This window comes from Betta splendens, chromosome 1 (assembly GCF_900634795.4).
Source record: "Betta splendens chromosome 1, fBetSpl5.4, whole genome shotgun sequence".
Taxonomy (NCBI): Eukaryota; Metazoa; Chordata; class Actinopteri; order Anabantiformes; family Osphronemidae; genus Betta; species Betta splendens.
In genome coordinates, this window is record NC_040881.3 from 7,318,896 (window position 1) to 7,385,974 (window position 67,079).

Here is a 67,079-nt window from a genome sequence, read left to right on the forward strand (position 1 = left end):
CACGGTGGAAAATATTTATTATTTTCTTACAAGGTAACCTTTTGTCTATTTGTGCAAAAGAATGCGCTGGTAATTGATTCGGCAAATATCGAAAGCGGTGCAGAGATTGGTCTCGTGCTTCTTGTCAACGTCAGGGGTGACGATCGTTTCCGCTGTGCGGCAAGTTGAAACCCGGTGCGTTGCAGTTCCTCTCCGGGCCGCTGGCGGCGCTGTGGGTTCCTACTGTGTTTATGTGCTTTCGTGTCCAGGTGTGTGTCGTTCCACTGGCTTGTGCCTGTAGTTCGACCCATGCAGTGCATCGTCGCTGGTCCTTTTTCTGTTTGCTCCACTTCCACCTTTAGCTCGTCTCGTTACCCGAGAGTTGATGTGTGTAGCGTTTTTTGTTTCTTCTCCAGCTTTGCAGTGACTCTGTTTTCTTATCAGTTCACACTTTGAATATTTGTAATCAACTGTTTTCCCAAACCGCCATGTTTGACGCTTAGCCCCCCCCCCCCCTTTGTCATGGCTGGAGTCCTGCACTGCTGCAGTGGGGCTGTTGCCGCTCCTGACCAGCGTCATTCTGCCGTGAGCTTGTCCAGGTGAAAGGGTAATTGCTTCAGAGGAGATCAGAATGCCAAGAGCCAGGCTGCGACCGGTGCGAGGGAGGGCTCGACTCCTCCGTGAGAGCACTTAACACTGCCTCCCCAACCATCCATCCTCCACACCCCTCCCTCCTCCCCCGCCTTCTAGGTCCTGCATCGTCAATGCCATTGCCATTACTGCCTCGTCTTTTTTTTTTTTTTTCCTACGGTCCCGCTCGCTCCCTTCCTCCATCCTCCCCACCTTCAAAGCACCACTCGGCAGCCTCTTCAGAAATTACAATCACTCAGGGTTTAGGCAATTTGACCAAATGCAGGGCCTCCGTGTGAGGATTGGTAAGAGGAGGAGGGGGCGGGTAGGACTGCAGGGTGAGCCTAGCGGGGCACTGGAATAAAATTACCCATTCAGTTGCTGAAGCACCAGGCCACAGTGGCAAACTGCGGACGTAAAATGAGGATTATCCAGTTTTGGGAGGGAACAAAGCGTGCCACGAAGAGCTACAAGTCCACAAATACGCACACGTCCAAGTTTGTTTTGACAGTTGTCTCAACCAAAATGTAAATTTTTTGCCAAACCCACTCAGTGTTTTGGTGGAAGGCGCAGCAATTTGTGACAATAACGGCCTTCAATCATCTAATTCCAATTACTCCTAATCACACAGACGCACGATTGTTGTTGAATTGTTATGGAGAAGTGAGTAGGCAGAGAAAAAATATGTCTCTCTGGCTGATGACATTTGCTCATTTCAGGAGGAAATACAAAACAAAGACGGAGCTGATTTCACACACGCTGCCTCACTGGGTTACAGCAAATCTGAAATGTGCATCATTTAAAAAAACGGAAATAATAGTGATTGGATTCTAATGTAAATGATTAAATACAGACATAGGGGCATAAATGGGAGCCCACGACCTGACGACCCGCCCCATCGTGACCTGAACGCATCCCTCTGTATCTCACGCTGATGCAGCACAAGAAGTGAATTTCTCCGATCGCACCTGTGCAACGCCAGCTGCGCGGTTCCAGCTCTCGTCCCGACGCCTGCACACTCGGGCGTCCGTGCAGTGAAAACGTCCAAACCTCCGCTGCTGTGAGCGCTGCGGTGGTGCGAAACGCCAAGCAAAGCCTAAATGCGTCTCTGCCATTTGTCATTACCTGCTACAGCAAAGTGTGACAGCCTGATGAAGCCGGCCATCACACCTTGATGACAAGCCTCACAGTTCATATGATGTGAAAAACAAGCACGAGCCCATCTTAATGCAAACCAGCGAATTTGATAAATCACAATCATTCTTCGGGCCGTGATGAATGGCGATGATGCTAACTACGACCATTCATCAAGCCGCCATCAGTTATCCTAAGGTGGCTTAATGTTTCATCCACTCAGACCTCAGAGGGAGCGGACAGCCATCCCTCATCACACCCGACTGGGAGAGCTTCACGCACATTTCAATCTTGTCTTGTCATCTTCCCCCTGAGGCGCACACACCCTCCCTCAGAAGACGAATTTTTATCAGGCCCCAGTAAAGCCGGCGCCCTAGACAGCATTCAAGATGCAGATTTTTATGGACTAGAGGAAAAAATAAAAATCAGCCCAGCTGACAGAGTTTGTGTGTGTGTGTGTGTGTGTGTGTGTGTGTGTGTGTGTGTGTGTGTGTGTGTGTGTGTGTGTGTGTGTGTGTGTGTGTGTGTGTGTGTGTTTACGGTGGCAGGGACAGCCACGACAGGGGTGAAGGGGCGACTGCAGTGACAGGAGGTCTTTCAGCGTCTTGGTTACAGTAAATTAGCATTCGAGCTGCGCCGCGCATTTAGCACTCGCGATTGGGTTCAGCAGAGGCCTCGCCCAGACCGTCCCTGGGGGAAACGGCGGCAGCGGCACAGCGGCATGATGGGCGGGATCGGGCTGTCAGAATTAGATAATAAAGCACCGTGGCCCTGGCGGATAAATGCGTGTGAGAGGGCATCCATCTTGCAAGCAAGCGTGTTGCTGAAGAGGATGCTGCTAAGTGTGTGTGTGTGTGTGTGTGTGTGCGTGCGTGCGTGCGTGCGTGCGTGCGTGTCTGTATACGTGCATGAGATGAGATGACTGTAGGGAATGAATAAGAAACAGACTTCTCTCTGGAGCTCACATTCGTAGCACTCTACAAAATCCCACACCAGGAATTATGATCCAAGTGTTTATGAAGAAAGAGATGAACACAAGACGGAAAAAAGTTCTGCAGCGATAAAGAGAGAGAGAGAGAGAGAGAGAGAGAGAGAGGAGGAGGACAGGAAATGAAATGTCGGCCGGGTACTTAACCTTTCCCTGGTAACGTGTGGCCTGCTGAACCAGCAGAGTCCCTGATGTTTTATCAATACTCCTAATTAATGTGCAGCTGCCATATTTTTGACAGTATTTATACAATATGGCTGAGTAATGCAATCGATAATAGCCAGATTCATATTCTGTCTCCACATCCCTCTAAAGCGTGTTCGTGCTCTCCCACTTCAGCGGCTGCGCTAACGTTAAAGGATGAGGAGGATTAGCCTCTGCGTCACGCAGGCAAATCCCACGAAAACCCCACCGAGCGGGCGCCGCTACAACCCAGCCGTTATCAGACGTCCGCTCGCGGTCCCGTCGCCACTGGAACGCGCCACCGTCACAGTATTACAAGGCTCAGTTCTACCTACGAGCAGCAGGTGGCGATGCAGAGCGCGTGATGGCAGGAATCAGGAGGCCCATTGACCTCTGCTCTGGTTTCTGGCCTGGCTCTTCCCCTCTGACCTCTGACCTCTGACCTCATCAGGCTCGTTGGATGCCGGACCGTCTTAGTGTGGGCCGAACACTCTGCAGCCTGCTCTTCAACCTGTCCCAGCTCTAAGTCTGTGTCTGACTCGGAGCTGGGACTCTGGGGTTCTGATTTCAGGCTTCAGCACCTATGACCTGTGTTTCTGCCAGTTTTGGTTTCCTTATTGTGCTGTTGACCTGAACCCCTGGCTTCTGATCTTTGGTTTTGGACCTGGACAGACTAAGCCATTAGTTCGGATTTTGTGGAACTGAAATGCTGTCAATGAAAAGAAAACTTTTGCAGGGGTCCAGTTCACATCAACCCCAAAGTTCGGTACCGTATTACCACTAGGACCCGTTCCTCCCGCTGGTCGTCCTGCCATGATGCAGCACTAATGCTCCTCCTTAGATTTGTGTAAATAGCACCTGTCTTTACAGCGTTTCACAAGTATGTGGCCCACAGAGACACTTTACAAACAGAGGTATCTTTCATTTAATAATCCGTCGTTCAGGCCCCTCGGTGAACATCGCGCATCCACTGTCAGCGGCACCGCAGCTCCTTGATTAATGGCTTTTTCAGGGAGCTGCTCTTAATGGCTCTTTAATTGCTCTGACTTCCTTTCCAAGCTTCCAGGTTTTCAAGCCCTGCTCCTCAGTGCAGAAAATACTCAGTGTACATTTCCCGACGAGACGGGTTTCTATAAGTAGTAGTCCTGTTCCTATGTGAAATACGTCCTTATTAATTATAAAAAGGGACAAAGGTGCCGAACGCAACGTGCTAATGCGTCTGGTGATGAACGACTGCCGGGCAAAGAGGCAGTGGAAATCATTTCACAGAGGTCTGCGATAGCAGGTGTTCACGGCCGCGAACGAGCCGTCGCCTGGACACTCGTAATGCATCCACTTCATGCGCGAACCCGGACAATCAGGCTGATTATTATGGACCCTGACGACAGGAATCAACGATTCCTGGCCGTTCGGTGGAATTCGTCAACGCTTTCGTCAGCGTGTTTTTTGGTTATTATTCCACTGTCCGCACTGTTTCTTTCCGCACGACGCTTCGTGACGAGTCCACTCAGAACACAAGGTACCGACAGGCTCGGATGGAAAGCAGCTAATTGACCTTCATATCTATGTTCTACAGCGTTTGCGCCTCTCACCTACAAACAGAGCTTTGTTCTACTTTCTGTTTTCAGTGCAGATCTCACCAAAAGCCGTCGGTTGGTTTTGATGTTTATTTTGCCACAAAAACACGCGAGTGTTCCCGCTTTTCCTGGGATCTACGGTGCTGCCAGAACCTCCCGCGGCTCCCGGTCCAATCATCAACAGCACTCCAGCCTCCAGACCCGCGATCAGCGCTGGAAGCCGCCTCTGGACGTAAACGCGATCACCTGGATCTGCGGCGTTTCCAGAACAGGTGAAACCAAACAAAGGGGGACGTGTCCGGATCGGAGACGCCATCTTGCATAATGTGCGGTCCCTGACATATAGGTTAAACATCACCTGGCACATTAGCAGCGGTAGGAAGCAGCTGCTTCCTGATAAAACCCCTCATCAAACCGCCGTATTGGTTTTATTCCGCGTATTTGCCGAATCTCCCGTTCTGAGTGCAGCACATTCTCTATTTTCCAGCGGCCACGAGGCTGGTGGTCGTCCGTTTCCCCATTTCCATCTCATTTTTCCCCCCCTTTCGGTAACAAGGGAGGTTCGGGGGGGCATATCGTCGTTAATAACAGAATAGTGATTCATCATTTAATTATGATTTGACAAATGCTCGCGCCTTCCCCGTTCCCGGCATCCTCCTCCCTTTCAATTCTCCGCTCTGCCAAACTGTCACGCACTCCCCCCGTGGGATTAATTCGAGCTGTCTGTCTTTGTGAGGCTGCCGGCGCTCTCGGGGCGGCGGGTGCACGACACTGTCAATGAACAGAGAGCCTGACACTTCCAGGGAGGCGCACGCAGACGCACGCTCCCCGCTCCCCTTGTTATTGTTTTCACCTTAACCCCTTCCTGCCCGCCCGCGTGTGTGCCCCCCCCCCCCCCCCCCTTCTCCCCCTCGCTCCACCCTCGCTCCTGTCTATCGCTCCTCGTCAACCTTCCCTCTCATCCGCCCACCCGTTCCTCGCCCCCCCCCCCCCCCCCTCTCTCTCTCTCTCACCCTTCGCGGGGAGAGGGACAGCAGCATCTGGAGGAAATATCGCACAAAGGAAGCGGCGGCTGCGGCGACGCCGGAGAGAGAAATTCAAAGAAAAGGAAACACTGAATCATTTCGAATGTTTGATTGACGCGCGGGCGCGAGCGCCACGTGTTAACCAAGGGCCTGAAAAGCTCAACGGGCTCATTTGACGCCGCGTCTAAGCGACGCTAATGGGCGGCCATTAAAGGCGCAGCGGGCTCGGGTCGAACCGGAGCGCCGGCGCGGCCAAATCCGGCGGGCCTCCGCTCCAGCTGGAGAGATAAGGTTTAATACCAGGCACAGGGCCCAGCCTTATCTCCCCTCCTGATAGAGGGGGCGCGGCGGGGGGAGGGCAGGCGGCGAGAGAAAACAAGAGGGACAAAAACAAGTGTCTTGCAGGGACCCTGGCTGGCTGGCTGCGTGAGTTCATCCTCCCGCCGTTGGCATAGAAACTAATCCACGTTCACATTTACCACCTGACGTGTTTTTTTTCCCCTTTTCCACGGCTGCGATGCGGTGGGACTCGATGGGGGGAGGCGAGATTTTCCGTCTAATGATGAGGCCGGGGGGGAGGTAGGGGAGGGAGGGTGAGTCACCTGCTCGGCGGCTGAGTGACACCGGTGGCCCGGAGGATCCGGCTGCGCCTCCGCGGGACGCAAACGCGCTCACGCGCGCCGCCGCGGCACATCCTGCCGTCGCCCCCCGCAGCGGAGCGGCGGTATTGGCGGCACGTATCGACGGACCGGGCCAAATGCACACAGAGGAGCCGCTGGAGTCGGTTTGGGCCGGCGGCCGGGTCCCGCCGCGTCCCGCTTTGGCTCGATACCGCGCGCAGCGGGCGGTGTTGTCTGAGGCGTCCACGCTTCTGCTTCGCTTTTAATCCCACGCATGTCGTGTTCGTCACAGCGCCGGCCCGCTGGTTCTGAGCGGTTTGAGCGTTTAGGCCCCGGGTCCGGTGCTGCTCCGCATGTCGAGCCTCGGTCTGGAGACGCTGCTCACTCTCACGGGGCCAAAAATACATTTTATGGAAGCCATGATAAACCTCAAATCCGTATTAGCAGAGAACAACAAAAATAACACCATTATAAATCACCTGGCCTTTTATTTCTCATTAACGCATTTAGCTGAATTTCTTTCTTTCGACAAGTTTTGGGTTTTTATTTTGAATATTGCGTGAACTGAGCTTCACGACCGCTCTGTCGTCGTAAAGTCGTGTCCCCTGCTGGGTGGACGTGATTACAGGCCGCGCGCACGACATGCGTGTGGCGTTCGGGTCGTGTTGTCAAGGTGTAAACTGCTTCTCCGCTGTAAATCAAACCTTACGACGTACAGTTAGTATCTGACTTTTCATCTGCAGCAGCATGAGATGTTGTTTATGGAGGCGCTCAATCATCTGAGGCCGGACAGGCGCCTCTCCGTTAAGCGGAGTCGTAATTGGGCTGAATTCAAATTAGCGGACGGACGCAAAAACGTTTGTTTTCAACCGGAGCCCCCGAGAAACAGAAACGGGGGCAAATCGGAGTTTAAATCAATTAGTGGAACGGAACAAGCGTTTATCCATCGGCGCCGCGGTTTGATAGTCCGTCACCGAGACATATTTCCAAGTGAACTCGTTAAGCTGCAATGTGGCACAAGGATGCGGTGACGCGACGCTCGCGCGCACACGGGCCAATTTACCGTCGCGCGTATCCAACTGCAAAGGCGCCACCGCAGCCTGATGGGCTTAGCAAGGTGTTTATTTTCCTCCCTCGACGTGGGCTGCACTCTCACGTCACTCAGCTTTTCCCCCCAGTGGCGCAGCTCCCCCCGTCTCCCAGCCGCTGCCTGTGACATCAGTCAATGAGCTGGAAGGAGGAGGAGATGAGATGAGAGGCGGCTGCTGGAGCGCCATCTCCGCCACCCCGCCTCGCTTTCATTTATTATGTGTGTGTGTGTGTGTGTGCGTGTGTGTGTGTGTGTGTGTGTGTGTGCGTGTGTGTGTGTGTGTGTGTGTGTGCGTGTGTGTGCGTGTGTGTGTGTGTGTGTGTGTGAGTGTGTGTGTGTGTGTGTGTGCGTGTGTGTGTGTGTGTGTGTGTGTGTCTTTCTCTCTCTCTCTCTCTCTCTCTCTCTCTCTCTCTCTTTTGGAGGATGAGGGGGGTGTGAGGTGCTTTCCCGTGGCCGTCCTTCAGCTCCCCACTTACGTCTCAGAAGAGCTCTCTGCGTCGCCGCTGCCCGTGTCACAGCCGTTGTCCCTAATTAGCGATTCAGGACCGGCGCCCATTCAGTGAATGTGCAGCCACAATGCGTCGCAGATTCACCCCGCTCTTCAGCGTCCAGCGCTAAAGGGCCCTTTTGAACCCCCTCCTCTGCAGCAGCAGCAGTTCACGGGGGCTGAGGTATAAAGGACATTAGTGTTAAGGGTCCAGGGACCATTTTTTAGAAAATTTCAAAGAAAATTGAAAAAAATCATGACAATAACGTAAAATATCATTAAAGAGCCTAAAGAGCCTCCATCTGGATCCCCCAATGTGTTACTCTCTCTACAAGTTAAAGTTGGACCTGTTTGTAGGAGAAGCTCCGTTTTATTAACTACATACTATTAGTTCTACTTCCTGTTTTGTGCAGATGTACCCACACACGCGCTTATGTTGTAAATGAATCCATAATTGTGATATGATTCTGATGTAAAGAGACTCAGTCCCTCTGCCTTCATCTAAGTGATGCTGTTACTCAATTACAACCTGATGTTTAACAGGTTTATTATCTCCCATGGCCACAATATTAATTCGGTGTGTTAACATATGTGTTAACACGTGTAGCACGGCTGAGCCTGATGTGAACGTCAGTCACAGCGAAGGTTCGGCTCATGACGATCTATCACGACGCTCAAAGGCTCGGCTGCACGTTGCAGCCTCCTGGATGCGCAGAGGAAACGCTGGATAAGCAGATTCATTAGGGTTCATCCACTGGGGACCACGCTCGTCTGCTCTGTTCAGCATTAGCCAGCGCCACCTGTATTAGAGCAGACACACTAAAAACGCGCCGCCACAGCCGCCCGGCCTCCGACTGAGTGATACTTATCTTTCTTCTGTGTCAAATGATTCAATTACTCGCAGTCACCCAGACAGGAAATTAGGGATTTTATGTATGAACTCTTTTGCAGGAGTAAGAGGCGTGAACGGGCTCCTTAATGAAGCGAGCCTGCCTGAGTTCATAATGAAGATATCTGAGGAACAGGAGAATTATTACGTCCTGACCTGAGGACCTTCCAGAGGCATTTACAAACACACAAGTACAGGCAGAAATGGGCTCATCATTAGACACAAGTGGGCTCAGGCCAATAAGATTAAGGGATTGAATAGATGAGCGTTGAGGGTCGTTGCAATAAAGAAGTAACGACAGGGTACAAATATATAAACACGATATCTGAGATAGATGTGGTGACATCATGGTGGAAAGAGTTCCAGGAATCTGTCCAGTAATGGCTGCTGCATCATCCTTCTCTCTCACACACGCATTTCCTGCCTCTCTCTAAATGGGGGAAAAACTCCAGGGCTCAAATACTTGATGGTGATGTAGATTAAGATGCAAAAACAGAATCCGCTCTGTAGGTTTTGTAGTTTATGGCGCTGCGTCGGTTTCTGGTTTGGGTTTTTTTTTTTTGTTTTACACTGTGGTGTCAAATTGAGATTTTCTAAATACGCGTGAATGCAGAAACGCCAGCGATCTGACGCCAAGTGTGACGCAACGTGAATTATTTTAACGCCGGTGGACGTGGCCGAACGTGCAGCTCGACGTCCACAGCCGCTGGATTAAATTTCAGTTCTCGCCGCCGTCGGCGCCGCTTCATTCTGGGCGCAACCTATTTATCCCTTACAAATGTCGCGGCGCCGCTGTCACAGCATCGCCGCCGCGGCGGCCGTGGCGCGTGGCGAGCCAGCCGCCCCGTGGGCACGTGGCACGAGCACGCCGAGCAGCCGTGCGTGCCCGCACACACGCAGACACACCTGTAAACATACACCATTTGCCTCGGTGTCAGCATCTGTCTCCTCCTCTCATCGCATCGCGTCCATATACACGCCCCCCCTCCCCCTCCCCCGCCTCCTCCCACGCCACCTTACCCTCCCGAGAGCCTCCCCCAGCGCCGTGGCCTGCCCATGACAGTAATTGAGGGAACCTGGCCGGCACAGTGTGAAGATGGGGGGGAGGTAGGAGAGAAGGATGGGAGGAGGGGGAGATGAGAGGAGGGAGGGGAGGGGGAGCCGTTCATCTGAGACCCATGGATGTGGAATGGCGTATTACAGGTCTAATGTGTAATTAGATAGATAGGGAATAAGGTCAGTGTGCTCTGAGGGGGAGAACAATGTCAGCACAGTGCCATCTAGTGGACGGCTGCGGAATGAACGGAGGTCTGATTGGAAGTTAACTGGGATCCATGACGTATTTCTCTGTCTGAGTGTCAGCCTGTGCTGCTGTCACTCAACTTGTTGAAATGCAGCTGCACACATGGTTTGTGGGGCTTTTTTCACGTCCTCCTGCCTGTGGTCACGTGTTTGTTCTAATGGCTTAGGCGTTGCTCCGCGTCTCCTGATGATAGACCTGCTGGCCCACCGGTAAACAGAAATTACCATCCAGGCAGCGAAATGCTCCATCCCTACATTTACAAGCTCTATGTAATAAATGTGTGAGCGTTGTGTTTGCCGCAGATACGTGGTCGTAGAAGTTATGATTTCAGTGAAGACCGTGCTTCGCTCTCATGACATCGTTCTCGAGGCTGAGCCACATGAGCCTGTGCTCATCACCACTGCTGAGGTGTGAGACCTAGGCGCAGACACAAGGCTTCGTTTTACATTGTTTTTGTCATTTTGTAGCAGGTTTATATTTTTTTTTTTACAATTTTACTGATTGTGAAAAAAAATTACCGCGTTCTTAATGCGGTTCATTTATGATGTCACGAGTTTGCATTGTTCTAATGAGCTCACCTTTACTATGTGTGGTCACATACGCAAAATACTGCAGCTAATCACACGCCTCAGCAAAAATATGTTACCTCTTAGTGTGTGTGTGTGTGTGTGTGTGTGTGTGTGTGTGTGTGCGTCGCCACAGTCCCCTATCGTTCTATTACATGGGCCAGTGACTGCGCCATCGCTCCGGTTTCACCCTCTGAGCTCCCAGACGTCTCATATGGCCCAGGGGGCCGGCGTTGATGTGGGAGGCAGAGGCGGCGGCAGCTGTCTGGAAGCAGCTCATCCAGGCCGACCGCAGCTCACGGCTTCACTCTGCTGCCTGCGACGTCCTACGTCCGCTGCCAGCAGCGTCTGACTTCTCCCCTTTACTGCGTACGGACACTTGTTAATTTTTAAGGCCGGTGGACGTATGAGTCACAGTGACATCATCAGTAAAGAAGCTCTGCTGACGAATGCAGATGTGCATGTAGCTCACAGCCTTACAACATGTTAAGAAACATCCTGATGATTTAACATTTTTCTGTCTTTTTAAGGTTTTCATGGGTTTCAGCATTTCACCTGTTTAATATTTTGTTATGAAAAATAGAAAATCATAATTAAAACTGTGATCATTTACGCATAGGGTCAACAAACAGACACAATAAATAACATCAAACACTTCCTTACTTAATTGAGCAGATGTCATCAGCTTTTCCTGGAGCCGATGCGCCCCCTGGTGGTGACATGGGAGCAGTCCTCAGAGAAGCAGGTTGCGTGAGGTGTGTTGGTTGTAAAACCATGATCATGAATATAATTGCTTTTAAATGTGATAAGTGTTATGAGCTTGTAAACTAATCTAAACATGTGCTCTTATCTCAAAGCAAAGGTCGAGCGTTAAGCATACGAGCTGTTACAGTAATGGGAGGAAACCAATGAGTCAGTTCGCCTTTATAGACAGTCACTCGCCTCGGTGGGTCACTTACGCCATCATGGGATCCTAGACTGGTTTGGTTCAGACCAGTAAGTTTCTCTTTCGGTTTGTTTCGCAGAACATGAGTTGAAGGAAAACTGTCTCGAGCATCTTTGTGTTTTGGGTGATGGAGGGCGAGGCTCAGACCACACTGTGTTGTGGGTGCATCCACCCACCCAGGAATCGTCTCAGACGCTGTCAGTGAACGTCCTCTCTTTTGTCAGAGGATCAAAGAGAAAACGTTGTGTCTCCACAGAAGCAGAAGTGACTGAGGCGACTGACCACACAGCTGGAGACCACCTATTATCAGACACACGCCCCTCCATGCGCTGCTCTGTCGGTCGGTGTTTGATGTCTGATGAAAAATGCTTTTGTTCTACAGAATAATATACTTTCCACAAAGGCTCTAACTAATCGTAGTTTCCTAATAATATCATACACTTTGAGCCAGGCCTGTTTACAGCGGAGCAGGAAGGTTGTGAACACCCACACACTGCCAGTGACCGAGAGGAAAAACTGATCTGACGTAATGTTATCCAAAAACAATATGAAGAGGGCTTCAGTGGAAGATCATGATCTCATCAACCAGATTGTAAACAGGCTTCAACCCATAATCTGACTCACAACACACCTAAGGTGGCCTGGAAGCTCAAGAGGGGGGCTCCATCCTCTCGCTACACCGAAGACCAAAACTACACACATCCCAGCTGAAGCCAGTGCTTTATAGCTGCCAGTGCTCTTGAAATACTGGGAAATACACGTTATCACAAGCTCAGCGGACATGTGATGACATCATTCATAACAATAAGATAGACAGACAGGCAGGCAGGCAGGCAGGCAGGCAGGCAGGCAGACAGACAGACAGACAGATACATAGATAGGAATGATTTCACCTTCGTGTTAATTATCACGCACTCGCGTGGGAACTGCAGGCGTCCGGTGCTGCTCCAGCGCAGCACGCGCTGTAACAATAGCCCGCTTGTTTCAGAGGGGGCCGAGTCCGGCGTTGAGCTGGAAAAAAAAAAGAGGAACTGCTGCCCATGTTCACTTCCACTCACTGCACGCTTCGCCGTCCTGTCCCCTTTGTGACTCCATTTCTGCGCATCTGAACTCCTGGCAACAGAGAACAGCAGCCTGGGAGGCTGTACTTCCTGTTCTCCCCTCTGTAGCCGAGTTCCTCAAAAGCCGCGAGCAGCTCAGTGGTTTAGAGTGTGGTGTGAGTCAAACACACACCTCTCCCAGCATCTGCAAGCCCTCAGTGCTGTCAATACATTTTATCTGTAACAGCGAAGCCCAGAGATGCCACTAGATTCCGGCTTTCAGGCAGAAGATGATAACAGGCCTATTCCCACGTTAGCGCCTCTCACCACATTAGTGAGGACACGCGCTGATGCGTTTATGTGCGTTTACTGTGCTATGACGCTCATCCGCCCTCGGTGGAGGCGTCTCTGGCTTAATACGACGAGAAACAATCAAACGGCCAAGGTCGACTGGCCATAAATGACAGAATAGGATAAAACGACCCACAAGCGTCAGATCAAAAAATGGGAAAATACATTCAAAGACAAACACTCGTTATATTCAACATTACTGATCTCATAGTCGCAAGCAGAGGCTCCGTCAGGTACAGTACAGATGAAAGGTGTGTGTTTAACCCAGGTGACAGTTCGTGATGTGCCTTTGATGTGCGGCGTTCAAACAGCGGAGGGAAGGTCCACCGAGGACACGGGCCGGTCCGCTGTTTGACTCTCACGCAGGGACACGAAAACGCTGCGAGAGTCAGAGGAGGCGAGGACGCGCGGGTGACGCGGGCGTGAGAGGAGAGCAGGGTCTCGTGAGGGCGCAATGCAACAGAGCCGCGCAGAACGACTGACTGAAAGGAGACGCCTCGAAGACGGCGGATGGAGCAGGACAGTTACAGTAAGAGACGCCCGACATGCGACATGCCGGCACCGCCTCGTGTTTGATGTGGAAACACAGGCTGAGCAAACAGGCGCCGAGGCGGACAGGCCCGCGTGTTCCAGAGAGTTTTACTCCACACTTATTCACGGGCAGCTAATTAGTCCAGTCGCTGTGGGCTTTGAGCGGCCAAAGGACAAACAATACGGCACCAAAAGGCACCGAAAGGGGAATTTCAAAGGATTCCATTTGCTGGGAATCAGAGCATAAGTATTCCCCTCGTCCACGACTGAGGCTCGGATGATAAGAAATGAAATAAACCCTCAAACATTCGTTCACGCTTAGAAACCACAGGCTGGAACATCCGAATACCGGGCTCCACACCTCCCGGCAGGCCAATAGGTCTGTAGGAGCCTGTGGGACCCTGCTCCCCACACGGCCACGCCGCTAAATTTAGCATCGCGGCGACTTGCTTTCTAAAGAATTCTTTTCTGACCAAATAAACAACTCAAATGCAATGATGTCATCAAGCAAAGCCCCACAAAGAAAAAGCGCTGAGTCAGACATGTTTGATGCCTGGGCTGTTTTTAAACACAAGCTTAAGGGTGGGAGTGTCTTATTTAGTGAGTGAGTGAGTGAGTGAACGAACAAGTGAGTGAGTGAGTGAGTGAGTGAGTGAATGAACGAACGAACAAACAAGTGAGCGAGTGAATGAGTGAGTGAACGAGCAAGTGAGCGAGTGAGTGAGTGAGTGAGTGAGTGAGTGAGTGAGTGAACAAGTGAGCGTGTGAGTGAGTGAGTGAGTGAGTGAGTGAGTGAGTGAGTCAACGAACGAACAAGTGAGCGAGTGAATGAATGAGTGAGTGAGTGAGTGAGTGAGTGAGTGAGTGAGTGAGTGAGTGAGTGAGTGAGTGAGTGAGTGAACAAGTGAGTGAGTGAGTGAGTGAGTGAGTGAGTGAGTGAGTGAGTGAGTGAGTGAAAGAGCGAGTGAAAGAGCGAGTGAGCGAGTGAACGAGCAAGTGAACGAACAAGTGAGCAAGTGAATGAGTGAGTGAGTGAGTGAGTGAGTGAGTGAGTGAGTGAGTGAGTGAGTGAGTGAGTGAGTGAGTGAGTGAGTGAGCGAGCGAGTGAATGACTGAGTGAGCGAGTTAAATGTGACCGGTTTACTCTAGATACTCATTCACTCCCAGGCCCTGATTTCTGACTCACTTCATTTCATAGGGGACTTCCAGCTGCAACCTCCACCCACACTCCACCTCAGCCGCCAAGGCTACAGGCCGCCAACCCGGACACGGGGAAACATTCTACACAGGTCTGCTCACAATGAGGACTAGACACGCACGAATCTGAGGCCTCAAAAGGTGCCCCTCCATCAAACAGCAGCAATATATAAAAGCCATTTGCATCCTTGTCATTGATGTGATCGCAGGACAGTATTATTACAATGTTAACAGGGTACAAATATATATTTATTTATATTTAGTATTTAATTTAACTTTACTATTGTTACGTTGATGAGGAGATTTGTCTACGCCTCACTGGCCACTTACTGTAGATGAACACACCTGTACAACATCATTCAATTCAGTGCAGTTTTCTACCAAACGTTTGTTTTTGAAGTTACAGTTGCTGGTGGATGAAAAGGAAAATGTTCAAAGTAAAATTATCATCAACCTACAGATCATAACCTCATAAAATGGAATACAGTGAGTGTTGAGATGCTGACAAGATGCATTGGTCAGTTTCCTGTGTTGGTTCGGGAACTAAGACACTGGAAGTTCGCAAACCACAAGTGGATATTTCCTCTTATTTGTTGTCAGCTGCCCAGGTCCATGACGATTAAACAACATCTGACAATCTATTTAACTCAGACGTCCAATCATACGACTGACTGTGTGTGTGTCAGCGTTTTCGTTGCAAGATCTGACTTATTCCTCACAATCATTTTTTTTTCTCAGCCTGTTATGACCAAATACGAGAAGTGGCCTGAGGCCCAGCGGACGTCAGTGTAGTGTAGCACTACCCACATGCAGGGCGGATTAATGGGGCGTATTAAGGACCAGGACGCAGAATTCAAAACGAAACTCCCCTCATTAAGTCGGATGATCTGGATTTGACAAACAGCTCCGGTTCTAGCAATAGCATGTCATTTACTGATCCCAGCCACATTCCTGCCCAGTGACTTTAATGCTCCTGCCACAGTGGTTGAACAGGTTGAACAATGGGGAAGCTTGTGATACCATTTCACTATGACTTCACAATTTTCATTAACAACACACACGCGCGCGCTTTCCTCCTTCGCAGATTGCAGCCATCGCTTCAGAAACAGCGACTTGAACCCATTTAAGTCTATTTTAGTGCGCTCAGCAAAAAAAAGCCCCAATTTTAGTTGGGCTTGTTTCGGTTTGTCACAGATGATGCACAGCTGCAGTGTGACTTTTAATGTGCTGTTCAGAATAGCTCAATGTGTCTAGATGCATTCAGCCGCTCCAGGTTTTCTCTTTGTCTCTTTAAGCCTGTTTTCTAATCATCATGCTTTTCCCTGTTTTTCGGCTGCTACTCATTTCAGTGTTAAATCAGCAGTTCAGTCTTGCTCTGTGATGCAGCTGAGGGACATTCAGCATGTTTTGTACTCCATGGTCCATTCAAACACTAAGTAGCTATTCCAGAGATTATAACTATAACTAATATTAAATGAACTTCTAATAGTCTTTTTATTAATACTTACTGACTTGCATATTTAAACACAATTTAGTTTTGCGTACACTCAGATGGCGCTTTATCAAAAAATAATAACGGGATTTTCTTTGGATTTCAACATCTAACTACTCAGACATTGTTTTGGGAGCAACAGACGAAACACAATGTGGTAATTCTTCTGTTAAAACCTAATTGCAGGCGCGCATGCGCACGATCGCGCCACTGCGTCAAGAGACTGCGACGTCACCCATTCAAAACACAGACAAGCCCAGACACACACCGAGCGGCCACGGGACGGATGATGCGGAGCAGACCCACGCCACCGGACCCGGCCCGGAGACGCTGAGCGGACCCGACCCGACCAGAACCGAACCGAACCGTGGTTCTTGCCCCGCGTCTCGTCGCCTCCCGTACCTGTCACCGCATCTGCCACGGCGGGCGACGCTCCACGATGAGCGTGGACGACCTGACGGCGGCGGCAGCGACGGGACGCACGGCAGATGTGGAGCGGCTCCTGCGGGCGGGGGCTGAAGTCAACGGGGCGAACCGCTTCGGACGCACCGCGCTGCAGGTCGGTGGCTCGACGGGCGCCAGTTTATGATCGTACATGGGTTTAATGAATAGGAATTAGCGCGTTAGTAAATATGAAGCGGACGGACGCCAGCGCGCATATAAAGTCGCTTTGAGTTATTATTTACTAAAGAGAACAAAAACAAGTGCGTCTCAAACCTCTTATTTTAATGAGGCAGCACATTTCCAGCTGTTCTCTCCACTGGGATTAGTGTAAATGCTAAACTGAAACTAGGCCCTTGAGTTTGGCTCTAATTATTTATAAGTAGCTTAAGTTTGTAAGTTTTACTTACAAACCTATACGTTATAAGTTTGTAGGTGAGGAGCTCGTCGGCGTTTTGTTTTCAGTTCAAACGTAGTTCTAATGTTTCTGTTTCCTTTAAACACCTTCTTCCGTCCACTCAGCAACACACCTCATCCTTGTCAGACTCGTCTCTGTGTTTATCTCAAAAATAAGCTACTACAGCAACTAGAAGCGACAATAAAACCATAAAGCGCTTCATAAAATCTCCCGTGAATGTTATGACCCACTGCGCGTGTCTTAATAACCGCGTAATCTCGAGACAGACGCTTTATCATTTCTAATGACTTCATTTCGCATTGCTGCATCTCGTAATGTAAAGTATCCTAGACGCGATCGGGTTTGTGCTGTGCGACTACTCTCGTTTCCCCATTTGAACGAGTAATTGCATTAATAAGATAAAAGAAAACGAAAGCGCATTTTTCGGAGCCTGCTGAGCCAGTCCTGGGATTCTTACAGTAAACGTGACGCCTGACACCGATTCAGCGCGTCACTAATATGAGCTCGGGGAAGCGCATTATACGTTCAATACACCGTATTAGTTATATGACCACGTTATGTTCGGCAGGTTGCATGGAGGTGAGAGAGACAGATCAATGAACACATCGAGGCGCAGGTCGGACATTCAGCTGATGCGCGCGCGTGCGTGTGCGCGTGTGTTTATAAACGCAGTCCAGTCAGTCGGTCTTCTTAATATTCCTGTGAAGGTGATGATGATGGGCAGCTCACCGGTGGCTCGGGTCCTGCTGAGCCACGGGGCGAACCCGAACGTCGCGGACCGAAGCACGGGGACCACCCCGCTGCACGACGCCGCCCGGACCGGCTTTCTGGACACGGTGCGTCTGCTGGTGCAACACGGAGCTGACCCGCGGGCCAGCGACAAGACAGGCTGTCGGCCCGTCGACCTGGCACGACAGAACCACCACAATGAAGTGCTTGATTTCCTGAAGTCTCTAGAAAACCCCGTGTGACTTTATTATTTCCAGCTGCTTCGAGCGGAGGAGGAAACGGGGCCTGAGGCCCGACTGCAGCCTAAAGACTACACCCGCTCTTCCACAGTAAACTATTTTCTATTTATTTGTCCGTTTTATGCTTCGTCGTTGCCATTTTATTTTTTACTCCGATTTCTGTAAGGATTACTGGTAATTCGCCATCAGCAATAAGAACAATATTATTAAAATATTATAAAACGGGTAAGTCGGTATTTATATTTAAGAATGACATGAACACATTTTGTTGCAGCTTTATTTTTTGTTTAGTAAATTATATTTAACTAATTAATCCCATTTAACCCGCCGTATAATGCACAGTTTTGTTATTGCACTTAAATTATTCGAAATGACAATTTGCTGCCATCGATTGAAATTTATTTATACTAATCAGTTCACAGAACATCCAAAATGTAAATTAAATGTTTTGTAATATTGTCCAACTGATGCAATATTTTGTAAGTGATGCCATCCGTTTGTACAGCTGGTACTCAATTATAATTATGATATAATAAATCATTACTGTGCACTTTAATAAAATACCACTAACATAAAGTTTCTTTTCAGTGTTTTACGGTAGGATAAAAGCCAAAACAAGGCTTTTCTCACAGGCTGACGGGTCAGGCTGAGGAATCAGTGAGTGGTGCCACAGAAAAAAAACAAACAAACAATAACTATTTGACTTGTGTTTTGACGTGTTGCCAAACAGAAATATGCCCAAACGTGAAGGTTCTGGGTAGATTTTCTTTTACTCACCACGTGTTAGAGACTAAAGGCACAGGCTGATCCGACGGCCGTTTTCTGAGCCACAGCATTGTAAACACTAGGAGAGCAAGCAGGTTCAGGACCGTTCTGGGCTCAGGTTGCTCTAAAATACAGATGGCCAGTGTTTTTAAATGATAAAATCGACTATTACAAGCCTTAAAGTTGCTTCCACAATATAGTTGGCTAGATTTTTTTTGCTTATAGCACAGACATGAACCATTTATATCAGACATAATGTCAACCCACCTTGTGTGTTGAGCTGCTAACGTGCAGATCATTGTTATCCTGAAGTACTGGCGGAAGGTTGAAGCTACAAGATGCATTTCCCCATTTCACCAAGTTAGATAAAGTGAATGTTTATGCAGCAGTCTGATCTAAAATTCCCCTAAAAACCCCGGACAGCAGAAAGCTGAATTCCTTCTGTCCGTATAACGACATATTAGAGTAAGTTCATCATGTTAACTTGTTTGAATTATGTCATAAAATGTGAAGCTCTTGAAAATAAATCATTACTAGACATTTTTATGTAAACGTCAGAAGGCAGAAAACAGTCAATGCAGTTTTACTTTTTCTATACTAGCTGACCTTTTACACAGGTTTAGGCTACTCAGCATTTTACTGCAACATGCAACAAACAGAACCTATTACAATGTATTTCCGCAGGCTACCTTTACTATAGATATCAGGACAGATTTGCAGCATTATTAATACAGTTGCTGAGATAGCGCTATACAGAGAGAAAATGTTTAGATGCTGCAACAGAATAATAATCATCACGTGGTGGTAAGAAATAATCAACAAACAGGCTTAAACATATTAGAAGGCACTGGAAAAAAAACATCTCATTTTTGGAGCATGCTAATACAGTAATACAGTCGTGGAGAAATTAAAATTAAAAAAAAAAAAACTTTTCCAGAAATGTTGACTTTTTACTAAAATACAGTAGGTTGTTGAGGACTGAGCATACCAAATGTTTCTTTAAGTGGAATATTTGTTTTTATTATATTATATTAGCTGCTTAACAGGCCTCAGTCAATGTCCTATGGTTCCCATACATTTTCAAAAGGAGACACATTTGACATGCAGATGAATCAAGGGCACCTACTTGAAACATCCAATTAATCCTAGGATTAGGAGACCAAGAATCTTTAGCACCCACTAAAACCTGGAGGCAGATTCTTTTTAGACATCCACAATATATTCAATTTGTGAGTCCAGACTTGCCAATAAAACAAAGTATTTTAGAAAGGTGCATTTTATAAAGCTAAAAGTTAGGACCAAAGAATTTAGCTTTTTTTTAATTTTAGATGTGCAAAGATCTGCATTTTTACTGTATTAACAAAAGAAAGTGATTTTGGCTGTGAACAAGGTGCTAGAGCAACGTCTACACAGAGACAGACACTAAAATTCCAGCTAATGACACAGACCATGTGTTATTAATGTGAGGCACTTTGTTGTGATTCACTGATGATGAGTCCACAGGCAGAGTTTAGTCTGTTGTTGGTGATGAATCGATGCAGGTGATGTCTGGTTTTCTGGTGTTGTCTACATTCAGTGTTTTGGTAACATTACTGAAGATTGTGCCATTGACTGTAACAGAAGAAACAAAACGTTTAGATTTATAAAAAAACAAAAACAGGAGAATGACAAAAAAAGAAGAAGAAGAGTTTAAAACAAAGCCAATATAATAAATACAAAAACACTGGAGTTTTGTTACACTTTTTCTGTAAAGTAAGTTATAAGTTACTGCTTAGCTTATGGTTTCTCAACTTTATAATCGAGTAGTGTTCTGAAATGATCTCATTCCAGGAGGTGCAGTGAAACCGCAGAGAAAAGGTAAACAGGCCGTTTTAAAACGTCTCGCATCATCAAGGCTGCCAACTTACTTTCAAGCTCTTCATTGTCTGGGACCAGTCCATCTGACTAATCTGGGGAATGGCTGTGAGCAGGATACTGCTGGCTTTGTTTGCGTTCTCCTTCATCGTCTTCAATACATTGTCAACACAGACCTAAGATAAGGGGAAAAGACACACAGCGAAAAGCAGTAAGAAGCATGCTAATAATTTTACTTCCTTCTGTCACGTTTATTTGTTTGGACTTGAATACGTCCCGAGTGCAGGTAGTTTAACAGGAGCAGGCAAAAAAAATAAATAAATAAATACACCTGGCACATGATGCATAAAATAACTCAACAAATCCATAACTACAGTACATTGTCTAATAAGACAACAATAACATTGCACTATTTTGTCATTTCAGGGTTCGGTTTTAACCAGCAACTTTTTTAAAATGCTAAATTCCAAGCGGCTGTAAATTGCAGCTTATAGCAACAAGACAAGCTACAGTAATTAACACAAAAGGTTACAAACTAGAAGTAAAGCACACTTAAGGAAGTGACCTTTATCATAATAATGGAAGAAGTTTCAGCACACTGAAAGGCTGTGGCTTTTCTTTTCTTCTTTTTTTTTTTTTTTAAATTGTCAACAATGCCAATAATGGATTTCTACCCGATTGAAGAGTTTTAACAACATTTGTTAGATTGACACTATTAGTGTTTTCTGTCTTTTCATGTGATTTAACGGTTTCCTTCAGCTGCCATGATGAACAGTAAATCAAGAGGGAAGAAAAACTGTTGGTTTTTAAATTAATAGACAGTCACAAAGAAAAACTTTCCACAGTCAAAGTTACAAAATAACAAACAGCACCCTGAATGCTTATGTGAGCAGAACACCAAACTGTCCAGACAGATATTCTGTATGTACTCAATGCGCAAAAACTAAGACATAGCTCTTAATTACTGAGCCAAACATACAGTTGGCAACATTACTTCCATCCTGTGCTCATGTTTACCTCCTATAACCTTTAACCCTTCCCTTGATTGCTTTGTTTTCATGTCCGACTCAATCACTAGCTTCATGTTTTTATGGCGTTTGCAAGGATGAAACACGGCGAAGCAGATGACTCAGGCTGAGTCAACCTCCTCCGGCTGGGCTTCCACCGGAGGCTGGCAAACAAGCCAAGCCGCCTCAGTGGGGGTGGGGGGTGTGGCGGGAGGGGCAGGAGGCAGTATTAGGCTGGGAGAGCGCAGAGGCGGCGGAAGGATGTGGCGAGTGTTCTGCAACAGGAGGGGGAAGAGGTCAGACGGAGGAACTCGGAAGTGGAGCTGCGCGTTGGGCTGCATCGGTTAAGCCAAAAACTCGCCCACACACTCTTTATCAGCTGCACGTCTGACAGAGAGAAGGTCAGTCGGAAGCCATAAGAAGCCGCAGATACTTTATAGTCTGCTTTTGGAACGCAGACGACAAACCTCGGCGGAAACCAAACCAGTGCACACAACACTGGCTCTAAAGGTTAAAATGCAGGTTCAGGGAATTAAAACACTATCATTACAAATGAAGCCTATATATAAAAGGACACTATTAAATATATTAATGTTATCATAAGTATTATAAAAAACAGACTCCTGTCACATTCCCACATGCTCTGAGGCAAACAGTGAGAAGCTCCCTCTGCTCAAACAAAGTCCTTTTGTGACAAGCTCTGCTGTTGGAATGTTCCTGAAAAACAAGCTAGTGCAGGCTAGGAGATTTAAGCATTAATCATTTTCTATGTATTTGAGACGATAAATTGCAAGTTCATAAAACAAAACATTGGAAGCTGCTAGAAGAAAATATTGGAGTTTTGTTTTGATAATATATATAAAAAAACACTTATTAAGGGAAACGTGTTTGTGGAGGTGACTGAGACGGGCATCACTCCAAAACCAGTAATTAGTGCCTTGATGTGCTGCATCTCAATCGTGTCCGCTTCTACCACCTCAACACAAACGCGGGAGGACAGCGTGTCTTTGTGGTGCACAACTATTGCCATCACTACTATTAGTCTTATTGGCTCAGTGGTTTTACCAGTGGGGGAAAGGGTTGCGAATGAGCACAACATCCGACGTGCTATCTAATTCTATCAAGTTGGTAAATAAAGATAACGTGTTGGACGATTAAACAAAGATTCGGCAGGACGTGACATCAGCCGAAGGGCTTGCTCACTCACCGCCTCCTCGTGCTCCTTCCAACAGTCATAGTCCGTTGCCATGGCGATGCTAGCGTAGCACAAGCCAGCCTCCTTGGCGAGGACCACCTCTGGCACAGTGGTCATGTTGATGACATCAGCTTTCCACTGGTGGAACATGAGGCTCTCTGCCCGAGAGGAGAAGCGTGGCCCCTCAATGGTCACCATAGTCCCTCGCTCATGGCACTTGACGCCCAAACTCCGCGCCACCTCGATCAAAACCTGCACAGGATAGTAGGATAGCATAGCAACCCTCAGTCTCAGTTGAGGCTGAAAGCAGAGAGGAAGCTCTTCGTTTGATGTGAAAAGGGACTGCAGTTTTGGGATATAATTACATCCTGTGAAGCTGGGTGGTAACTGCTCATGTGTATGACTACTGAAGAAACACTTTGGGGAAAATGACAGGACAGCGGGGGGTTACAGGGGATGGTAAATGGAATGCTGGTACAGGAAATTCAGGGGATCACCTCTCTGGTCCTGTTGCAGAAAGGCTCAGCCATGGGGATGTGGCAAACGCCTGCAGGACTCGTGGACTGTCCATCATAGAATGTCTGGGCTCGCTTCGTAGTCCTGGCAAAAAGGAGCAAACAGGAAGCACTGAACCAGAGCGTCAACGCAATCCAGCAAATTACAGACGACACTAATGAGTTCAATGCCTGCAAATCTGTTTCATCCATTAATCATTAAAAAGGTGTAAAAAGTGACAAAGACATTTAAAACAACTATTTAATACCACAGAAAGGAGAGGAACAGAAAGGCGAAGTTAAGAGCGAGTTAAAATAACAAGTTTATTCAATATACAAATACAACATGAAAGCAAATCAGCTTTCATGTTGCTAAAATGTGGCCATGGCTTCTAAAAGACAGCCTATGTTGTAATGCTAAACCACGTTTTGAAGACTGTTCACACAGTTTCTACAGAGATGCACAATTATCAAAAGATGATCATTCTTCTGCTCAAGGAGGCAATTATAAAGTAATTGTAACAGCTCAAAAAAGCCGTGCCGTGACCACAGAGCGAGCTGGTACAATAAGGACCGTGACCTTTCAAAGACGCTCCTTCATCCTGAATTCAGATTTTAATTCACTCCTCTTGAAACCTTTTAGTGAAACTATTTTTATGGTCGCTTTTATGGTTACAGCAAAGACGGGACAGGAAAAAAACACACACACACACACACACACACACACACACACACACACACACACACACACACACACACACACACACACACACACACACACACACACACACACACACACACACACACACACACACACACACACACACACACACACACACACACACACACAATGAAAACCGGGAGAACATTTAACTGCATCCTCAAAGATGCTCAGTGTAAAACAAAAGTGAAAGAGTCACTCACACTTGCCGTTAAACAATTGTTTAACTGTGACAGCACACGAGAGAACGTGACACAGAAAATGACTCACTGAGCCACATGAGCTGACAACATCAGGGACAAAAAAAGCATACTTTTTTTTGTAGCCATTTATATAGGATGTAACAGCTACATTAAAGCCACACATTTCACATATAGTAGGTGGGACCTAAGGAGAACAAAAACAAGAGAAGCAAAATAGGATGTGCTGAGTTTTAAAACTAAAAGATGGTATTCTCCATTTCCATAGGTTCAATGTCATAGATTCCCATTGACACCTTAGACAACCTCACAATTGAAGGAGCAGCAGAACATTGTGCTAAGGTTAATAGGGGATAAATGTTGACCGTGACAGACGTTTCACATGTGGCGAGTCAAGTTTTTCCTCTTTCACTCAACTATCTCAATGAAAACCGGGAGAACATTTAACTGCATCCTCAAAGATGCTCAGTGTAAAACAAAAGTGAAAGAGTCACTCACACTTGCCGTTAAACAATTGTTTAACTGTGACAGCACACGAGAGAACGTGAGAATATGTCCACTGGACACAGAAAATGACTCACTGAGCCACATGAGCTGACAACATCAGGGACATCGGTTCCTTGAGTTATTTTAAGGTTGCAGATTACATATCTCTAATATCCAATACTGGAAGGATTCTCTGAAAAGACTTATTTCTTATTTATTTCTTATATTTATTATTATTAATAGCAGGGGAAATGGAAGGAGATTTCCATGCCGTGCTGCTTTTAATAATAATAGCAATTAATAATACTTCTGGCCCTGGTGGATTAACTGCCATACTTTATTTTGGTGCGACCAACAGAAAAAAAATCCAGCAATGCTTGTTTGTACTTCCGAAATAAGATAAGCTATACATTTATTTTCAATCTCAAATGGTGACAGGAATTCAACTTTGGAGAAGACTCCAAGGTTTATAACAAAAACGCAAGAGCGTGACAAAGACGCGATCAAGTTGCCTTGGCCTGACCCTCCATTAGCCAAAAGAAATCAGAATGACTAACGCAGAAACTGTTCCAAATGTGTGTGACTATGAAATTACTTACGGACTTGCTCCTTAAACGCAGAAAGTATGTGCGATGGGCAGCTATTCGTTAGGTTCACATTTTTCTCCATCCACTCACACCACACGCCCAGTAAAGCTTAAGAAGTGGAGGCTTCGGGAAACCACAGCAGGAGATCAGATAGTGTTGTTTATGTGACAAAATAGTTAAAATGTCATTGCTACAGTATTAGAGGACAAAGGGTATTTTGCTTCATGGACTCAGTTTGCTTCATTTAAAAAACAGCCCAGATCTACTTTCAGTTATCTAAATTCATTACACAGTTTCAAAGAAAAATACATAGAGAAATGTGTGTTGTAGAGATGCATTTGGTCGTGGTATGACAAGAACTCTGCACTTTTATCAAATGTTAAGATCAACTACATAAAGTACAGTAAAGTGAAAATAAAAGCTAGATATACTGAATCCAGACTATGCAGATTTTAAATCTTAAAATGTTTTCTATGGCCTGTAAATCAACAGGACCCAAGAGCTGGGTCTGAAGCAGCCAGAGACAGAGAAGTAAGCAGATGTTATGACATAACTGTGGCACCAATAAAGCCAAGCCTCAGAAACAAGTTGTCACAAGTCACATGTTGTAGGACAAGTCTGAGCGAGTCCCAACAAGCAACTTCCTCATTCTGATGAACAGATCCGGTCTGTGCTTGATACTGGTAGCTGGTCTGATCATGGGTTTCAGCCGCACAGGTTGGGCAGAGCCACAGGCAGCCCATACACTGACAGGACTGTGAAGAGCACATTCCTAATTCTCCCAATTTCACCAGCTGTGTGTTGGCTCTATCTAAACCGTAGCTCTAACTATTGAGTTAGTGAAACAATTTGCACAGTCAGCCGAGTGAGGCAGCAACCGTCCCACATGGTCACGCTCTGTATGCGACACGTGTAAACCCCGAGGTCAGACACTGTCAGAGCCCGATTTACCGTGACAACCAAACATAAACCCATTCTCTGCTCTGCATGAAAGCATCTGCAGCAACCTGCTACAGAATTGGCCTCTGAGAATCTCTGGAGTCGCATCATGTGAGCACTGGGAAGCTGTGAACTGGCTGCAGAGTCCCTGGAAGGTCAGGTTTATCCTTTAAGTGGAATTATAAAAAAGAGCATACTTTTTTTTGTAGCCATTTATATAGGATGTAACAGCTACATTAAAGCCACACATTTCACATATAGTAGGTGGGACCTAAGGAGAACAAAAACAAGAGAAGCAAAATAGGATGTGCTGAGTTTTAAAACTAAAAGATGGTATTCTCCATTTCCATAGGTTCAATGTCATAGATTCCCATTGACACCTTAGACAACCTCACAATTGAAGGAGCAGCAGAACATTGTGCTAAGGTTAATAGGGGATAAATGTTGACCGTGACAGACGTTTCACATGTGGCGAGTCAAGTTTTTCCTCTTTCACTCAACTATCTAGACTGTTGTCAAAGAAACTAAAATCCTGACAACGATATCTGTGGGAAGACGCTCGAGTCTACTGTAGAACGGTGACTGTTAATAACCATCGACGGGAGCATAAACTAGTAAAAAGCAACCAATTATGACTACTGAGAAATCCAGGTTAAACATTTGGGCAGAGGTGAGCAGCAGGTGCAGGTTTAAAGAAAAAAAAAGGTCCCAGTCGCATGCAAAGTTGTACTTGCCTCCTTTATCTATTGGCCATTTCATTTTCGGCTGCTCTAAAAGTTAATTAAGCAAAGAAGTTTCCTGTCCAGTCTGTAAACATGCAGACCTTACTCGGCTGCAGTGTTTCCATTTCACTCACCTGTCAATGAACTGGTCTATGACGATAATATCGCCTGGCTGAATCTCCTCACGCAGGGAACCACAGGCTGTGGTAACCAGCAGATGCGTGCATCCCTCTTCCTTCAGTGCCCAAATGTTGGCTTGATAGTTCACATTAGATGGCATTATGGTATGCTGCCGCCCGTGCCTGAAACATTATTAAAGCAACCATAAACCTGGTTTGAGCACAGACCACTGCTACATGATTAAAAACCTAAGCAACCACTAGATGGTGCTAATAGAGAACATATACATATGGAAAACATCCTCCTACCTTGCAAGAAGGACACACTCCACATTTTTAATCTTTCCCAATATCAAAGCATCAGATGGCTGTTCGAAAAGATTAGACAAATAATATGTTAATGTGCTTAAACTTGTCTATTTGACAAGAAATATCAACATAACACAACGCACCTTCCCATAGGGTGTTTCCACATAACGCTCAGTCCGTCCCTCCAGGATATCTGGATCATCAAGGCCAGAACCACCAATTATTCCAATCTACCCAAAAACAGTTTATTTCAATTAGCACCAAACTGTTCCATCTGTACAGTTGTATTTGGAATCAGACAAAATAGCAAAAGCTGTAATGTTGAAATTTGAATAAATCAGACACAGATTATTATTCAACTTTAAATATGCTTTGTCAAGACTTGATATTGTTACTTCCCTCTTTGTTATTCACAAAAGTGAGTTTAGTATACCTAAAAAGGTATAAACTTATTGGCAATGACCAAAAAATTTTGAGTATTCACTAAATACTATTCATTCAAACAGCTGTTTTTTTATATCTTGGCATAACGACCTTTTTTAGACTACAGGTGTAATTTAATGAGATCAAAGAAGCATTTCACAGACTGGCTCGGGATGTTTTTTGGCTAATTTAACTGGTATTGTTGTCGGTTTTCACATCTTTGACACCTATGACGCCGCTCTATTTACATTGTTAAGCCGGGTTTGCCCCCCCCAACCCCCCATTTGCGGGGGGTAAACGCGGACACGTGTCTGCACGTCATAATTTGACTTTTGACATCTCGTTAAGGGTTAATAGTATATCAGTACAGGTAATAATCCCTTTAACAAATGTTGGTTGCCAAGTTATCTCTCTATCTCTAGATTCCTAACAGCGGGTTGGTGACAGGTCACTGATGTATCAGTTCATTCAGCGTTCAGAGTGAACACGTGCCACAGAGTCTGTACCCGACATGTTAGTTTTATCACGAATAGTTAACGTTGCAACTAAATCCTGGTGTTAGCATGGCAGCGTTAGCTGCTTTCTTAACATTGCCCATTCGGCAGACTAGAAGCTTCATCGTTGCAGCTTTGCTAACACGGTGCTAACTGTGAAGAGTTTGTTGCCCTGTGTTATGGTATTAACTAGCTAGCTAGCTAAACTTTGCCCCTCATTCCGCACTGTGAACACAGTCGGACAGACAATGTTGTGTTTGCCACACGCTAAAGACCGTGAAGTTTAATCTCTTACCTTAATCGGTGCCGTGGAAGCCATCACGCCTGTAAAAATGAACACTTACCGCTTTAAGTTTTGAGGAAAAATGTTAACGCTAATTTATAACTACCGGTAGTGGTAATGGTTCATTTCCTGTTTGCTTTCAAAATAAAAGTAGCGATGGCCCTAAGCCACATTGACGTGTTTAGTCTAATCGTCTTCTCGCCTTCAATACACATCGTTTCCCAAAGTAAACTATTTATACAGTATTTAACCAACAAAACCGTTCTTTTCAACAAGCTTCTTGCTCCAGGTCAAACTGAATTTTACAACACTATATTTTATGAGAAATCTTAAAAATATCACTATCACATACAGCTTCTTATTGCAATTTATTATACACAACAAAAGAATAATCACTGTAAAGAACAATACCTGAGAGCACCTTAGAAATATGATACATCCATTACAGAAAATGATTTTCCAAAATAAGAATTATCACTTGTCTGCCATCATTAAAAAAATGCTTTGTTTTTATTTTCCTTTAAAAGGATGTATGTTCAAAACACCTCAAAGTCATGTATCTAAATGCACTGATTATTGTTTTCATCTAAAACACTGCTGTTTTTTTGGCAGATGGTCAATTCCTTTTCATCAGACATGGTGAGAATCTGTATCACCATACAACTATGACCCTGAGATCATTGGGGAGGACTCCACTGGGTTCAATGCTCCATCTGTAGCATTGTTAACAGGGATATCCATGTTTGTGCTGTTTGAATGGGTAACATTGTCATCAGCAAAATCACCGTCACTCTCAATGGTTATGACACCGGCAGGACACTTCTGGCTACGTTCATTATTCTTGTGCCTTTTGCTTTTCTTCTTGTGTTTCTTTTTTTTCTTATGGTGATGTTTGCTTCTTTCGTACGAGTTCTCTTCACTGACAAGCTCCACACTGGTGCTCCTGCTAGTCCTTCTTGATCCTTCTTTGGATTTTTTACGGTGCTTCTCTTTGCTCCTTTTCTTGTGTTTTGTTACAACCACTGAAGAGTCATCTTCACTATGCAACTTGGAAATAGTGTTTTTGGGTTTGGCAGATGGTTCCTCCAAATGCCTTGTTTTGTATTTCCTCTTTCCACCAGGCTTGCTGCGATGGGATCTCCTCTTTGAAGTGGAACGACTGCTGGAAATACTTCGAGATCGAGAACATCTCCTGCCACGTCTATGCGAGTTCCTGCTGTGGCTCCTGGAGCGCGAGTATGAATGCCTTTCTGAATACCTGTGGCTAGTGTAGTAGTAGGACCTCCTCTCTGTATAATACATCCCACGGTCATCTTTTTCTTCACTGTAATGGCTATACGACTGATAACTATTATTGGTGTCTTTCCGTCTAGAATTACTGTCATATTTTGAGTACAGGTCTCTGCTGCTAGAGTATGAATAACCTTTCTCTTTGGACACATTGCTGACAATACTGCTGAGCACCACTGGGCTCCTGCTAGTGTGCCTGTAATCTCTACTTTTTGATGTCCTCCTTTTCCTGTGGTCTTTGCCCTTTGACAAGTGCTTCTCCCTTGATCTTTTACTTTTTGACTTTGATGTCTTGTGTTTGCTAGATGTTGTAGGGCTAGACGTGTTTGGATGCACCTGAGACAGGTCCATTTCTACATGTTGTGATACTCCAGCACAATTTAGATCGCTACACTGTGAAGCTGGAGGACTGACACTAGGGAAGCGGATGTGCACTGGAAAAGGTATTTCTTGTCCATCTTCAATAGCAAATTCATCGGAGTCAGAGGAAAGCTGAACCAGTTCAGGGGTCCTCTCTGCTGTTGGTTTAACAAAACCTACAATAACGCAGTCATCACTGTTAGGAGATAAGCACTCTTCATTATTAACACTGCGTCGAGCCATGTTTGCTTGAATTTGAGGGCTCATATGCTGTGGAGAAGTCGGAAAATCTAATGCCTCCTCCTCTAAACTGCTATCAGAGTCTGAAGTCAGAATTGATAAGCGCTCTATCCTACCCCGCTCTGCTGTCGTAGAATATGATGGCCCAGGTGTCTCATCATCCCACATTGAGTGACTCAGAGTAGAGGTGGGGTCTCCTGTAGGCTCTATGGCGTGTTCTTCATCCTCTGAAATTGCTATCACAGATGAATTGGAGCTGCTGTCCTCATTTGAGGAAGGGGCTTGGCACTCATAGACAGCATTTTGGTCATAAGCTTCCATATTAAAAGGGGCCCTTGCAAAGCTAATGAATTCATGTAGGAAGTGTTCAGTGCGTCCCTGGAGGAATGGCCGAAGCTGTTCCTGGATACCTACATCTTCCAAATCATAACATGTAATGCGCGACATGATAATGTGTTGAACTAAGTTGACCAAAGAACCATGGCCCCCATATAGCACAGTGAGTTCTCGCTTTAGCCAGGGGATCAGTCTATGTAGGCATGCAGGATTTCTTTTGTAGAACTCAGCGGAGGTGTCTCGGGATCGGCCACCATCCCGAACAGTCCGAACCCTTACCCCTTGTCGATACAGTTCTCTTCTGAAGTTTATCATTTCTTGTGCTGCAATATTGTTCACCGGTCTCCCTTCAATTGCAGCCTTCCTCCTGGCAACCAACCTCATCATCATGCGCCGGACGTAGCGGTCTTGCGGCTGCTGAGAAGAATTTCTAGAGGGTTCAAACAGCACTCCATTGTCTGGAGGTGGAGAGGTCCTCCTTTGCATCTGGCGATTGACTCCAGTGAGAGTTGTTCGGTACCTAAACCGTTCTCCACCAAAAGTCCCAAAGGAGCCATTATCCGTTGGTCGCAGGTCATACTGCTTGAAATCTTGCTCGGACTTTATACTGTGATAGATTGAATTAAATGGCTGTTTGCATAGCGGGCACTCTGCTTTGTTTTTTGCCCATTCCTGAATGCAGCGGAAACAGAACTTGTGCAAACAGCGGTCCAGGTAAGACATGTTGTTAAAAATGTCCAAACAGATAGGACACTTGGAATCTGGTGACACGTCCGCAGACATTGTTTTGGGAGTTTTCCTCCTGCTGCTCCTCTGTCCCTCCTGCAAGGCAACCTTGCTTGCTGACATGATCTGAAGCGATAAGTATTGTTAAAAATTAAAGTTTGTAAATTCTCACTTCCCAAACACTACTGTTACAACAGCGATAGTGTTGTACCAATGTTGTAGCTACACACACACACATTTTAAATGCAGCTATTCTTCCATTTAACGTGATAGTCAAAGAATACACAGATATACACCACAAACGATTAAATATATATCTACTTGCTCAGATACTGATTAGAGTTTACTATATCTTATTATATAATAAGATTTTGAGAGAAAGATTGCATATTGGCTATATAGCCAAATAAGTTGATGTTTGACAGCACTTTAAACGTAACAAGACCTGCAAATGCCCCATATACTTAAACAGTAACAGTTCATACTTATTGTGGAACCTAATAATTCAGAATAAAGCTATTGTCGGTAATATTTTCGTATTTTGTTTTTGTCCGTCGCCACCTTCCTTACATTGTGCTATTTAGCTAGCTTACAATATTAGACCTCACAAGAGTAACAGTAGTGTCGGTAAACAAGTTAAAATACCGCTAACTGAAGTCGTTGCTTAGATTACGTTATCAACTAAACGTGTTAGTAGCTTTGGTATAAAACGACATACATTACAGCAAACAAAAGAGACTCGACTTTACAAAACATTAGCATAACTTCGTTAGCTAGCTAGCGTTAGCTAGCTGGGCAGGCTAAGATGGATGCTGCCTAGCTAGCGCCTTCCAGCTATAGGGCGTTTAGCGAAAGTTATTCATATTTACCCCTGAGATTTTCAAAGACGCACACGACTGACAGATGATGGTGTCTCTCCAACTCGTACAATCCCGGAAATCTCAATATCCATCTTATTTCTGAGAAACAATTTACAAACCAACCGGCTGGCTTCGTTTACTTTCATTTGTCAGAGAACATTCTCATTCCAGCTCTGACCACCTTTCAAAATAAAAGTCTTGATTTCGGATTTAATTCACCTTCACGTGCGATCAGATCAAAGCTGAGGAGACAGTATTTACCCCTTTACTTTCAATAATCTACCCCTTAAACTGTACTAATAACATTGTTACATCATTTTATTAAGCCCAAAAACGTTATTGTAACCTCAAAGAAAACACTTCCGGTGTGTAGTTGCACTGCAGGCCGTTGAGCTCATGTTGACGTTTACTTACTTAGCCTTAAGTCACGTTAAGATAAGCGTTGGACAGTTGAATGAAGCATGTAGCGTGGCCAAAACATTTAAACCATACTTTTGTACGACTCAAAATGTAAATACTGATCCGTTGTTGCCTTGAAACCTGCAGTGTTTTCTCTGGATACTTCATACAGACCAGTCGCCAATAATGTAAAATAAAACAATCAATCGTGGTTAAAAAATACAAATTAAAACTTAGTCACATATTTTAATGGAATATACAGCTTTTTTTTTTACCACAATCTGAATTATTTCATTCATATTTCAAATATTTCATCTTTAGTGATGACCATGGGTCTCAGGGAGATCTGGAACAACTTCGCCTGTCTCCAGAATGGTGTCACCCTGAGCACAAAAACAAAACAAAAACTTTTTTAAAATAATTTTTTATCCACTTACCCTTTGTCATGATGTCTCAAAAACCATTATAGGACAACGTTATGTTTGTATGGAATCAAACTTGACACTTCGATTCAACTATGGCTGTTTCAGAAAAGCTTTTCACTGTAATGCATACAAAAAGGTTCAGTATAATAAAAAAAGTTACACTTACTGGGAACAGCCTGGGCTTCACTACCACAATGCCATATGGCCTTTGCTGTAAATTACAATGGTAGATATGTATTATGCTCTATGACTTATGCATTGACACATAACTGAATTTTCAATTTATAAACTAAAGCTAAATGCTGAAAAACAGATTTTAAAAAAATCATTTACATTTATCATTATAAAGTTGTTCTAAGTCTGGAAGTCAATCTATTTTTGTTACGTTAAGTGAATTAACACTTTAGATAATTAGGAAAATAAGGAATTTGGCTCATTTCTATTAGAGACAAACAATATTCAATACAAATTACATGCATTACATAATCAGAACATTACAGAGTGCAATTGTACATGGTTTGGTTCTACAAAAATCATAAATATTGCAGTTGACTTACAGAAATATGATATTTCATACAGTAGTAAATAATCCAAGTAGGTATTAAAAGTGCCAGTGTGCAAACTCCACCTTTGTATGCTTTGTAGGTCTGTAAGGACATAGACAACACAGGCATGTAAAATTAAGAGAAACAGAGAAATCACACAATTGGTGTGTAGCGATTCGTTAGTGTTGACTGAGACAGCCTGTTCGCCAGGTTCTTCTTGCAACAACACACTAGTAATTATACAATATCAGTTTATTACTAATATTATATAAAATTGGTCATGTGGGTTAGCATTAGCTCCTGTAGCTCAGCTGTAGCTCCAAGTCCTCATAGCTTTAACAAAACGGAAGCTTCACAGCTATAAAGACCCAATTCTGATATTCTGCAAGTAACTATATTATTGACACGTATGATTGTTGTTGTTGTGGCATGCTAGCATTAGCAATACTATAAGGACTCACGTAAAGCCTCCACAGGCTCTTAGGCTTCAAAAAGCCGTCCCAAAATTTTGCGACAGGGCCAAGAGGCTCCGGCGGCACCACGGGCTCCCTTGGGCTGAGCTCCTGGTCCTTGAGCCACTGCCTTCGAAGCTTTATCAGCTGCCCGTAGCGAAGTTTCTCATCTGGCGTGTAACCAGACATTGTCTATTTCTAGATTTTCAACCTCGAACACCTACAATGACACCACGGAGGACACTTCCCTTCGCAAGCAAGTGCACCACCGAAGAAGACAGAGAGCCAACGTCACCAAGTGGAACTCTTTAAACGGTGTTTTGGGGCGACACCTACTGCTCCGGAGGATGAATAACCACAACATATGTTTATGCTCATATTTGGAATTAACAGCTTTATTGAATAGCGACAACATAAAGGTGCTGTGAGAAAAGTAACAGAGCCTGTAAGTGCTTCATACATCACTATATGGAAGTCTAATTTGTATACAACCTTATACACTATATACAGTGTATACACAGGACTTTAAGACCAGGTATTCCACTAGAGGGCAAAACCACAACAATGGTAAAACAGAGAGCAACAGGCCTTTAGAGACCCCATGAAGTTTACACTTCAACCTTTGTTTTAATGCACACCACAGCCTGTGAAATTAGTCCAGCATGTTTCCAAGAATGTCAATTAAGGTTATCAGGGAGGGAGGCTCTAAAGAAGGTGTTGTAGCCGTTTACTTAAACAATGTGAGTTTATTGCAATTGGTCTGGTTTATTTGGCTGACTAGCATCTGTGTCCAGCAGGTCTCATGCATTGCAGGGTGTTTACAAATTACAAATTGTGGGCATGATCCTCTAGATAAAACTTTACTTGGGTACTAATAGATGCTCGCTAATAATATGAGACAGTGCTTAGATATAGTGCAGTCTAACAAATTGGACATTGTTCCTACTGAGTTGAAGAATGATGACATTAATTTCTGTGGCATAATCATTTACATTACTTTTATTCTCATCAGATTTCACTTGAAGAACTTGTACTTGTCCATTTTACCACACATAGTAATACAAAACGCTTTTACTTGATTTTCCTTAATGGACATTTGGAGGCATTGACCACCTGCACCTGATGAAGTCTTTCTTCTAATCTTAGCTAAAAATTAAAATCAAATGGGTCTGGCCAACATTTCATATCAAAGCAATATTATTTCTACATTTATTTCATGAATTAGTATGTACTATCCGTACATCACGTACATTCTTTTACGATTTTAAACTCTTTATCTTATTTTGAAATAATTTCATGTTAAATAATAATACTTTACTTTGAAATGTTGTCCGGAAGTATTAATCTAATACTGTCTCAGCACTCTTGTCTCGTGCCTCTCACATTTAGCATTAAGGATGCTAGCTAACGGTAGCTAATTTATTGGTCAGGGCGCAAGAAACAGGCCCTCTCATTAGCGGCGACTTCAGGTATGTTTCAGAGTGCTCGTTTCCTGAAAGCCAAGACCATTCAGCTATAGTTAACGCTAGCCCAAACTCTAGCTAGCTAGCTAGCTAGCTAACGTTACTCACCTACTGTGCCGCTGTGCTAAGCTAGCTGTCAACGCCAGTCAAACATATATCACTAACTTCAAGCTCTCTATCCGTCACGCTGTCTCTATTAACAGTTGAACGTTTAAACTGGTTGTTGTTGCAAATATTATTTATTACGATAAATTCTCAGCTGTCCAGAAAAGTAACACCTTGTTATGAACAAGGGAAGTCAGTGAGTAAAGGACAAGCCACAACCTCGTATGTGTTACAGTAATGTTGAGACACGTAATGTTATTATGGAACAACAAAGTAAAGATAGAAAATATTACCTTTATATGCAGAAACGCTAAACCAAATGTAAATACTGTATTGCAATGTATGTACATTTGCACACACTGTGACTATGCTATATTCACTTTGCAGGACTGCATAAGATTTTGGATGGAGTCAGCGTCCAAGTTTTCACTGTCTGGTGTAGGCACAGCAAGGCACCTCAGGGTTTGGGCTTTAAGCCATCCAGCTTATCGACAGGAGAAGGATGGTCAAGTACTTCTGCAATAACACTGACATCAGGAGTGCATGGGACCATGTTGTCTCTGCTTTTTGGCAGAGGTACCCTAACCCATTCAGGTATTATCCTATCATAGAGCCAGCCTCTTCAAGCTGAACGGAAACCTGGAGGTTAATAGACTCATCCGGCTGTTTTTTTCTGTCATTCAGCACCCATGTTCTCACGGAGGATGTTGTGTATCGGGAGGTAACTGTGGACCACCGGCTTCTCACCCGGCGCCTCCTGAAAAAGACAAACCGACTCCCTCGATGGGCAGAGCGGTTCTTCCCTGCTGGCATGTCTCGATCTGTGTATATCGTCGAGGACTCCATCGTGGATCCTGTCAACAGGAGCCTGACCACCTATACCTGGAACCTCAACCACACAACTCTAATGGTGAAGAGTTAGTTAGTTTATTTTGTTGTTGTCTTATTTAATTTACTGTGATATATTTAGTGCTGGTTTCTTGAAAGCATCTTTAAAAAATCTTTGTTAGTGAGTTTAAATTAAGATTTTATCTACTGTATGACAGAAACTTGAACTGTTTTTTTTCTCTTGAATTATGAATATTATGAATTTTTTGTAAATTAATTATTTATGAAACCTAGTTTGTGTAGATCTCTAGTTACAGTTGTCACCTTGCTGATGAGATAAGAGAGTACAGGGGCTTTGTTCTGGTGTCTAGCCACAAAACCTAGTTCAGTTTAACAGGGACGATACAACATTTGATCAAAATGGTTTCAGTTCAAGTCCATCATCAGTGTTACATTTATAAAACAGAGAATTATAAATATCGCTTTATTTCTTCATGTTCTGTTTCAGTAGGTCAAATAACATTTCACAACTAAAAAAAAAAATACAGTTCAAATGCAGCACTACATCCAAATTTAGATTTATTTATTTCTTTTATTATTTTGAAAATAGAACACAAGAAGCCATTTGTCATTTATTCATTTACTTCTATTATTTGAAATAGCTTCAAAAGTTCCACAGCTTTAACCAGCTGTTATTTCTTTGTTTGATATTAGTCAGTTGAAGAACGTTGTATTTTCCAAGACTCAGTGGAGCAGCCTGCCACCACACAGCTGAAACGGGAAGCATGGATATCCTCGGGTGTCTATGGCTTTTCCAGACCTATTCAGGTACATTTATCATACTTCTACAGTAACTATTCTGAAGGTAACACATATTGGAGCAGTTTAATGTAATGAGACCAAATGAGACATTATGTACCCTTACCTAAGTTAGATGGGAATTATTAGGAATAGACAAAATTCACATGAAGAGAGTGACGAACAATGTTGTATTTTTCAGGTCTTTGTTTTGATTTTTAGGTCATGATGGGGCAGCAGAGCCGTGGGAGCATGAATGATCAGTGAATTCCAAAAATATGTCCGTTTTATAGGGTTTTTTTTAGATGTGGAAGATACCAGCTTGTTTTTTCTAAATCCCCAGAGGGACGCAGCAACGCTTGGTAAAGTGCTATTTTGCAGTCTCCTCCTCCATGTAAAATAACTTCCTCTTGTGTCCTTTCTCAGGAGTTTGGATTGGCCCGCTTTAAGAGCAACCAGGTGAAGTCCATGAAAGGACTGGAATATGCGCTGTCGAACCTACAGGGTATGTGCACTTCAGCAGCAGAAATGGAGGAAAAGTGCAAGGAAAAGAAAAGAGGGAAACAAAACAGGTTATTTTTAACTATTGCTGTTTCTAGAAAGGAGAAAACAAAACAGGGAAGTTTCTCAAAAATAGGCCTGTGAATCAGTCTCCTTATATTTATTCAGCTTTATTGACGAAAGTATGTCTGCGATTACGTTACATGAAGCACTCGTGCCTTGTTTGGCACCAGGGCCTGTGTTGTGCTGATGCAGCGTACTGTTGTCTGAAAGGCCTTTTCTACCATTGTTGTGATTTTGTCCCACTGCTCCTTTTGTTGATGGTACTGCAGGGATTGGCATCAGGCTGAGCGTTGTGGTAAGTATTGTAGCAGTGGGGCATCCATCTGCCATCCCAGGCCTTTGCCTGGGGTGGTCATGTGAGGCTCATTTGGCATCACAGTAGTGTGTGTAGCTGGGGTAGTGACTTACTTCCCTTGTGTATTGTCTAGAGACACTCCGTAATAATGCTGTAAATCATAGAGTAGAATCTGTTGACTAGTGAAACTAGGCCAAGCGACTCAAACGTTAACCTAGTGTCAATATTGAACCAGTGTAGTCAACTCTAATATTGTACTAATGATCCTTGACTCATGACATATAGTACAAGGAAACTTAGACTTTTTGTGCCTTGTAACAGTTTGAGGCACAGTGCTCATGTTCTACTATAGATGAACAAGAAGAAGGACTTCTACTTTAATGCTTACTTTTCTCTGATCTCTTGACCCATTATAGACTTGTGCATAGATAAAAAAAATAACTATAAAAACTATATATTAGTTTTGAGAGGGGCTTAAATTTTTTTTAGGAGCTCAGAAATGGAATAAAAAGAAATCTGAGGCGTTGAAGTGGTGCTTATACGTGTACACATTTATGCCTCAGGCTTGTTTGTGAATAAATCACAGTCTTTAGGTCTTTAAAAAGTCTTAAATGTCTTCAATTACATTCTCTAAATGTCAGGGCTTTTAGTTTAGTCTTTAATTTCTATGTATGTGTCTTAACTTGAACTTTTCTGGTTGCATCATTTCGACTTTCATGTCATTTGTGAGCATCAAAACCAGACTTGACATGAGTTGATATCCTCTGACATGTAGTCTCGGATCACCTGGTTTACCACAGCACAGACATCTGGTAATTTTAAAAGTCCAGCATCTGCTTTTAAAATTTGTTTGTTTAGGTAGAATTAGTTAATGTACTGTAGTAAACAGCACAACACAGACTGAGGGAAATACGTGTCTCTTACTAACATCATGAAAGTTCCTATGATATATTTGAACTCCTCTCTCCGGTGCTTTTAATAAAGCAGTAAATGGTTTCACATCCAGCAATACTATTCAGTCCTTGTCCTTTCTGCAAGGTCTGCTGCTTTGTGTATCAGGCATGTGAAGTGAAGGAAGCAGCTCGTCTCTGGTCTCTTTCCATTGCTTCCTTAGACCGCTGTTGTACTATGACTCCGGTTGTTCTCACATGAGGTGCTTTAAGTTTTAGGGTTCACAGCGAGATAAGACACAAATAGGACCTCTTGTCATCTATTGAATACACTTTTGAGTAATTCACATGAAGTCACTGGATATAGCACCATTCTGGAAACCATTCAACACAGCATCAGAAAGGGAGCAGAAAGACGCATATTAGATTGTATATAATTGTAAAATGAGCCAGTATTTTATTGTTTGGCTGATTCTTACGTCAGGACTATTTGTACAAATGATTATTTCCCTTCAAATGTAACCAGGGCCAGAAAAGAACGCGTAATAAGACCAGCTGTAAAATATTTTTAACTAAGAGCAGTGTGAGGCTTCCTCTCACACATCACAGCCAAATATCCAACGTACAGCGTTTGTTTCCATAAATGTGACAAAGCTCTAATGAACTCTCAACAACTGAAATATAGATGGTATTAATTAAGTTGTGTTCTTTCTGTACCCACTCTGATGTTGCAGGAGAGGCGCCCCAGCGGCTGCTCAGGGACACGGTGAAGGATGCGTCAGAGAAGGCCAGAGAGGCAGCCAAGAGCCTGGCTTCAGCTGCTACTGTGCCCAAGAAGCCCCAGCAGTACGTCTGACCGGACCACACGTGAAGTACTGTACAGGTGACATCAACTCGACACAGTGACTTTGGATCATTTAGAATCACTAGATTCGTGATATGCCGGCATGTCACCAATCACCACGCAGCTGTCAGCTCAGCCCTGTCCTCTACACTTTGACTTTGACTTTTTCATTTCAGCATTCAGCTCGGTGTCCTGTCCCGCTGTCATTTGTCTTTCATGCTGAAATCTCATCTTTATGAATCTGTGGGGAATAGCAGTAATCTGATGCTGTAACTATACCAGATGAAAAGCATCTAGTGTTAGAAGGCTGTAATGTATAGCTCAAAATTATTGGGTCAATTAAAAAAAAATGAAATTTGAACAGATTTTATAATGTGAAACTGCACAGAATTACTGTTTTAAATTATTGAGGAATCCGGGAAGCGTTTTATTTTTTATTTTTTGCAATATTTATATGGACAGTGTTGGTCACTAACTCAAATACAACTTAAAATATTCAGTGAATGTTGGAAAAATGTGAACTCAAAGGTTAATTATATCCAAAGAAGCTGAGTCATATAACTTGACTAATAACTGACAATGTTGGCTGTTTACAAGAAGCACCTGCTGCTGATCTATGCCTTGGAAAATGTTTTTGAAGTGATAAAACAGTTTAATGTTGGATTTAGTTGATCCATCTTTACATATGGACGAATCAGTAACAGCTTTCCCCTGATGAAGATATTTCTGTAGGCACAGGCCAGAGCGATGTGAGGTGCAAAACAATCCATATTAGCAACTTGCGTTTAAAGGAAAACGTAAAGCAGCTCTTCTTGCTGCTCAAATGTCCTTATGATTTATTTTTTCTCATTCGTCATAAATAGCTTGAAACTACACAGTTCTAGAGTCAACGCAATATATTCAGTCATTGCACCTAAATAAAAGTGTTAGTGTAAACACTATTGAATTATAACTGCTAGCACCAAAATGACTTGCATTAAAAAGGACAATGAGCAGTTTCCCACTATTTAATGTTAATGCCTGTTAACTGTATAAAGGCTTAATTAGTAACTATGTGATTGCATTCCATTTAAGGTGGAATTGACTGATTTTCTGTTGCGAAACTTGAATTGTAGCAAACCTAATTCATGTGATTTTCTGTGTTTTGAACAATTGTTTTTAGCATCTATCATTTTTAATATTACTTCATGACTATTTAAAGGCGAAAACGCAAACCTCAGGACTTTCAGGCGATGTTTTTGGATGTTCTGCAACACATCCAAGCCCGTTTTCAGTCCATGTTTGTCTTTGTCACGTTGCGCCTACATAAAATGCGATATGACTGATTCAATCTTGTCTCTGTTGATTTTTTTTTAGTTTTAACATTTCTGTTGCAGAAAGTGAACTCTGATCTTTAAAAAACGAGTTACTTTTTCAGTTTCACAAGTGCATAAACCAAACAGGAAACCCTTGTAACATTTGAACATGTCTACATATACCTGCTGCTTTGTTCAGTAGATGCCCATCTCACTGCTCCGTGTTTTCTCTCAGTACAGTAGGCAATAAAGAGGCATAAGCAGGGTTATTTATAAAATATTTTATAATATAATTAATATTACAATGAGATAATACACAATACCTTCAAGTGTGTGCCAAAATGTAGCCAGCACCAGGTACTCGTGTACACATGTACGCACAAAACAAAAAAGGATCTCGTATAACATCTTCCGAATGCAAATTACATACTTGCTAAAAAGGAACATATTCACAGGTCTCTGGCACAGAACACTCCTTACTCTGCTCAGTATGTTAACCTAAACTAAGTCCCCGTCATCCTCTACTACATCCGCTACCACATCCCAGCCAGCACAGCGTCTGGGTCCTTGGGTTTAAAACTCTGCCGTAAAACAAGATGCATGTTACGAACACGGGCTTAGAGCATTGCCTGATGCACAATAGTAGAAAATGAAGACAAAAAAATAAATAAACAAAGGTTGGAGTCCAGAAAGTAAGAAGCTGTCCTAAAGCCTACAATAAAGATATTTGCCTGGAATTACATAAACATACTCTACACTCTCATACTAATCATTCAACGTGGAAGGTTCAAAAGTGACTGTTTATTTGGCAGGATTAACATCTCATGGAAGTGGTTGTGCTGATTTTGATGAGCACCATTAGTCAGCAGGCTCTGGAGACTTTGGCGTGCAGAAGGCCGTCCTTTGTCGGTGCTTCACCCTGATTTCATCCCTCCCTCACTCTCTGTGCCCGCTGACTTCCCCAAACATCACACTGTGCTTTTGTGCTCTTAGAAAAAAACCCAACACACTGAAGTAAATCTCTGTGCAACAACATGAAAGCAAATGTCTAACCTTGTCTGCACTTGCTCTGAAGTCAAGTTCTTTTTTTCAAACCGAGCCCCCGTCTCTCTGATGACTCTGAAATTGCGCTTTGATCTTAATGGGACTTCAATGAAGAGCCCCTCAAAGTTCTTGACGTGAATGTTATCCTTTTTTGCAATGAGGAATGAACATCTTCTGTTGCCTCTCGAGGGGGTTCAACAATAAAAGCAACTTTATTAATTGGTACAATCTTAGTTTTTTTTTTGTTTTATAAGAAAATAACTTTTTTTCAAGGCACATCATTAAAAGAATTTCCATAAACACTTTCCATCCAGAATTCTAACTAAATGTTACCATATCCTGCCGCTCACTGCAGTTGTGCTATGTACATTTTTCAATGATGCCACTGAAAAATTATAATCTCATATGTGGCCCTCAGCTCAGTCCATTCACTCTGTCCTTAGCTTTCATTTCTCTTTCTAGGAGGTTCTGTGCAAGAGAATAATTTCATGTCGTCAATATGGTTCTCGGAGTTGTTCACTAGACCAACGAACTGAAAATGGACAATTCTGCTACAGACTGTCTTGTACAAATCCTTTGACATGAATGTAAACTCTCAATGACAAAAAACAAACTCTGTCTCGTGTAGGAAATTCTTTTTGACCTCCTGCAGCGGAGGAGAGAGTGCAGATAGGAGGTAAAATTCATCAAAACAAAATGAAAGAGTTGGTCATCAAAACAACGCACCACAGAGTCAAAAGCATGACTACCTGCTTGTCTTAAAAACCCTTCGTCAGAAAGCACAAGATGGTAATATTGCTGTGTCTCAACAGGTCCCCTGATACATGGGTAACACTATTTTTGGGCGAACCACCAGGAGCGGGAAGGATAACACCTTAAGCTGCCATTGATTGTATTATTCTTTTATCACTCCTCTCCCAGTGACTCGCACTTTAACACGCAGTCGACAAACATTTAATAGTAAAATGACAAAAAAAAAGACAAACGCGCCTCAGGCCCAGACGATGTGAACCCCATCGGTGACCTTGGGGTGACTGAAAGCTGCCAAGGGACATTACCAGTGTGTGTTGTTCTTGTTTGTTTGCTCTCCTCGTGACAGGTGGCACTGGCAGACGGGTAGGCAGGAAACATCTGGACAGTGGCTTCTCAGTAGAGACTGAAGGGGGGTTTTGTTTATTTTACTTTTCTTTATTTATAATAAGCTGTTGTCTTCACATGCCCGTGGCTTGTAGAAGTGTTTTGGCATGGCAATGGGTGAAACTGAAGCCTTCAGCCCCGGACAGAGAGCATGAGACTGGGAGGGAGGGGGAGTGTGACCTGAGCAGGGACTGCGGGATAGGGGGGAGGATGAGGGAGGATGAGTGAGGTTGAAGACTCGCCAAGGCACAGAATGACAGCAGGAGTCTCACCCACAGGGAGAAGGGCCAGTGTATCAGCTCCCCTGCCCCCACTCTCCCTTAAACAAGCCTGGCCTCCTGCCCCTCTCTCTTTATATATATATATATATATATCTATATTTATATATGTTTATACTCACTTGGAACATTTAGGAAAATATAATACAAAATTTAATACAAGAAATATAGACTACACTAGCTAATATCACTTTCAGTGATGCGTAGCTTTTGTTGTATGCAGCTTTTTTTGTAGCCTTTTGTAGTTTTTAATTTTTTTGGTCAGACCTGTCAGGTGGGACCGGCCCCTTTTATGTTTTCAAAGTGTTGGCACGCCAAGCTCTAAGGACTGCCACAAACCAAGGCCTAATAGTGCATAAGTCAGGAATAGGTTTGTCTACGTTGGCTTTCAGCAGTGTCTGGAAGCTTTAGAAGAGAAAGAAGTAAATGATTAGTCTTGTTACAGGAATTAAAAGCGGAACAGAATGTGATTAGTTCTCTATGTAAGCTAACATGAAGGCTGCTATAGAGTACAATTCATTTTTTTTCTTGTATATTTTTGTCTTTTCCATCTTCACAGCTTTGACTTGTTAATCACAGCAAAACAAAACAAAAACGCAGACACCCAAGCATTGCTTGAAATAGTAGCAGAGCTGTGGAAAGATGAAAGTTCTGGGTAGATGGCGTTGTGGGCAAAAATAAAGACCCATTAGTGGAAAAAAGGAGGGCTGCTCCATTTTCTGTAGGTCTCACCTCGATTATCACCCACCTGCATCTCCCATAACACCTCACGCTCCAGCAGAGTCATTCAACTCCAAGGAAGCACCTGCCTCTCATGTTTATTGCTACATCAATTTGCTACTGTAAAGGAAAACACAAGATTTTTAATGAATCTTTTAGAAATAGAGTTTTAGTTGTGAGGCAACTCCATGTTCTTTTTTTTTTTTACACATTTGACATAGTAGTCCATCCACACCATGGGGTGGTATAGTGTAGTGGTCAGTAGTGTGGAGTAGTGGTTAGGCAACCCAACCAGAGGGAGACATGAGGGTTTCAACAGTAACTGTACATCTATTTACATTCTTTTATCTCTTCAACAGCTCTGTAACTTTTTCAGTTTGTCTCGTCATTTGGCAACGACGTAATTATGTACAAAAGTTGCTGTTGGGAAAAAAAGTCCAACGTTAGGTCACAGGGTTGCAGAAGCACTGATTCAGATTGAACATGTGTAGAAACGTGGGAAAGTTAAAGCAACAGTTTGATGTTTTTGGGAAATGCACTAATTCACTTTCTCGGCAAAAGTTGCGTGATATAGTTCTCACATCTGTGTGAAGGATGAAGCTACGTAGCGAAGCATAAAGACTGTTCAGCTCGGGTTGTCACTAGAAATGTCTAATATGTGCCTGACTATTTGTTTTTGCCAGCAAGTGGTGACATATTAGTTTTTAGACAAATAAAACAAACACAATTAAACGTGGGCTTTAAAAATGCCGGTAGCATATTGTTAGCATGGACCCAGCTGCTGACTGGAGCTTCATATTAAACACACAGACATGACCAGTCAGCACAATCCCAAAATGTCAAAGTGTTCCTTTGAGCAATGGCCATTTTGCAGCAGTCAAACAAACACTCAAGGTATGATACTGCCTGATGAAAACTTGAGGTCTGGGTGTTGCATATATTGCAGAACAAACAGAAGGGCTTTACCTTTAACAGCACGTATCTAGTGCAAAGCCTTCTGGGTGTATTATTGCCACAAGAGAATGACACACAGCTTATTTTGTTTGTGTGTCTTGAACTCCCTTGCTTGGTTAGTTGCTCCTGCACACACGCACAATGTACACACACACACACACGCACGCACAGTACAAAATCCTGATTAACAAGTCAAAGCTGTCCACTACACCACAGAAGCCACGAAATCTACTCTGCGCTCTTTGAGCCTGCGGCAACGCTGGGTAGGGTTTGTGAGGGCAGTGGGAGGGCAGGGTGCGTCAGGAGGGACGGGTTCAGGTATAATGCAGTAGGACTGAGGTAGGGTCAGTGGTCAGAGGAGTCATGAAGGCTTGAGTGGCATTTCAGCCCTGCATCCCTCCAGGAGAGCCAGGGCTGGGAAACGCGGGAGCCGGATCAGGGTGTACTGCCGTTGAGGATTGAGCCAATGTAGGTAGTGGGGTTCGCAAATAGTCAGAGCAAGTACTGTAGAGTGCGGGCGGGAAAAGACGGGTGAGGAAGCCGGTTGGGACGCGGGTGGCCGGGTGGTGTCCTAACAGTGGTGCAGCTGTAGTCTGTGGGAATGTGAGGCTGTGTAGCTGGTGTCGCTGGAGCTGCTCTGGAGGCTGTAGTGGTCTTCCTCCTCGCCATCGCTGATGCTGTCGATGCTGTCCGCCTCGCCAGGGGTGAACTCCACACCCTCGATGTCCACCTCTGCACACAAACACACACGCCTCCGTTCAGTACTGTTGACCAACAGAGCAACTGTTTATTTTCACCCAAGTGTGGGCATTTATTAGCGAGCCCACTGCTAGTGTGGATTAACCCCGGATTTAGACCGCCATTAACTCTGGGGGGAAAAACAGGCAGATCTTTGAGCTCCCATAGCTGATCCCCTTCTCCATTGATAAACAACTGCATGTGTTTACCTCATCTGGGATTAGTATGCACACAGAGCAGCACGTAAAAATTCACGTTAAGCTCAAACCGAACAAAAAGGTGCGATTCCATCAATCTGAATGCAACAGCAGTGGCAGCTGTTCACCAGAAGGCGGGGACGAGAGCGATGGGAGGCACAATAAGCAGTCTGAATGGTAGGAAAAGGTCAGTCTGTTTCACACGCTGCTGTATTTGACCGATTACTGTTTGTATCTAGGTCATTTCTGCAGTGCAAACATGACAAAGCTGTTAAGCTGCTACAACCTGCGCCCAGTACACAGCCACATGACATGAGCGCTTCCACCATCGGTGGCTGAAGAGGAGGATTTCGTTATCTGCAGGCTGAGGTGTTAACCTTTGACCCCGGGCCATCACCTGGCAAACAAGGCCAGGGCTTATCACAAAGTGGCTTTTCACTTGAAACACAGCCACGTCCCTTCTGTTTTATTTATACAGCATAAAGGGAACATCCAAACAGCTCTGACTGTTTATACGTGGATACGTATAATCACCAGATATACATGAGGCCTCCAGTCCAGTAGAGCTACTGTGTATGGTGCTTGATGTTGTAGTTTATGCTCTGCCACAGGTTGGCGGCGTCCTACCTTGTTCCGAGTCAGTGGAGATGGTGGAGCCCATGCTGTCAGTGCGGATGCGCTCCACGGACCCCGACACAGAGAGCTGCTCCAGGCGGCGTTTGAGGTAGCGATGCTCTCTCTGCAGCTGCTCCTTCATGTTTAAAGCCTTCTTGTCCTGCTCCTCCAGCTTCTGCAGAGGCACAAACACAAATGGCACGAATGAACTGCCACGGATTATCTTTAATTATTACTTTTTAGGAGATACGTGAAATTGCAAACAATATTAGGCTTAAATTATTGCTTTAGCATCTGGGCAGTCCTCACACTGTGCTTGTTTGTAAATTATATACTAAACCCCAACATTAACATGTAACAGGGAAGTGGTTGTTTTGGAAAGTAAAATAGATGTAGTCGCTTGTACAGGTTTGACTCAGCGTAGGATCCGATTTTTTGCACATGAAAGTTTTCAGTGGTGAATCAAAATGAAGTCAAGCACATGTGGTCAACGGGCGAAATGAGAAACACAAGACAGTGTCGAGAATCGACACAGATCGTCTGCGCAGAGAGACATGATAAACAGGAAATGAAGGGTTAAAACTTGCTACGTCTGAATTTTCCATCAACCACACTGTTGGTGCTTGTAAACAGCGAGATCAGTACAGCGCGTCCTACACTGAGCTCACAGTCACTCGTTCTGCTGCACATCTTCTAGACTCTGTGTGTGTGTGTGAGTGTGTGTGAGATGAGACAGAAATGAAGCAAGGGGTGGGCGTCAACGTTCAGTTATCTGCTCTCACACTACATTTAGGAGAAGCTCTTAATTCTGTCAGGATTGAAATGAAATATAACAGCAAGAAACATTGAGGTTGAGAAGCAGCAAATGCCTTTGTGCACTGCAATAAACAAGTAGTCATTTAATCAAGCCATTTTTCTGCTGTTCAGTGACTGATTCCTCTATTTTTAGTACCTTGATGTGCATCTTGGCCCTTTTCAGCAAGCTCAGTGTGGTGTGTCTTGTGCTGTCTGGACCCAAAGGCACCAACTTCTTCAACTGCTCCAAGTACAGCCGCAGTTTGGCACGTCTGCAAGCACACAAGCAAGTGAATCAGCACAGTTCACCAGCAGAACAGAGAAGTGCACAAAGAGGCCAGCCAGAGTTTATCCGCACGGCCCTGAAGGCTGGAAACCACAGCCGCTGCTCGGCAGCCAGTGCGAGCGGCGATGGGCCCGGTACGCGCTCGGTGGGTGCGGCCCTGCAGGACCGGACTCAATGACGTTTGAAGGGTTTCCACGCGTTAGTCTGCCTTAGCGTGTCGTTAGCACACCAGTCAGTTCACAGTCACTGGGTGCAAAACTCATCCACTGACCACAACGAGGAAGCTGCAAGGTTCTGCTGGTTCTGTTGGATCAAGTCAAGATGCATAGGTTGACTCTGTGATGCAGCTCTGGTCTCTGTGTGGACAGAGACTTAATACTGTAGAAACTGTATGTTGGTTCAACGGGCTGCTTTTATCAGGAGATTACCTTCCCTCTCTGTGGTTGCTCCCTTCACATTCGTTCATAAAGGCCTTTCAATCGTCCATTAGTCAAGCGAGCCCATGAAGCGTGTCTTTGTACGGGGCCAGCCTTCCCCCTTTCCCCCTGTTCTGGCTTTTTCTTTTCTGCTAACTCGGGCTGAACGGTAAACAAACAATGCAAGGTCTCCAGTGGCCATCTCCACAACTACAGTCAACCCAATCAGAGAACCGAGCTGCTGGGAGGCTGCTGGACCCACACACAGCTTCCCCTGTCATTTTCAGGAAGGGCGTTGCCTGTGTTTTTACACGGAGCAGGACCCTCTCACTAGCCATCGCTTCCAGCAGCAACCGGACAGGCCCGGTGTCTATACATTACAATCCAAAGCCCTAAATGACAAGTGCATCTTATGGCTGTGCCTATGGAAATGCTGTGGATTCAGTAAAACCCATCTGTGACTCTCCACAGGTGCATTCACAAAAAAAAAGGTCGTGTGAAAGTGCACTCGCTCTGTTCCTTGGTCGCCTCCCAGGGGACACACACATGCACGGAGCCCGTCCAGTGCTCTGCTCCGCCCGGCCAACACCAACACACCCTGCGTCCCACTGGAAAAGACGCGTCTGCTGAGGACAGGGGTGGGGGCCCACCTCCAACCTGCCCCAGCGGAGCCACATGAAGCACCTGGAGTCGAGCCAGGGGGGAACGGGCAGGAAGGAGCTGGGGGTCTGCGGAGGGGAGGGGGGGGGGGGGGGGGGGGTTGTTTTTTGGGTCTGAGCGAGTGGATGACTTTCTCTTGGGCTTTAAAAGGAGCTCTTTGAGTGCAGTGTGCTCAGCTGCACTAGGCAGCGCTCCATACACATCATCCAGAGGGTAACTTGAGCCAATGGGCGACCATCTTGCACCCCGCTCCCTCCCTCCCTCCCTCCCTCCCTCTCCCCCTCCCTCCCTCTCTCTTGTAATGAAAAACAAAAATAAGGCGTTCCCCCCACGAACGCTCCGCTTTCACCCCCAGAAAACTCTGGCATTCTCACTGGCCCATTCATCACGGGCCGCCACCAGCGTGGCCGCCACACGTTTTACCTGCTAGGAATGTGCACGCGCGCACTCTCAGCACATAACGTCAAATCAATGTCTGCACTGTTTGGTGCTGTTTAAGCTTAAAGGATGAACCGCTTTTTTAATTTTATTATTAACCAAATCAAAAGCAGACCACTTGGCACTCAACAACTGCGCTGGAGGCCCCACAAACCCATGTTTTCTGTTAGAATAGTCATAAAATATATTATGGGATGCAACAGCCAATCTGAGGACAGATTTCACTTGTACCCAACAAAGTATTGACACTAAGATATCTGTCTGTAAATATTGACATTTAAATGTGTTGATAGATGGATTTAACCTTTGCAGAGAGTGTAGCTCTTCATTTTACAGTTCCAGCAATTCCACAGTGTCTCAGAATCAACAGGTCTGGGCAGATCCCCCCTGGTGCTGCACACTGTGTCCTTCTGGTGACAGGCTGAAAACCACTTCATGTTTCTGATGCATATCAATAAGACAGGACTTTGGTAGCGCTGGCAGAGTGTCGGACACAGATCCTTCCCATCCGCACGTGTCCTCCTGCAGCGACACAATTGCTGTTTTGCTTCGAGTGTGCACAGCCGCCGCGGAGCGGTGCCGGTGCCCTCCCTCGCTCGTGTTTGTTATTCCTGAGCCAAGCCCCGGTCACGCAATGTTTATCAGATTGTCTCGAAACAGCCGAGCAAAGAGCGGCACCGGCTGAGCGTGATTGCTGGGTCACAGTCTGGTCCACATGGTTCTGAATCACATCACATTTTCCAAGTTGTAAATAGGAAGGTCGCGGTGGGGGACTGTTGCCGTGGCGTCAGCGAAGGGTTAAGACGGGTCTACGTGTGTCAACAAGTTCACAGAGTGCAAAACTGTGATTGTATTTTGCACTAGACATAATGTTCAGTAAAAACAAGCGAAGGTCTGCTGTAACATGAGCTTTAAAAACCTTTTGAGCGCTACTTCAATTCTAGTCTAATTGGAATCTCTGCAACAGCAAAAACAAAACAGTGTGGCTTCTCTGCGGTGGTGGATTTAATAGTAAATCCACAATTTGATTTGCTCGTTCGTCTGCAGGGAAACGACCACCTGACCGTTTTCACGTGCAGCGCACCACGGGATGATCTGTGTCTGATCTCTGGCCTCCCTCCCCCTCCTCCCCCTCCTCCCCCCTGCTCCTCCTCCCTCTCCATCGGAGGCTCGGTGCCAAAACAAAGCCGAGGGTGAGGAGAAAAAAAGGAACGCGCTGCTGAAACTGGAACAAGCTATTTAATCTGCTGACTTAGGCCAAAGTTACTGGGTCCAGATCGGGCCTTTCTTACAGGCCTGCTTGAATTCGGAGAGGATATGTAAAATATCTCATCGAAGGCCGGAGGTGTTTGTACAGCGACCTGTGCACGTTTTGCATATGCATGTCGATGCATATAACGAGATAAAAATAGTGACCGTGATCGGTTTCACTTTGTGCTTCCTGCACGCACACTGTCCTGCTCGCACCGCTTTGTCCCGCTGCCATCCAGGCTCCCGGGTTGCGAACCTATCGACCCACAAAGAGCTGCGGGGCCTGCGAAGTGCAGCCAGTGCAAACAAACGGGCCTTCACCCCTCTCTCGCTGCACTGTTTAATGAGCTCGCTGAAGCCCGGTGCATTCCTCAACCCAGACTCACAGGACCGAAGGGCCCGTCTGGCGCAGGGCCAAACCCACTACGCCGAGGTCAAAGGTCGCCAGAAACACCGCTGCAATGTTTCCTCTCGCGGCTGGAGCTGACTTGGTTTCTGTCTCTTGCTGGGGTTAAGGAACAGAAAGTGAGATGCCAGGCCTCTGGTGTTGTTTTGACGTGAGCTCACGAGACATCGCGGCCTGCTCTGCTCCGCTTTAAGCAGGCGCAGTAATGTAATGAGTTCATCTCAAAGGCCCAGGGCTCAGTTCACAAGGATCTAATCTGTGTTATTTCGGACCGCAAAGATAATTCCTGCTTGCATCTTCTTTACAATTTAGGCTTTTCCTGGACCAAACGTTTCCCAGAGCAGGAGCTGCTTCCTGCTCTGTGATGTAAAGTGAAAGTGGGGCTGCGTTGCGTGAGTGCAGATCTCCACGGTGAGGTGGTGGAACCCGAGGCTGCCAGTGGAGTGGCTCCACATCTGGACGGCAGGTTTCTGCAGAGCACGGAGCAGATGCAAAGGAGTCGGAGGTGGTGAGGGACCCGACCCAGGGACCGGTCGCACAAATGCCACACACACACACACACACACACACACACACACACACACACACACACACACACGAACGAGGCCTTTCAGCAGCACAATTCATCAGCGGGCCGTGCTCTGAACGTGTTTACGTTCAGCAGAGCGCCCTCGAGAAGAGGGTAGAAATACAAGACGGCTCCGAAGCGGCTCACGCTCAGCCGACGGGCTTTGCCTTACACGCCGGGGGGAGACACGCCGGGGGGAGACACGCCGGGGGGAGACGCAGAGGCTTTTATCGCACGGGTGTGAAATGTCATTGGTGCGGGGCGAGCCGTATTTGCGCTCCACGGTGGCCACACCCACCCAGTGTGTGCAGGGACAACTGCGGAGCGAGGCAGACGGAGACAAGTCCCCCATAAACACATTCTCCTGATGGCAGGAACACGGAGCTTGCCCTCACATGATCGGGCTCTCACACGCAAGCAGCAAACAGAAACTTAGACAGCACAACAGCGGCACAGACGGAGGGAGGGCCCTAAATACTCCACTACTGCATGTTTTACTGGTGACTAAACATGAGGAAATGGCACATTTAGCCAGTTTGGTTGCTCAGTTCCTGTAGTAGCATTCCCACAAAACAAACGAGAGCTTCCACAGGGCGTGTAAAAACAATGCCTGCTAATTAGGCTCATTTCATTTTTTTTCTTCTTTCCACGTAGTGAAACAAACCCCCGTATGAGCGCACGGATCATTACAAAATCCCTTCCTCAGCACAGCCAGCTCACGAGTGTCAACACAAAAACAGATGTCAGCCAGCGTTTAAAGAGCGAACAGAGGGAGGCTGCAGGTAAAGGAGGGCGTCCCTGTGCATCTCCAGGATCCTTTCAGTCAAAAGACAGAGCTGGACGTCAGCTGCATCCGTGCACGTTGGACAGACCAGCGGAGACAAGTTCCGCTGATAAACGCATTCCCCTGACACGACAAGCTGTGGTTGTATAATGAAGCCGCGTCAATGATTAACATGGAGGAAGCTTTAACAAGAGATGGTTTTGTGACCCCGATCCACCCACGGACCCCCCCCCTGAACTGCCTCTCCTACTTAGCTCTGCATTCCAGCGTACAGTATGTGTGCATACTCCGCTGACCTGAATTTCAGGCTGCCTGTTCGACTCAGAGCAGCCACGTCCTACGCTGCCGCCCGTCCCTCCCTTCGGCAACGCACAAGAATGTCGTTGCCTTCTCCTCTTCCTCCTCCTCCTCCTCCTCAGGCCAGGGGACGGAGCGTGTCATTCAGTCAACACACTTTCGTTCCGGCTCTCCTCTCACAAACCCCCAGCAAATCGCCCGTCGGTCGTACGCCGTGTATTTATGGGCATCAGCTGCGTTGCAGGCGTGAACCGTGTTTGTAGACACGCGGACCTGGTGCACCTGGGAGCGAGCAGGGGTAATTCTCCTTTAAATGGAGGTCCACATGCTGAGAGGGCAATAGAAGGCAGGGTCCCTACAGCAAACACGGCGCTCCACAGCAGAGCAGCGATCACAGCTGCGTTTGGCCTGAAAGCGCTGAGAAGCTTCTGAGCACCCACTGACCTCTTTCCTTTCACAACATACAGCAGTTAGAACACACACCACCCGAAGCTCTACCTACTGACCACAGGTGATCTTTACCCAGTATTTACTTTAAATTTAGCGAACCCCTCGGGCAAAATGACTGTATGAGGAAATCATTAAAAATCGCGATGAAGATGCATCTTTGATAAATCTACAGTACAGTGTTTTGTTTCAGCGGACTGATTAAATCTTGAACCTGGGTTTCTGTTAAGTATGAACAGTTGCCTTGAAAAAAGTTCAAAAGTTACTTTGGGCTTCAGTGGGCAGATGAAACAAATAAATATAAAAACCTGTTTGGTAATAAAAATAATCTTCAGTTCCTGTTCTACAAATATTTATATGGCAATAAAAAAATCATCATGAAAGGTTTATTACCCCAAGATGACTACAAAACGAACCTGTGATGAGGTCAGGTGTGTGTGTGTGTGTGTGTGTGTGTGTGTGTGTGAAATGACTCCACATCACCACACCAGAGAAATGTAAATGACATTGGCAAAGATTTGAGGAAGCTGAAAGTCAGGCGCCATCATATGAGCATGTGACTTCGACAACTGAAGTGGGAGACATAAACATGTTCCACACTCGAATAAAGGCATTCTTATTCTTAGTCGATGTAGGGGCAACATGGGGCGAATTTAGAATTCTGTTTTTCTGAAGCACCGTGCAAATGAAACCTGACCTTTAAGGCCTACAGTTGAAAATCTTCCTTTAAACCCAGGTTAACAGGCTGGTTAAAGCAGGCCTGTACATAGGATGTGTGCTGGGGGTCCCGGACCCCTCCAGGTCTTAGTCACGCCCCAGAGCTCTGCTCCGACATACACAAGCACACAACTGCAAACCAGAAAGGAATGTCATTTTAAAATCATTGTTGATCCCGTAACAGAAGTCATGGTGTCGTACTGGTTTGACAGGACGTAGCGGACAATCATCCGGAAAGTTATAGAAAAAACAACTGTATAAGCGTAAAATCAGAGGAGAGGTAGATAGGGATGAGATGTGGCAGGAGGATCAGTACAGAATGACAAAGGCCTCGGACTCTCTTCTCCTTACCGCATCACGTTTGTGCTGACTCGGGCATATTCGGGGGCAAAAGACGAGAGCCAGAAAATAAATTACACAAAAGATTGCAACAACAGATGTGGTCTCAGGAGCAAGGTAGACAAAGACTGAGAGAGTAGAGGGGTGAAGCTGCTGTTCCTCCCACTGACACGCTGCCATAACTCACACAGCCTGGTGAGGCCTGTGGCCCCACACACACACACACACACGCACAGACACGCACAGGTGAGCGTCACTGGAGTGGAGAGAGCTCCTCGAAGGCAAATAAGTCGTCCGTCACCGCTGGGAGTCAAGGCACCACAAGACTAAATTTAATTAGAGAGATTAGACTGTGACAAAGGGAACACAGGAGTTTCTGATTCCCTGCCCGTGAAATGTACGCAGACGTAACACAGGAACATGTGTCATGACGGGCGCTGTGTGGGCTCAGAAATGAAACCAAGAGCACCTGACAGTCATCGTGCGTCTGGAGAGACAAAAATAGATCTGTAAATCCTTTTCTCAATTGAGGGAAGCACCGCAAACATACCAGATGCCGGGCGTTAGGCCACCGCTCTCTGATTTCCCGTAAACAGGTGACTTGCAGGGAACAAACACGCCCGTGCTTTTGCAATTGCTCGCGATCGCTAGAGAAAAAGGAAATCTGTGGCGTCAAAGCGCCGTCGCGAGCGCGATCAAGAGCGGCTGGGTTCAGAAATGGGAAGGAAGCCGCGCCATCAGAGGCCGACCACACGGCAGCGTTTGGTTTCACAGAGACACCACGCCGATGCCGCGGCCGCGGCCGCGTCCCGCTCCGGGAGGGGGGGCGGGGTGGACGTGTTCAGATAAGCAGTCCGTCAGGACGGAGCCGGCGGCCGCCCAGACGTCTCACACTGATAAGAGGACACGGGCGTACGCCATGATGAGAGAGCAGCAGCCAGGGAGCAGATGTGCCACACATCGACCCCCATCACCTTTACGGCCCAAGTGGCAGCTCGAGGTCTGGTTAAAAATGGACGCCGGCTGCTTTTATCGCATGCAGCGTTTCCAGAAGAACCCGGATCTGCTGTCGGACGACTGACAATAAATCCTACGGCCTTCCAGCCGTTTCAAAGCCAGATACTCATCACAGTCACCTTGTCTACCTCGTGAACGGCCGCGCACAAGGCCGCCTCTGTGCCGCACCAAACACAACAACAAACAAAGGCGATGAGTCAGGGTTCAGACACCAGCGCCTCCCTGCAGGGCTTCGCTGGGTTTAATGTAACTGATGTACGTTAAACAGGGCTGAGGCTCCAAACTGGTCCCACACTCATTAAACCCGTCTGACAACACAGTGAAGACTTTTGGTTTTCCTATGATTCACCGGTAGTGACATGAACCAACTAAGGACACTGAGGAGGATGGCTGAAACCACTGCACTCTGATATGAGCTATTGTTGGCTTTTACTAATTGTTCAAGCTATGAAATTAGAAATGCTGATAAAAGCCGGCGATAACACATGCTTACGTTTCTGAATTACTGTTGAGAAACTGACTGTTGGTCAACTAGCAAGTTGCTAGTTGCTCAACTGCCCATTAATACACACACACACACACACACACACACACACACACACACACACACACACACGGTATGTTGGCGTAACAGAACTGCAGCCGGAGGCTACAGGTCGAAACAGGGATCAGGACGTAGCGTGTGGATCACAGCGAAACCTCTCACTGCACAGCCCGTCATTACGAATAAGTACCGGTATCATTCAGGGAAATTACCGGTAAATACAGAACAATGATGAAGGGAGTGACATCACACAAGTTATTAATTGTGCATCACGGCGGAAACAGACACAGATGTTTCACAGTCACGACACCGCTCTCGGTAATGACACGTTTCTGGAGACGCCACGGGAAGTGAGCGCGGTGATTAAGGAAGTGTCAGTTTGACTGGACGCCACTTCATTAGCAACCGACCGCACCCTCCCATGGGCCGTGACGTAAGCGCGGTGTCTCAACGTCTGCGGCGCGATCGGCCGGCACCTCTCCTGCGTCGCAGGTCGGGGAGGAACATGCCTTGGCGCGTTCGCCTCCGCCGGCACGCAGCCATTACTCACTCGCCAGCATGTGACTGAAAGCGCCGTCCTGTCGTCGAGGGCGACGCTGTGTCACGCACACGCAGACCGCCACACCCGTCACACCCGTTTGCCCGCGTGCTCACAGGCACATCGGCCACTGTTTGACAGGAAGGGCCTTTTTTTAATGAATCAGCTGGAGAGACCAGCGCGAGAAGCAAAGCGCCTCAGACGGTTCTAGCGCTTCGACGAAGGGTTCTCCTCTGACGCGGCTCGGCTTTGTTGAATCGAAGCGTTTTCCTTCCTGACGTGCTCCTTTTAATCTGTGCAGTCGCTTCCCCTGCTGATGAAGCCAAAACAGACGCTTGTGTCTTGACAAGCGCAAAACAAAACGTACAGTATGTTTGTGAAGTGCGGAGGGGGCAGGAAACAGGCCGCGCGTCTCAGAGAGCTGAGGTTCATCAGCCTGAGCGGGATTATCCCATTACTGACAGGACTCCCCCTCCATACAAGGTAACGAGATTCAGCCATGACATGAAGACAGATCTAATCAACGAGACGCCCCCCTTTGAAATCCGCTTATTGTCCGTTTTCGAGCAGAATTAATCGATTAAGCCTCTGGCTCTTTGAAGACGACCTCTGATCCGCGTTTCTCGATCCACCGAGTTGAAATACGTGACGTCGGCCTTTGGCCGACGCCCGTTCAGTGGTTTGAAGCACATCGGCTGACACCTTACCTGTGTTTCTCCAGCTCGTTGTGGGAGCATCTGAAAGAAAGCAAACACAGAAACAAGGGTGAGAGTCCGAACCGCAGGCAGCACAAATACTACGCAGGCGTCAAACTACGAGGCGTGAGCGTTGGGAGAGGCCGCAGGGAATGATCCCACGGTGCGAGGCTGGGTGCGCGAGCGTCTCGATCTAAACGGGAGACAGATTAAAGCAGGGAGTCGCAAGGATGAAACCAAGAAATGGCAGATCTGAGCATCAGTCGGAAAATGTGTGTCAGGAGATCAAAGAAAGGCCTGAAGTCGTGTCAGCGCTTTCACTTCTCGCTGCCTCCAGGTGGCTCTGGGACGTCTGAACGATGTCGCTGCTGCGCGGCAGCGTCGTATTTGGTGAATTAAGGGCATCGACGTGCGGAGGCGCTCGGTGGCGCGTTCTGGAAATAGAGATCGACGACAAACAGCGAAAAGACGAGCCGCGGGGGCCGACGGGTCCGCGCGGACGCACATCTGGAGGCTCGGACGCCGCAGGATGCCTGGGCGTGTGGGGAGGAGAGTCCCTATTGTGATGTGCGCGTGAGACAGGCCCTCCGTTCATGAGCGCGTCGCGGCGACCGTGGCAACGACGACAACAACAACAACCGCGGCAAAAGCGCCAGACTGACAACAAGCCTTTTCAGATGTCCCACTGTCTGAGGGCCCTTGTGCTGGCGAAGCAGCGGTTCCCACAGCTGCGCTGGAGGAGGTGGAGGCCTCTGCCCCCCAACACCCCCCCCCCCACACACACACACACACACACACATCCAGGGAGGAGCACAGGATGTTGAACTGCCACTAATAACCTGATCCAAACGGCAGACAAAGAGCTTTATTCTATCACCGAGGAAGTTGTGCTAGTCAAACCGGCCTGATTTGGGGAAACGTCTCAGTCAAAGTACGGGGCATGACCAGGAAGTCGTTTCAAAGGCGGCGATCACACACCTTTAAAAGTTGTGTAAAAGCATGCAGAGGGCCGCGTGACGTCAAACAAGCTGCCATGAGGCCGGAATTCACTAAATGACGTTTTTACATCTTGTACACGTGCAACGCTGTTAAAGCTCGGTCTTCTCTGCCAGTATATTTCTGGATAAACAGACATCTGACGCAGGAAACACTCCCGGGAGGGAATACAAGTCCAGATCTCACTCGTTTTGATGAAACAACAGTCTAGAAGCAAGGAAAGTCCATGTGGCTTCTTACGCTCTGCGTTCACAAATAGACTCAGCTGAGTTACTATTTTTTTCTCACACGCCATTGCAAAACAGGTCATCTGTTTAAATTGCAGATTCAATCCCGATATTAAAAACCATAAGAGCGACTGTTCCTTCTACAAAGGAGGCTTTGTGCTTTTTTAACTAACAGAGGGGCTTCTGTTAAAGCCAAAACGTGGTGTCAGATCCCAACGTGTTTTTACTTCGCTACCATCCAGTATCCTGTTGATGGCGAAAAAACAGGTAGGTGAGTATAAAAAGGAGCTGGGGAATTTGGAAAAGCAGGTCTGGTGCACGACGCTCAGTGTGTCTGTGTCTGCTGGAGCCACCACACCCACCTGCCACATCCTCACCCACACATTCACCTGGAGTATGCAAATAATAGTTGGTAGGAATGTGAAAAAGTCCTCATTCAGACGGATACATCAATACAATCACCTCCATCCCGTCCAAAATATACACCTACGAAAGGAATGCAATCACAATAGTAGCACTACAAGTTGGTGTACTGTACAGTACACGCAATTACATAACTTTGAGATTCGCTAGTGGAGAAATCGGGCTCGCTGGGCTTCCTTAAATGAACATTAGCCAACAGGAAATGGTTTTTTTTCTTTATACTTTATCAGAACTTGATGGTCAAGTGTTCTGGGGAATGACATTTTACTGATGAAAACACATCCAGGAAATGTTTCATGAGAATACAAATTTCACGTGCCACCGTCAGATTGTGCTCTGATCAAATGATCATATTTTATGGGGAAGGCAGTAGATCACTTTTTGTGGGCCCAACCACACTGTCTGGGTTCTGTTTGCTGCCTCTTCTCTGAGCCGGATTCTGTTTTCAGTATAACTATATTTCTATGCTTCTTTTAAGTAGGTTCATTTTGTTGTTATTTGGTGATATGCAAATGAACTGAACTAGACCTGCAGACGTTTAAATGGCCTTTAACCTGTTGTAAGTGAGTTGGACTAAAGTGAAAATGAAACCTTCTTATGCAACGCAGGGCGTTTTTAGCACATAAGCGATACTGTTGATTGATACCAGAATGAAAACCAATCGATATTATCGTGAGTGGAGAGGACATTGACTTTAACTTCCTAAAACACACTCACTTACGCGGGTCACGTTAACCACATAAAACAACAGAAACGACGCATGAAGACGGCGCAGGTGAAAGCGCGACGGGCAGAAATGAAAGGTTACGTGCGTGTCGCGCGTGGGGCGGGGTGTTTTAGAGGCGTGCGTGTGAAGTGGGAGCGCGGAGCAGCGGAGTTGACAGTGTACGCGTGGCAGTGTTTATTGCACGGACCAAAACAGAGAGCCCAGCCCAGGCGGAGAGAGAGAGAGAGAGAGAGAGAGAGAGAGAGAGAGAGAGGCGGCAGAGGGTGCGTGAACGCAGCTCTCCTCCCGACGTGCGTGCAAGCGCGTGTTTCCATGCGATCACATGGAGACAAACAAACAAACAAGCGGCCCACATATTTACCTATTGTTCTGAGTTTTTCTGGATATTGGCGAGACTTTCGTCTTCTTTCTGGAGAAGTCGTTACTGTACGGTAGCACCGACGCATAGCCGTGCTCTGCCTCTGTTGACACAGAAAATAGAAATGAAATTGAATGAAGTTCATTTGCTGTGTTGTCATGAGCAGTCGATGAGTCATTTGTGGAAACTGTAAAATAGCCTCAAAGTAAATGCAATTTCGAGAGGAACCAAACGTGATCGATTGACACTCTAATCGTTTCCAAGACACACATAATGCACAGCATAACCTTCAGCTGGGTTTTCAATTACTATTATTACAACAGGACCGTTTACATGATTTCTCCGGTATCTGTGATCATGATACTGGCTATTATTCTCAATGCCATGCATTTTCCTACACTCCGAGCACACACTGAATGCATCTTACAGTAGAAATAATCATCACGGATCATAAATGCCATGAAATCCATCAAATATTGAATTGCATCGCTGCTGTTGTAGCACACAGGCTGCTGCCCATCGCCCGGTCTACGTTCCATTGTCTGTAAAGTGACATCATACCTGCACTATGGCAGCGCACGTCAAAACTTTACAAAAGACAAACTGTTGTAATAAACGATCTATTCCATTATCGGTCGCTAGCGTAGAAATGTTGACAACTTGTCAGATTAGCTGGAAATACCTCGGTCTCTTCTTTCCAAGTACTCTGCAGCCTCCAGCAGAATTAAAAGAGAATTAAGTTCCATCTTGTTGTTGTTTCGTTATCAAAAATAGAAACAGTCTATATACACAACTGTACAAGTCATAAAATAATGGAATGGAAATTTTTAAAAGGTGTTTCAGACCGATGTGTGTGCGCTCCTATATTCAGTTCTGAGTCTTAGTGACTCCAACTACAGTATCAATAGCACCTAACTAAAACTCGGTAAAGTGAGCGACCGACCAAGGACCAATAGGAAAAGCCCAGGGGCGGGCTCTTCGTATGTGGCTTAACCAATGCACGGAGACGTTGCAATATGATTGGCTTGACAGTGTGAGAGTCATCGCGGACATGCCCTAGCAACAGCCGGACCCTCCTGCCTCCTCCGATGTTGATTGGGGTGACGCGCACACAGGGGAGCTCTGATTGGCGGAGATGCCTTGTGGGCGTTCCCAGCGATGAACTTGGCTGTTGTTTTGGTTGCCAAAGTTGTCCGACGCAAGCGTTTGGATTGGGATGGGGAAAAAGTTACGCCCAACTGTCATTCAAGAGCGAAGTGTTTTCTTATTTTAAAAATAAGTCATCTTTGTGTGACAGGAGTGTACAGCGTGACTGAATTACACACACAGCGTGTTTGTTTCCTGTGCAAGTCATTCTGAAAGCCTTGGATGACGTTAGTCAATTTTAATTAATCATATATCAAACAAGTGCATTTTTGTGCTTGTTTCCGCTTTGCATGGTGGGAAATGTAAGTTGCAAAGCGCATTATTATTACAAGTTTTGTTACGTGCGACATGGCACACGTGGAGGTCACACAGCCACAGCTCTGCAAGTGACAGTAGCACACACAGGCCTCATGCTTTGACTATGAGGTGCAAAGTTAGAACAACATTAAAACAGTCTAACATGCTCAGGAAACTGATTTGTAGAATTATTTGCTGTGTTCATAAAGATAAAAACTGATATGCATCTGTCGTCAGTGATCTCCACAGATGATTGAACATGGTTTGCAAAAGCCAACACCTGTATATCGGCAAAAACTAAACTATAAAGCTAATTTCAAAAGCTTTGAGCGTTCCCAGGAGCACGATGTCCTCAATAAACCGTATCTGCCTCGGGGAAAGGCCGTCTGGTCAAAACGGAGCAAGCAGGCAAAAAAAGGGCCTCGTTTAGGGGAAGTGACCGTCAACCCAGCGGTCACTGTAACAGAACTTCAGAAGTTGCCTGCAGAGATGGGAAAAAATCTACTAGAAAGGAAAACATTTCAGCAGCACCCCATAAATCGGCGCTTTATGGCAGAGGGGCTAGACAGGAGCCATTATGAGAAAAGGGAAGATTACATATTACAGCCAGCTTGGAGTTGGGCAGAAGGCGTTTAAAGGACTGTGAGAGCGGAGTGAAAACTCTGCCGTGTCTGATGGCACCAAATTAAACTCTTTGGGCAGAACTCCAAGCTGTAAGTCTGGCAAACAACACCCCCTGCTCATTATCTGGCTGATAACATCCTTATGATGGAGCAGGGTGGGGGTGGCGCATGCTACGGGGGGGGGGTGAAAGCAGCCAGTTCTTGACAAAGTGCATGAGACCAGAGCGCGGGTGACGGTGTACGTCTCAGCATGGCCGTGACGTGGAGCGTCCAGACACGACAATGGAGCAGATTCGGGGCGAGCGCCTGACTGTCCTTGGGACCCGTTGTGTTGAAGTGCGTCGCTCCGGGCCGAGCAAGGTGTCGCGGTGCGATGTGAAGCTCCAGAACGGGTTCCCGCGCAGTGGAAACCAGCATGAATGTGGTTAGTTCTCGCAGCCAGATGTTTGTGCCACATACTCTCGTACGAGCGTTCTGAAGAAATCACAAAGGCGTAGCAACGACACAAGTGACTTATAGCTGGATGATGAAGAAAAGGCCCTCGAGGACCCAGAGCCGCAAACATCGCTTTTGATGTCGCTTCTCCGTAATAACTATCACACAGGATCCTCGCGAGACAGTCTATCAGCAATTGCAACATTTCAGACAGTATAATTGCTGGTTAGGTCTGTTGCTGACTGCTTTTTTAATGGCAATGAGTTGAAGAACGACTTACAAACGTGACCTAAATGTTCAGCATCGATGCGGCAGTCGTCCACATTTATTGTTCCCAAATGTGAACACACTCGTGTCCTCGATGAACCGGCAGCTAACCTTAGAAGGCGATTGTGAGTCTGTATATTGCACTCATCCGCACAGCGTTCTGAAAGACATCCAGGATGCAGGTGAGGATGCCCAACGTTTGCTGAAATCGTGATTATATTTGGTTCAGCCAGCTGAAGCCATGCAGAAACCACACTCAGCTGCAGATGAAACCGTGTGAGCGCGTTGTATGACGAGAGCTTTTATTTCCGCGTTGTGCATGACTTCATTTCGGTGTCATGCGAAGAACGTCTTCTCTTTTCTTTCTTTCTTTCAAATCCATTCAGTGGTTTCTCCGTTATCCTTTTAATTTTGACTCTTGAGATAAAGCCGCTCAACAGTGAGATGATTAATAACCTCCCCTCCCACGCAATTTGAATGCATCATAAACACGTCCAGTGGGCAGTTATTAGCCCTTTGCCGTCCCTGCATAGCTTTGATATATTTATGAGGCGGTTCGCTGGCCGTTCACGCGGCGGTATCGCTTTCTCTTCTGCCTGCGTGTGTGTTTTTCATGGTAATGTGCACACACAGTAAACAAGAGACCAAATTAGCCTCAATGCATCCTCATTTGAAAGCGTGTAGCAGGCTCACAGTCATAGCAAGAATGCCGGAGTCACACGTACGGTGCAGCTGTTTCGTAACAGCTCAGCCGGTGAGTTACGCGATTTCTGCTGAAGTCTGACGCTGGCGTTGGGCTCGACCTCGTGTCTCGTCCTGAGGTCCCACCGAAGGCTGTGCAGCTGTAGCTCATTTCACGTTGTTGGAGCATTTGTTTGACCTCAGCGGAGGCCGGCGCAGCAGAGCAAATGCCAAACCTGACCCTGACCCTGCAAAGATCCTTTACGCGAGCGACGCGATGTCATCGCCGTGTGCTTGTGTTTTTTACATTTATCCGCCCATGTTCTCTCAATTACTCCGACGGGCCGGAGGAGAAAAATGTGGCCTGCGTTCTCCGTTTATGGCGAGGGAGGTGGTAATAATCTAATAAAAGCTGATTAGGCAGCAAAAAAAAAGCTGCACTTGCGCTCATGAAAACATGATTGAAACAGGAACCATTTTGGATTCAACCGTGAAACACCATCTACTCCACATGTGAAGGGTTTGGCTGCTAAATGCTGGAAAAAGTGAGAAAATGTTTATTGAGGAGGAGCATTTTTTTCCCACGTGAAGCAGCTCACACCTCATTTCAGCATTTCAGCTGTTTGGGTCTGTGTCATGCAGCGTTTGCTGATGGTTTCCCGGTTTATGTGGTGGGAAAAAAACGCAGTCATGCTGTAACTGGTCACGTCCATTACGGCATGAACATTCAAGCATCCTTTGCATCATATGAAAGGAAATAGCCCTTGTCCCTCCTGCTGCACGTTGCTATTTATAGACTTATCATCTGTGTGCTCTCTGATCACAGTGGCTCAGGCCTCGCTTTGCTCATTTCCTCGGGCCTGTCAGCCAAATGACTGGTCTCTCTGCTTTTTAGTTGTATTTTTCCATCCATTTCTCTACCTTAACCAAATATCTCCATCCAGCCCGGTTACCAGCCAGCCTCGGTGCTCAAACGCATGCACAGTGAATAAGTGAATAAGAGCATTAGGACTCGGCTGTGGAAATATAGGTCATAACATCAAAACGGCCCTTGCTTATGATTTTAGTTCATGTTCTGGACTGCAGCCTTTTAAGTGAATATGAAATAAACATGTAATTCGCCTGCACGGCTTCTCATTTCCCTTTTTTGTTGTTTAAAGACAGCAAATGAACCATTTGAGGTTCCTTTTATTACAAACTGGGCTGAGACAATAAATAAATAATTACGCCGGCTGTGTTGCAAAGGTAATTAAAGGTAGTGCTGTACACGAGTAGCTCAGTAGTAATGGGCCACTGTCATCAGTCATAAAAGGCACCAGTTTAATCAAACGTCTTGTTCTGCTGCTTCGGTCGATTTCCATTTTTAGTCGCGTCTGTGGAACGAAATATCAGCAACATGTGTTTTGAGCTTCCTCAGCCACAGCAGGCAGCAGGCAGAGTGATAATCCCCCAATCAAAGTGATGTTCTCAGGAAATAACCCAAAATGCTTCAATATGTGACGGGAGGGCGGCGCCTTCTTCGATGGGACGTCTCCGTCAATGTCGCTGCATGTACAGTTCATTTCATACTTGTGGCTGATAACAGGCCTGGAGCCAGGACGGCCTCAGGGAAACGACTAAGTGGCAGTTGTGTGTTTTCTACAGACTCTGTCATAATGAGCGTGGCATTCATACTGGGACCTAAATTAGACCTATTAGCCGCACGCTAGTTATTCTGTGCTTTAATGTATCCTCATATCTGAGCGGTGGAGTGGCTCTAGTGCGGCCAGTAATCAGCAAAGCTAATGAAAGATAAGGGATGACACATCGCTGAGCTCGGCACTAATTGTTTACTCACAGTCTTCTTCTCATTTGCAGTCGTCCTTGAGGTCAGAGGTTATTTACCCTAGTCAGGCTTTTACGACTTTGGTTCCACATGTAATCAGGATTAGGTCTGCTAATGCAAAGCCACTGGAACTGGAGGAAAAAGCTGAAGCCACGGACACGTTTAACATTTCTCTTCTCAGATATATAAAATCAGAGTATTGTTAAAGGGATGAAGACATTATATATTACTAAGTCAAAGCGTCCAGGTTGTTCATCGTCAAAATAGATGCTAAAATCCTGATCTGATGAAGGGAAAGCCTATTATAGTAAAAGGCTAAGATCAGAAATCCAGCGTTCATGTCCACACTGAACAAAAGGTCACATGGCGTCAGCGTCACAATGCGCTGATTGGTCTCAAGCCTCATCTCATGTTCACCAGAGTAAATACGTCCCAGGACAAAAAGGTGTTTCTGCTTGTTTTTTCCATTCACCTTAGCTCGATGCGAGTCGCTCCACGGTTCACACAATTACACACAAACGTCTTAGTCACTGAAATTACGCATTCCTCCCACTGTGCATTTGCAGGAGCATCCTGTGTGTCATTGTTGATTTACAACAGACGCACCGAAGTTGACTGTCTGGAAATGTTCCTGAAGGGCAAGGTGGGGCGTGAACGCAACGCTGCTGCGTGTGTGTGCGCACAACAGCACACACACATCCAGCTGCATTGGTATTAAACTAAAATATATGTTGTGTTATTATTAGCCTCAAGGCCTGAGACTCATCGGATCTATGACCTTTTCACCCACACCTCCATTCTACGCATTCTGTTTGTTGACCACTGTCTCTCCTTACAGGACTTTTTCCGGCCACGATCACGGCTCGGCATCGACCCGCTCCCTGTCACGCGCGCGCGGGTCACATCGACGCTTATCTCGGCATGCGCGATGAGCATATGTCGATTTTCTTTGGTCACAGTTTGACTGCGCAGAGGCGGCGATGGTCGGCTCCTTCGCTATCGGCGCTCTCTCGTCCCACGTCCCACTCTCTCCACTGCGTGAGCCGGCAGCCGTCGGCCCAGCGGGGGGCCGGGAGGTGGCAAACTACCCCACTCTCCCGTGCACTCGCAGCCTCGCGCTCCCATCGCTCTCGCTGCTCACATGGCTCTCCTCCAGGTTCCTGCACTCCCCAGTCCCTCCACCTGCGTTCAGATCTGCCGCGCGGGAGGTGGAAGCCACGGGAGAACTGGGAGGAGTGGCAGAAGCATACTGGCATTTGTGTTTCCGGCCTTGATGGTTAACTAGTGAGAGAAAATGAGACCAGGCAAGAGCACCACATAAATAAGCCATAGAGGAGCCCGGCGAAGCCCAAGGGGGCAGGGATGTGTGCATGTGAGGTTGAATGGGCTCAAATAAAACAACCATATCCGTGACCATGGCAACTGGCGAACTTAAGCTAATTCATACACTCGAACAGCGGGTCTCTAACAACAAACATCCTCCCTATAAATATGCAAACCAGGCCTATCTTCTCGTGTGGGTGGGCAGCAAAGAAGGCCAGTGACAGACCACCCACCAATGGATGTGTTCCTCCTCTGATAATGGATGAATTTTAGAAAATGAAAGAGGCCTTTTGTTGAAACAAGGAAGAAAAAAGTGTAGCCCGTGTCTGACGGCCTGGGATCCCACCGAGGATCCTTGTCAGAATGTCTGGATTTACAAATCCCCGGTGTGCCATTGCGTCTAACCTTTGTGACTTGTTTACCGCGCATTTCCGTGCATTCAGCGAAGTGACACTCCACCCAGAGCCTTTGGTGCAAAGCCGTCTGAGGAGCCGCGTGCTTGAAAGGTGGCTGCGAAGGCTCCGTGCTTCTCTGACAGAAAGCGGCAATTAGTAGCTGCCTTGCGTGTAGATTATTCATATGCCAATCACCATATATTTCATTTGACTAATTAGAGACAAATTTTCATCTCCTGCTGCGTGTTCCAGTTTTAAACGTGGCTAAAGATACTGAACGGAGCTAATTACATATACAAAAGATGCC

General features: G+C 45.9%; 5 protein-coding genes and 1 long non-coding RNA gene across 9 annotated transcripts; 3 read left to right on the top strand and 3 right to left on the bottom strand.

The window, feature by feature from the left end:
* Positions 1 to 16,412: 16,412 nt before the first annotated feature.
* cdkn2a/b (cyclin-dependent kinase inhibitor 2A/B (p15, inhibits CDK4)) lies at positions 16,413 to 18,431 on the top strand. The gene is made up of 2 exons (XM_029148965.3): positions 16,413 to 16,587; positions 17,595 to 18,431. Exons 1-2 carry the CDS (start codon positions 16,468 to 16,470, stop codon positions 17,856 to 17,858), a joined length of 384 nt encoding a protein of 127 aa, XP_029004798.1. The 5' UTR covers positions 16,413 to 16,467; the 3' UTR covers positions 17,859 to 18,431.
* A 659-nt stretch (positions 18,432 to 19,090) lies between these two features.
* On the bottom strand, positions 19,091 to 28,619 carry mtap (methylthioadenosine phosphorylase). Its single transcript, XM_029148953.3, has 8 exons — positions 28,466 to 28,619; positions 27,397 to 27,483; positions 27,254 to 27,312; positions 26,960 to 27,127; positions 23,174 to 23,276; positions 22,689 to 22,928; positions 20,528 to 20,650; positions 19,091 to 20,231 (listed from the first exon to the last, which is right to left on the bottom strand). Exons 1-8 carry the CDS (start codon positions 28,487 to 28,489, stop codon positions 20,193 to 20,195), a joined length of 843 nt encoding a protein of 280 aa, XP_029004786.1. The 5' UTR covers positions 28,490 to 28,619; the 3' UTR covers positions 19,091 to 20,192.
* A 242-nt stretch (positions 28,620 to 28,861) lies between these two features.
* LOC121202253 (uncharacterized) lies at positions 28,862 to 31,320 on the top strand. Its single transcript, XR_005897732.1, has 4 exons — positions 28,862 to 29,213; positions 29,575 to 29,689; positions 30,049 to 30,186; positions 31,039 to 31,320. It is a non-coding gene; the product is annotated as an uncharacterized LOC121202253 (long non-coding RNA).
* Positions 31,321 to 32,896: 1,576 nt separating this feature from the next.
* ndufb6 (NADH:ubiquinone oxidoreductase subunit B) lies at positions 32,897 to 34,378 on the bottom strand. 3 transcript variants are annotated; one of them, XM_029148989.2, is made up of 4 exons: positions 34,096 to 34,378; positions 33,718 to 33,736; positions 33,256 to 33,300; positions 32,897 to 33,047 (listed from the first exon to the last, which is right to left on the bottom strand). In XM_029148989.2, exons 1-4 carry the CDS (start codon positions 34,273 to 34,275, stop codon positions 33,043 to 33,045), a joined length of 249 nt encoding a protein of 82 aa, XP_029004822.1. In that variant the 5' UTR covers positions 34,276 to 34,378; the 3' UTR covers positions 32,897 to 33,042. The 3 variants fall into 3 exon arrangements, with proteins under 3 accessions (XP_029004822.1, XP_029004812.1, XP_055369281.1); XM_029148979.3 differs by having other exon boundaries at positions 33,647 to 33,736; positions 34,096 to 34,373; XM_055513306.1 differs by lacking the exon at positions 33,256 to 33,300 and having other exon boundaries at positions 33,647 to 33,736; positions 34,096 to 34,375.
* A 1,018-nt stretch (positions 34,379 to 35,396) lies between these two features.
* On the top strand, positions 35,397 to 41,836 carry LOC114852617 (PRELI domain-containing protein 1, mitochondrial-like). Of its 2 annotated transcripts, none has more exons than XM_029145133.3 (6): positions 35,397 to 35,555; positions 36,042 to 36,248; positions 36,339 to 36,564; positions 37,197 to 37,310; positions 37,707 to 37,852; positions 39,764 to 41,836. In XM_029145133.3, the coding sequence occupies exons 2-6, from the start codon at positions 36,157 to 36,159 to the stop codon at positions 39,933 to 39,935; spliced, it is 750 nt and encodes a 249-aa protein (XP_029000966.1). In that variant the 5' UTR covers positions 35,397 to 35,555; positions 36,042 to 36,156; the 3' UTR covers positions 39,936 to 41,836. The 2 variants fall into 2 exon arrangements, with proteins under 2 accessions (XP_029000966.1, XP_029000975.1); XM_029145142.3 differs by having other exon boundaries at positions 37,707 to 37,785.
* mxd4 (MAX dimerization protein 4) lies at positions 41,435 to 60,687 on the bottom strand. The gene is made up of 6 exons (XM_029145155.3): positions 60,463 to 60,687; positions 59,784 to 59,883; positions 57,062 to 57,091; positions 47,804 to 47,918; positions 46,864 to 47,026; positions 41,435 to 46,033 (listed from the first exon to the last, which is right to left on the bottom strand). The coding sequence occupies exons 1-6, from the start codon at positions 60,524 to 60,526 to the stop codon at positions 45,873 to 45,875; spliced, it is 633 nt and encodes a 210-aa protein (XP_029000988.1). The 5' UTR covers positions 60,527 to 60,687; the 3' UTR covers positions 41,435 to 45,872.
* Between the last annotated feature and the right edge of the window lie 6,392 nt (positions 60,688 to 67,079).

Bases quoted from the DNA above. Each gene is read 5' to 3' on its own strand.
- mtap (XM_029148953.3), bottom strand. From the start codon at position 28,489: ATGGCTTCCACGGCACCGATTAAG. The intron at 27,128-27,253 runs GTAGGAGGATGT...ATAATGTTTCAG, and splicing joins GAGTGTGTCCTTCTTGCAAG to GCACGGGCGGCAGCATACCA. The intron at 23,277-26,959 runs GTGAGTGAAATG...CCTTTTTGCCAG, and splicing joins ATAGACCAGTTCATTGACAG to GACTACGAAGCGAGCCCAGA.
- ndufb6 (XM_029148979.3), bottom strand. From the start codon at position 34,275: ATGTCTGGTTACACGCCAGATGAGAAACTTCGCTACGGGCAGCTGATA. The intron at 33,737-34,095 runs GTGAGTCCTTAT...ATGTCCTTACAG, and splicing joins AGAGCCTGTGGAGGCTTTAC to ACCTACAAAGCATACAAAGG. The intron at 33,301-33,646 runs GTAAGTCAACTG...TGTAATTTACAG, and splicing joins GTATGAAATATCATATTTCT to CAAAGGCCATATGGCATTGT.
- LOC114852617 (XM_029145133.3), top strand. From the start codon at position 36,157: ATGGTCAAGTACTTCTGCAATAACACTGACATCAGGAGTGCATGGGAC. The intron at 37,311-37,706 runs GTACATTTATCA...GTCCTTTCTCAG, and splicing joins GCTTTTCCAGACCTATTCAG to GAGTTTGGATTGGCCCGCTT. The intron at 37,853-39,763 runs GTTATTTTTAAC...CTGATGTTGCAG, and splicing joins AAAAGAGGGAAACAAAACAG to GAGAGGCGCCCCAGCGGCTG.
- cdkn2a/b (XM_029148965.3), top strand. From the start codon at position 16,468: ATGAGCGTGGACGACCTGACGGCGGCGGCAGCGACGGGACGCACGGCA. The intron at 16,588-17,594 runs GTCGGTGGCTCG...ATTCCTGTGAAG, and splicing joins TCGGACGCACCGCGCTGCAG to GTGATGATGATGGGCAGCTC.
- mxd4 (XM_029145155.3), bottom strand. From the start codon at position 60,526: ATGGAACTTAATTCTCTTTTAATTCTGCTGGAGGCTGCAGAGTACTTG. The intron at 59,884-60,462 runs GTATTTCCAGCT...CTGTGTCAACAG, and splicing joins CTTGGAAAGAAGAGACCGAG to AGGCAGAGCACGGCTATGCG. The intron at 57,092-59,783 runs GTAAATATGTGG...GCTTTCTTTCAG, and splicing joins AGAAAAACTCAGAACAATAG to ATGCTCCCACAACGAGCTGG.